Source organism: Oncorhynchus nerka, linkage group LG27, assembly GCF_034236695.1.
Source record: "Oncorhynchus nerka isolate Pitt River linkage group LG27, Oner_Uvic_2.0, whole genome shotgun sequence".
Lineage (NCBI taxonomy): Eukaryota > Metazoa > Chordata > Actinopteri > Salmoniformes > Salmonidae > Oncorhynchus > Oncorhynchus nerka.
In genome coordinates, this window is record NC_088422.1 from 24733456 (window position 1) to 24805544 (window position 72089).

A 72089-nucleotide genomic window follows, 5' to 3' on the forward strand; every position below is an offset into this window, starting at 1 on the left:
ACCAGAGACCTCCACATATTCTGTGACGCGTCAGAGAGAGCATATGGCTCTGTTCCCTACATGCGGACTGTAGATGGCCAGGATCAGGTACACATTTCCTTCATTCTGGCCAGGTCTTGCGTCGTGCCAAAGAAGCAGTTGTCGATGCCACGCTTGGAGCTGAGTGCTGCACTCACTGGGGTTCAGCTGGCCAGTGTCCTCCAAGCAGAACTCACTCTGCCCATTGGACAAGTCATCCTCTGGTCCGATTACACTACAGTCATTTATTGGCTCGAGTCAGAATCTTGTAGATACAAGGTATTCATAGGAACTTGTGTTGCAGAAATGTAGAACCTAATGGATGTAGCCAAATGGAGGTATGTGTATACCCAGAACAACCCGGTGGGTGGCATCACTCGGGGCAAGACCTTGGAAGAGCTGGCCCAAGCGCATTAATGGCACCAAGGCCCTGAGTTCCTCCAACAATCAGAAAATCAGTGGCCTTCAATGCCTTCTGCTGACCCGGAGCCTGATGATAGCGAACTGAATAAATCAGCCTTCTGCTGACCCGGAGCCTGATGATAGCGAACTGAATAAATCAGCCTTCTGCTGACCCGGAGCCTGATGATAGCGAACTGAATAAATCAGCCTTCTGCTGACCCGGAGCCTGATGATAGCGAACTGAATAAATCAGCCTTCTGCTGACCCGGAGCCTGATGATAGCGAACTAAATAAATCAGCCTTCTGTGGACATGTCTGTCAGTTCCAGTTCTCAGCTCTCAGATATCAGCACGTTTGATACATGGAAAGACCTTATGAAGGCAACAACTAAATCCCTACATGGGTGGCCGATACACTCTCCAGTTCACCCAGCAAAGCAGCAGACTACATTGCCGCAGAGAACTGTCGTGGAAATTCACCACTAAGGACTCAAAGTCAAAGTAAATGAAGCAATCTTTATTAACATGGCCACTTCTCTAGTCCTAAGATAATATTCTGGGCATACTGCCAAATTGCTTATGAGTGATAGTGTGATTTACTCATTTAGTCAACCCATCACTCGCATGAACCAAGCATGACAGGTTATTACAAAATCAGCATTGTGCTAAACATACGATCACATACACACAAGAACATTTCCATCACAGAACCTCCTCCTGAAGCCGTCATGTCAAAACGGTCAATACCTTCTAACAGTCGTCTGGGTCCCTTGTCTCCTGAGTACGATAAGGATTCAGGAGTCCTTACAGTTGGCGGTAGACTGCGCAGAGCATCTGGAGATGGATGCTATGCACCTCATCGTCTTGGATCCGCATCATCCACTGACCAAGCTACTCATTCAAGATTTTGATGAGACTCTCCTCTATCCCGACCCATAGAGTGTTCTGAAAGAACTGTGTCATAGATACTGGATTCTGCCATGGAATGGAGGCCATCTGGAAGTTTCAGCACACCTGTTTGCAATGCCAAAGATGGCGAGCCAAACCTGAAGTTCCTAAGATGTCAGACCTACCTCCTGCTCATCTGTGACTGTACAAGCCATCTTTCTACTCTACTGGAGTGGATTATTTCAAACTATTCAACATACAAATCAGGCGTCGCAAACAAAAAGACATGGGGCATGGTCTACAAATGCATGACCAGCCACTGCATCCAACTGGACCTCATATAGAGCCTGGATGCCGATGCCTTCCTGATGTCTCTAAGACGCTTCATTGCACATGAGGCAAGACTTTCAAGCTTCTTTCGGACAATGGTACGAACTTCATTGGTTCGAACCTCCAAAGCGATGGCCCCCACCTGAAGAAATACGTATCACTTGCAGCCATGGGTGGTCCTGTGAGGGCATAGGCCCACCCTCTTGGGAGCCAGGTCCACCCACTGGGGAGCCAGGTCCAGCCAATCAGAATGAGTTTCCCCACAAAAGGGCTTTATTACAGACAGAAATACTCCTCAGAAATACCCCCCCCCCCTCTCTGACGATCCCGCAGGTGAAGAAGCCGGATGTGGAGGTCCTGGGCTGGCATGGCTACAAGTGGTCTGCGGTTGTGAGGCCGGTTGGATGTACTGCCAACTTCTCTAAACCATTCATTTCAAATAGACTGGTTTCGATTCCTCCCTGACCAATTTAGCAGCTGTTTTCATCCCATTCTGGAACTTAGAGTAATTTAATAGATTCTCTTAATCGTCAGTCTACAACAGATCAATACATTGGAGGTGCCGAATAGGTATTTTTTCATTTGCATGTATATTTTTTATTAGACCTTTTTTGGAAGTACATACCAGCCATAACGGGATTAAATGAAGATAGTTGCTCAACGAAAAACCCATATTTGGTGAGTGAAGAATGTATTTTGACATTATAATGCTTGCAGAGCTCTAATGGAAGTTTTAATTAGAGCTTTCTGGTTTTTAGAGAGGAGACGCTCACACTCGTCATCCTCAACATCTCAAGGATGGAGCCCTGGAGGTAACAATAATGTAGCAGACATGCAAGTTCTGCTTTCCAAGGTAAGAATGTGTAGGCTATTACATTGAACTTTCCATCTAATGTTATCGATTGAAAGACTAAATTTCCCGAAAGCAGTTAAGGTTTTCATTTCAGATCGACATAATCACCAACATTAGCTAATGTTAGCTAGATTAGCTAAGGGCCGGCAACCTAGTTAGCTAGCCTAGATAAATTGGTAGCAAATGTGATGCTAGCCATGTGCTATTTTTGGAGGGGTAACTCAAGATGTTATGAAAAGAAATGCCCCCGCCCTCCCCAATGTTAAACGTATTTTCACATGACCCTCCCCTTTACTGTTAAATAAATTGAACACCCTCCCTAAGGTATAGGCCTGGGCATACTAGTTAGCTACCTCGCTTTGTTTTGTGGTTGTGTCCATTGTGTGGCTCTCACTAACTCATTTGCGTTGTGTCCACTTAATCGAGAGGCTTGTATGTACTGTTCCCGCAAACTTTACATTATTTCCAGCCAGGCATCCAGCCTAGGATTCTCATCCATTGTCGATTCATTCATTCACCCAAAAACACACAAACACTCAACGTGTACATTGTTGCACACCTGAATTCAACCCTGTTGATGCTGTCCACTAATGATTTGAACATGTTCTTTATTGGAGCTAGGTTGTGCTCATTAGAGCACACACCATAAACAATGTGTTGCTACGATATAAACAAAAACAAGAATTTGATATTGCACAAGTTCAGATAGTATTCTACCTCCCCGTTTCATTGCAGTTTCTTCCGTGTTGTGACTTATGAACATTACTTTATTGACATCTTCTCTGACCATCTCTGTAGTGGTCTATTGTATTGACAATGTTGTCTACATGTTTATTTCCCCAGTGGCCTGGCTGTGTTGGGCTGGGCTGTGAGGTGGTGGTTGTGGGCTCTAGGTGCTGTACTATGCAGAGAGGCAGAGGCAGGAGGAGTCTGCAGTGGAGGAGTGGCTGTGGGTGTTGAGATGATGCAAGTGAAAGGCCATGCCCGGGGGGCCACAGATGGCCGAGTTAGATAGCAGCTGAGCCGCTCTGCTCTGCCCTCCCTACAGGCACTGGTAGGAGGCAGGCTCAGCAACGGACCAAGGAACAGGTGAGGAATGGATGACTGGGGACGACACACAGATATAGACACACACACACACGGACAGGGTACAGTACTGTACTACAACAAGCATGCTTAACATCCCCTCCCCAAACACACACACATGCGTACACACTTTGCTTATTTACACAAGGCTCATTCCATTTGATCCAACCCCCTTTTGAGAAAAAATGTGAAGTTAACTGTCAGTCTGCAACTACCATTAGACGGTCATATCTTCTTTCTTCCTGTCATTTTAATCTTCTCTCCCATCTTCTCTTTATCATAATAGCAGTTAGGTTAGTCAAATAAATCAGTGATGTAACTGACGGGGAGTGAAGGTGATTTACCTTGTCTGAAATATTTCCAGAGGCACAAGAAGGGGTGGCACAGAGGAGAGATTTCTTCCACTGTTCTGTGCTTGCCACAACATGCTCTTTTGCACACTCTCTCTATCACACACACACTTTAACACACATTCCTCATGGGCCAGCCCCTCTCACCTCTCATTTCATCACACCACACACACATACACACCCTCACACACCTTAACCCCATTACCTCTGTTTCCATCTAGGAGCAGTAACTGTGTGGGTATCTAGGCCCTCAGCACACTGCAACCCATTGGATGGCAGCCTGCTGTTTGCCTTTCTGCTCTTCCTCTACCTGCTGGTGGCACAGTACGTCAACATGTAAAGGACCGTGTGGTGGTACCCTTACAGTCATCCTGCCACCTCCATGTCTTTGGGTGGGTTGTAGTACAGACAGACACCCACAGTACATGAATATCTACAGGACCCTGTGGTGGTAACCCTATAGTCATCCAGCGGCCTCAACATCTTGATGACTCCGATGGACTAGCAGTTCACTGCCTTGCTGTATGGTTTCTGAGACAGTACTTCAGGGGCTGCCAGAGACATCATACTCATGTTTTCATCACTTCATTCAGTGTCATCATTACACTTCTGCTCTGACATCATAACAAACTAGATCACTGGTGGAGTGTGTTTTCTCTCAAAATAAACTGAATCATAGAGAATGGACACACACACGCACATGTGCACTAACACAAACATTTGCACGCCATTAGGCACCCTTCAGTTTATAAATCCATAGCAACAATACATTTTAATGCTTAATTATTATTTTTTTTACTAAAGGGAATTAAATGTTGCGAACAAATAGGTGGTGTCATTGTATCCTGGTCGTACCATGCCCCTTGCTGCTGTCTCCCACATACACCACCATGTTCATGGGGCGGCAGGTAGCCTGGTGGGTAGGAGCGTTGGGCCAGTAACCCGAAAGGTTGCTGGATCAAATCCCTGAGCTAACAAGGTAAAAATCTATCGTTCTGCCACTGAGTTAACCTGTTTCCCGGGCGCTGATGACGTGGATGTGGATTAAGGCAGACCCCCCACACCTCTCTGATTCAGAGGGGTTGGGTTAAATGCAGAAGACACATTTCAGTTGAATGCATTCAGTTGTACAACTGACTAGGGCCCAGACATGAATCTCCCACCTGCCAGGAGGGGAGGGTGGACAGGAGTACTACCAGTGGGAACAACAGGTTGAGGAATGAGATGGGTCTGGATGGTCTTTGCAAGGCCTTTCTCATTAGCAACAACACAACTACTCCCCCTGGGAACAAGAGATGGGGTTGAGAGAGAGAAAGGGAGTGGAGAGAGAGGAATGTGATAGAAGAATACTGCCAGTTAGAAAGACGACAGGACACACTTAAACCAGGAGTGGACAATCTTAGCCCCATTAATGACTAGTCCATAATGTAATTATCTGGCAATAATTTAATAGCTTTTTTGAAGTGATAGAGAGAGATAGAAAGTGTAGTACCCCAGTTTCCTGGCCAGCATCACAGTGATGAAGATAGCTATGTTGTAATCCATCAGAGCTGTTGCCAGAGAATGTAATGTTAATTTCTCAATCGCCTCGAGTCATTTTAGAGAATTTGGCAGTATGTCCAATTGAAACCGCACAACACGTGTAAACACGCAAGCCCAGGACCTCCACATATGGCTTCTTCACATGTGGGATCAGCCACCCGGACAGCTGATGAAACTGTGGGTTTGCACAAACAATTAATTTCTGCACAAACAGTCAGAAACCGTCTCAGGGAAACTCATCTGCACGCTCGTCTTCCTCACCAGGGTGAAAAAGAGTGCCCCATAGTGTCGGTGGGGTTATGGTATGAGCTGGCATTAGCTACGGAAAACAAACACACTTGCATTTTATCAATGGCAATTTGAATGCACATAGATACTGTGACGACATCCTGAGGCCCATTGTCATGCCATTTATTCGCCTCCATCCCCTAATATTTCAGCATGATAATGCACAGCCCCATGTACCGAAATTCTATCAGCATATCGACTGTAGCACTCGCGCTGGAAAAACACGGGACCATTGTTACTCTAAATTCCGCTATGCTTACAAGGCCCTCCGCCGCCCTCCTTTCGGCAAATCTGACCAAGACTCCATTTTGCTCCTCCCTTCTTATAGGCAGAAACTCAAACAGGAAGTACCTGTGTTAAGGACTATTCAATGCTGGTCTGACCAATCGGAATCCACGCTTCAAGATTGTTTTGATCACGTAGACTGGGATAGGTTCTGGGTAGCCTCAGAGAATAATATCGACATATACGCTGATTCGGGGGGGGGGGGGGGTTTATAAAGAAGTGTATAGGAGATGTTGTAGCCGCTGTGACTATTAAAACCTACCCTGACCAGAAACTGTGGATAGATGGCATGCATTCGCACAAAACGGAATGCGCGTACCACTGCATTTAACCATGGCAAGGCGACGGGGAATATGGCAGAATAGAAACAGAGTACTCATTCCCTCCGCAAGGCAATCAAACAAGCAAAATGTCAGTATAGATTCAATGGCTCAGTCACGAGACATATGTGGCAGGGTCTACAGACAATCACGGACTACAAAAGGAAAACCAGCCATGTCGCGGATACCAACGTCTTGCTTCAAGACAAACTTAACACCTTTGCCAGCTTCGAGGCTAATACAGAGCCACTGATGCAGCCCACTACCAAGGACTGTAGGCAAGGACTGTAGAGCATGCGTAGACCAGCTGGCTGGTGTTTTTACAGACATATTCAATCTCTCCCTATCATAGTCTGCTGTCCCCACATGCTTCAAGATGGCCACCATTGTTCCTGTACCCAAGAATGCAAAGGTAACTGAAGTAAATGACTATTGTCCCATAGCACTCACTTCTGTTATCATGAAGTGCTTTGAGAGACAAAGATCATATCACCTCCACCTTACCTGTCACCCTAGACCCACAATTTGTTTACCGCCCCAATAGGTCCACAGAAGATGCAATCGCCATCACACTGCACACTGCCCTATCCCATCTGGACAAGAGGAATACCTATGGAAGAATGCTGTTCATTGACTATAGCCCAGCATTCAACACCGATTGCTCAGTTTTCCCAGGTGGACAGTTCTAGGAAGAGTCTTGGTGGTGCGAAACTTCTTCCATTTAAGAATGATGGAGGCCGCTGTGTTCTTGGGGACCTTCAATGCTGCAGACATTTTTTGGTACCCATCCCCAGATCTGTGCCTCGACAAAATCCTGTCTCGGAGCTCTACGGGCAATTCCTTTGATCTCATGGCTTGGTTTTTGCTCTGACATGCACTGTCAATTATGGGACCTTATATTGACAGGTGTGTGCCTTTGCAAATCATGTCCGATCAATTGAATATACCACAGGTGGACTCCAATCAAGTTGTAGAAACATCTCAAGGATGGTCAATGGCAACAGGATGCACCTGAGCTCAATTTCGAGTCTCAGCAAAGGGTCTGAAAACGTATGTACATAAGGTATCTGTTTAATAAACCTGTTTTCACTTTATCATTATGATATATTTTGTGTAGACTGATGAGGATTAATCAATTTTAGAATAAGGCTCTATTGTAATAAATTGTGGAAAAAGTCAAGGGGTCTGAATGGGTGGTGGTGGTTGATATTGTCTCCCTAGACTTTAGGGGACGTTTTACAATTTGTGGGCTTGTTTCATAAATCATGAGCATGTTTTATATCAATTCATGCACGTTTTAGTGAGCTCGTTTTATAAATCATGAGCACAATTTATATAAATTCATGCACACGTTTTTTAAATCATGAGCACGTTTTATAATTTGTGAGCTTGTTTAAAAAAATCGCAGTTAATGTCACATACATTTGCGTTTTGGGAGGTTGCATTTCAAAGCATTGACTGAGGTCACAGATTATCCATTGTATTGACCAGATAACCAAGTGGTTGCTCTAACAATGAAAATAAATGTATTTAAAAATGGAAGGCAGTCGAGGAGAAATGATCAGGACCATTCTAGCCAATGAGAGGGCAGATACGAAAGTAAACGACGGGCACAACTCCGATTGAAGTTTTCTCAAAGTTGCCGGAATGTCACGTGCCCTACTTAACCTAAACATTACGAAACTTCTATTTGATCAACTACGCCACTGGTAACAAATAAGCCATCAAAAATGTTGGTAATCAAGGACAACTTGCATAGTAAAATAAATAAAACTCCGGGCTTGTTGAGCGGAAAAAAACGACACCTGCTGGAGAAGACAGATTTTGGGTCCAGTTATCCCTCTCGCTTCGCCTCTTCCAAAAAAAAAAAAAAAAAAAAAAAAAGCTTCGCCTCTTCCTCTGCTGACGTTCACAATTAGCTGACAAAAGTTGGTTGGGGTTAAGGTTATGGTTAAGTTTAGAGTTGGGTTTAAAAGCAGATTTTAAGAAGAAAAATTGTAGAAATAGGGTTTATGACTTTGTGTGTGTGATAACTAGTGACGACCACAAAGGTTGGATCAGAGATATTCGATAAAGGAGATGGGAATCCCATTGGCAAAAAGGAGGAATGTAATAGGCCCCTTTCTGTGTTCATGTAACTGATGTAAAATGTCTAGCTCGTTAGCGGTGGTGCGCGCTAACAGCGTTTCAATCGGCGACGTCACGTCAGTAGTTGCTCCTCTTGCTCTGCAAGGACCGCGGCTTTTGTAGAACGTTGGGTAACGATGCTTCGTGGGTGTCAGTTGTTGATGTGTGCTGATGGTCCCTGGTTTGAGCCCAGGTTGGGGACGGAAGCAATACTGTTACATTGCCGCGTGAGTGTGGTGCTCGCAAGTTGGTGGCAGAACAAAGGGGAGTTCTTATTGTACGCCATCAAAAAACTCCTCTACATGTTGCATATGAGTGAATCTCACATTACTTTTAGATTATGAATGTCCTGCTTAATATAATGTGTGTGTCATCATCACAAGTGAACTGCATTAAACTTAAAAAACACTTAAACTTCAACCAGTAAAATGGCTCTTTGGTTAGCTTTTGCTACAGCCTATTTCAATGAGCGTTAGCATTCTAGTTATTAACAACGGCTGCATCCAAAGTAGTTATTTTGCAAAGATCACAACCAAATATAGTGACTGTTCAAGCAAGTGACGATGATTCAAGCAATGATTCAAAACATTGTAAGCATATGAGAAACCCCCAAAAGTGATTTTGTTTAGAAGTAATAAAAAAGTAAATGTAGACAATGTTGAATGGGCAGAGATGGAGATGATTAATTACTGCCGCCAAGAGTCTTGCGCATCTTTGCATTACGTCAGTGTGTCTATAACGCCACACCCAGCAGACTGTTGACCAATCGCGGTCATGCTGCCAGTTATTTGAACGCTCGGAAGGCGGAGATTTCCGAGTTCCCAGTTGTTTTGAACGTGGCACATTAGTCGACAAAACGTGTGTATTTCCTCTAAAATACGTAATGCCACAATTCCAAAGCTATACAATATTACAGAGAGCAAGTTAATGATCTCAAATTTTGGAAAATATTTGTCATGTTGTACTTGTTGTTGACGAAATTGATGCTAATGTTGGGGTTTAGAACTAGCGCCAAATTGACTCCTTGAAGGAGAGCTCTCCTTGTGCCAAAATTGCCCAGAATGAACCGCGCGACCCATTGACGTAGCATGGGCAACACACACTATGGTAATTAATACGATACCAATGGAGTTTCCCATCTCCTCAAAAGTTTCTCTGGTTGGAAATTGGTTTGACGTTGCTAGGCAATAGTCGAAAGAGGAAGTGTTTTGGAGTATCATCCGGGTGAATTGGTGGTCTCAGATAATTCAATATGGCAACGCACATGTCGAGGTGCAGAACTTGGGGCCGTGTTCAGAGGTAATGTTCACGTTTATCTTAAAACAGTTGCATTTGTGATTGCATACTGACTTTACTGAAATATGTATGTACCTTTTCGTGGTCAGCTAGCTGGCCAAGTATAGCCTAGCTAGCATGCAAACAAGCTAACGTTAGTAACGTTGCTCGTCGTGGAGCTAAGGACAATCAAAGTCAAATAAAACAATGTTGTGGAAAGGTAGATATTTTTGTATCTAAAGTCGTCTCAAACCGAATAGCATTATTGACAGTAACGTAGTCTGGGAAGCCATTTAATTAGATGTTCAGTAGTCTTAAGATTTGGGCGGGGTAGAAGCTGTTTAGAAGCCAATCAAAGCACGTTTTGGGCTCATTCAGTAGTTTATACGCGATTTAAGTAGAATCCTGTAGAAAAATAATGTTAATTATAATTGATATTCCTAAAATATAAGTTAAATTATTTAGATTTTATTTTGTATTTGTTGACATTTTACTGCATTGTTAGACGCTAGCTAGTAATATATACATTTCGCTGCAGCCGTTATAACGTCCGCAAAACTGTGTACAAGACTAATTTGCTGGTTCAAGTCTCGAGCCGACTAGGTGAGAAATCTGTCTATGTCCTTGACCAAGGCACTTAACCTTAATTGCTCCAGTAAGTCGTTCTGAGTAAAAGCGTATGCAAAATAAAAAAAGTTCAGTAGACATTTATAATTTCATCTCCTTGTGCCAATGCTTACAGTAGATGGCCAATACGAAAAAGTTAAAGCAACACTTTTTTGACAGGATAATCTAAACAAATCATCACCTCACTGGTGTTTCTACATAGTGACGGGTTGTCTTTCATTTGATCAAACCAAATGTTATTCGTCAAATGCTTCGTAAACAACAACTAACAGTGAAATGCTTACTTACGGGCAATTCCCAACAATGCACAGAAAGAAATTGGAGAAACATTAGAAAAGGAATAACACATAATTGCACAATGAGTAATGATAACCTGGCTATACAGGTACCAGTACCGAGTCGATGTGCAGGGGTACGAGGTATTTAAGGTAGATACAGTGCCTTCAGAAAGTATTCACATTTTACAAAGTACTCTTAATGTCAAAGTGGAATAAAAAATTCAAACATTTGCAAAGAATTTATGAAAAATAAAACATTATATATTGATTAGATAAGTATTCAACCCCCTGAGTAAATACATGTTAGAATTACCTTTGTCAGTGATTACAGCTGTGAGTCTTTCTGTGTAAGTCTCTAAGAGCTTTCCATACCTGGATTGTGCAACATTTATTCTTAACAATTCTTCAAGTTCTGTCAAATTGGTTGTTGTCCTGGCACAACACTGCCAGGTCTCTCACCTCCTCCCTATAGCCTGTCTCATCGTGTTCGGTGATCAGGCCTACCACTGTTGTGTGGTCAGCAAACTTAATGATGGTGTTGGAGTCGTACGCAGCCACGCAGTCGTGGGTGAACAGGGAGTACAGGATGGGACTAAGCACGCACCCTTGAGTGGCCCCTGTGTTGAGGGTCAGCATGGTAGATGTGTTGAAGTCCAGGATCCAGTTATGGCGGGAGTGATGGCATGACTGTCAAATCCGTGAATGTGTTTGTGGCCAGTGATTTTTTTTATTTTTTATTTAACCAGGTAGGCCAGTTGAGAACAAGTTCTTATTTACAACTGTGACCTGGCCAAGATAAAGCAAAGCAGTGCGACACAAACAACAACACAGTTACACATGGAATAAACAAACAGACAGCCAATAACACAATAGATAAAAATCTATATACAGTGTGTGCAAAGGAGGTACGATTTTGGAGGTAAGGCAATAAATAGGCCGTAATGGCGAAGTAATTACAATTTAACAATTAACACTGGAGTGATAGATGTGCAGAAGATGAATGTGCAAGTCCAGATACTTGGTTGCAAGGGAGCAAAAAAAAAAAAAAAATATATATATATATATATATATACAATATGGGGATGAGGTAGTTGGATGGGCTTTGTACAGGTGCAATGATCTGTGAGCTGCTCTGACAGCTGATGCTTAAAGTTAGTGAGGGAGATATGAGTCTCCATCTTCAGTGATTCTTGCAATTTGTTCCAGTCATTGGCACCAGAGAACTGGAAGGCAGGGCGGCCAAAGGAGGAATTGGCTTTGGGGGTGACCAGTGAAATATACCTGCTGGAGCGAGAGCTATGGGTGGGTGCTTCTATTATAAATAGAGCACCTCGATTTTTTTTCCTTGCCGTTGAGTTTGAAAATGATCAACTGCGTTCTAAGTCCTGCGATGGACAGGCGCGTATGATTAAATCAACAGTACCAAACCAAAGATCTTGGGAAACCCTGCTCTAGACTAAAGCCTCCATAGTCTGACCAGCAGCCTGAATGTTCAACGTCCCAAATGTTAGCGTACACCGACACGGGCAACTTGGATTTCTGGACAAGCACACTTTGGCATCATCAGTGGTTAGCATCTGGTGCTAGCTTTATCATGTGGGTAGGTGAATCTGGTACTCATTTGTGAGTGTTCAGTTCACCTGTCAAGACATGCTGCTGTTATTTGCAGCAATCTATAAACTAACCTACATTTTTGCATTTACAGGTTTGGAATTGCAGCATATAGAAAGTGCAGCAGTGGATATCCCAATATCTCACTCTCTGCACCGTTACCAGGGATCCCAAAACCAGTGTTTGCAGCAGTGGACAGCCATGAACAATGCGAGACCAAAATCACTACTTTGGAAAATGGCCTTAAAGTAGCATCTCAAAACAAGTTTGGTCAGTTCTGCACAGTTGGAAGTAAGTTGCTACAGATTTTGAATAGAGCTGATCTTTCTTTATCATTCTATTTCAGACCGTCTCTTGCCGCATAATCAATAGTATGCGGCATATTAATAGTATGACTGAATATTGATTTGATTTCTCTCTCCTTCCAGTTTTAGTAAATTCAGGCTCTAGACATGAGACAAAATACCCCAGTGGAATTGCACACTTTTTGGAGAAACTTGCCTTTTCTGTAAGTGTTACCTGTTTTGAGACGTCTTGCTAGTCAACATACACCTTTGTACAAAATATGTTCCACCGTTTCTTTCCTCTCACTATGTTGTCATTTTGTAGCACAAGCAAATTGATTGCTATGTTTTTGTTCATGGCAAATGATAACACCTTCTGCATCTTCAGTCCACAGCCCAGTTTGGCAGTAAAGATGAAATTCTTCTCACACTCGAAAAACATGGAGGGATCTGTGACTGCCAAACATCCAGGTATAAATATTTTATTTGGCTTTAATATCCAGGCACAGTATGTTTTCAAGGTCTAGTGTAGGGTTGCTAAGGGTCGGAAACTTTCCGGTAAATTTTCCGTGGGAAGTTAAGCCTGGGAATTTGGGTAATTTTGCTTAAAATCATCAAAAATGAGCTTATAACAGTGATTTTTTTTGTTGTGGGATACACATAAGGCAATTCTAGGTCTTGTGGCATATTTTGGTTAAACTCCCCAAATTCAATGGATTTGCAACCCTCTGCATGCACAGTGCATTCTTCCATCACATGTAAATCAAATCAAATCAAATTTATTTATATAGCCCTTTGTACATCAGCTGATATCTCAAAGTGCTGTACAGAAACCCAGCCTAAAACCCCAAACAGCAAGCAATGCAGGTGTAGAAGCACGGTGGCTAGGAAAAACTCTCTAGAAAGGTCAAAACCTAGGAAGAAACCTAGAGAGGAACCAGGCTATGTGGGGTGGCCAGTCCTCTTCTGACTGTGCCGGGTGGAGATTATAACAGAACATGGCCAAGATGTTCAAATGTTCATAAATGACCAGCATGGTCGAATAATAGTAAGGCAGAACAGTTGAAACTGGAGCAGCAGCATGGCCAGGTGGACTGGGGACAGCAAGGAGTCATCAGTTGAAACTGGAGCAGCAGCATGGCCAGGTGGACTGGGGACAGCAAGGAGTCATCATGTCAGGTAGTCCTGGGACATGGTCCTAGGGCTCAGGTCAGTTGAAACTGGAGCAGCAGCATGGCCAGGTGGACTGGGGACAGCAAGGAGTCATCATGTCAGGTAGTCCTGGGGCATGGTCCTAGGGCTCAGGTCCTCTGAGAGAGAGAGAGAGAAAGAAAGAGAGAAGGAGAGAATTAGAGAACGCACACTTAGATTCACACAGGACACCGAATAGGACAGGAGAAGTACTCCAGATATAACAAACTGACCCTAGCCCCCCGACACATAAACTACTGCAGCATACATACTGGAGGCTGAGACAGGAGGGGTCAGGAGACACTGTGGCCCCATCCGAGGACACCCCCGGACAGGGCCAAACGGGAAGGATATAACCTCACCCACTTTGCCAAAGCACAGCCCCCACACCACTAGAGGGATATCTTCAGCTGATGTACAGCTGATTGTCAAGATCTTGCACACTAATGAGATCCTATTGAGCCCACTACTACACTGTTTGAGCCAAAAACAACATGCTTTCTGGTAAGTTTTGATTACAATACTGGGTGAATATATTTTATATGACATACCTGATTTGATTTGTTAACTGGTAAATAGTAGCCTACAACAAAGTGTTTAAATAATTTCTAACTTGCCAAGGAATAATTAACTACATCATCTCCACCCCTCAACCAGTATTCTACAAGAGCACAGACACAAGGGACAACAGACACACCGGTCTCTACATTGCAGATGAGCTGAAGGCAGTCATCAATTACCTTGGACCACAGAAGATATTTGCACTGGTGACAGACAATGCTGCGTACACGAAGGCTTCTTGGTCTAAAGTGGAGGAGTCCTACCCTCACATCACAACCATTGGCTATGCTGCTCATGCATTGAATCTGCTCCTCAAGGACATCATGGCACTGAAAAAGATGGATACACTCTACAAGAGAGCCAAGGAAATGGTTAGGTATGTGAAGGGTCATCAAGTTATAGCAGCAATCTACCTCACCAAGCAAAGTGAGAAGAATAAGAGCACCACATTGAAGCTGCCCAACAACACCCGTTGGGGTGGTGTTGTCATCATGTTTGACAGTCTCCTGGAGGGGAAGGAGTCTCCAAGAAATGGCCATATTTCTGCCGATTATGGACAGCCCCATCAAGAGGATCCTCCTGGATGAAATATTTTGGGAGAGAGTGGTAAGCAGCCTGAAACTCCTGAAACCTATAGCACTAGCCATTGCACGGATCGAGGGAGACAATGCCATCCTGTCTGTGTTCAGGCTCTGCTTGCAGATGTGAGAGAAGAAATCCATACTGCCCTGCCCACTTCACTGTTGCTCCAATCAGAGGACTGCAGTTCTGAAATACATCAAAAAGCATGAAGACTTCTGCCTGAAGCCAATATATGCCGAAGCGTACATGTTGGACACCAAGTATACTGGCAAGAGCATCCTGTCTGGTGCAAAGATCAACAAGGCCTATGGTGTCATCACTACCCTGTCTCGCCACTTTGGCCTGGATGAGGGCAAGGTTCTTGGCAGTCTGGCGAAGTACACTTCCAAGCAAGGGCTTTAGGATGGAGCTGCAATATGGCAGTCGTGCCGACATATCTCATCAGCCACCTGATGGAATGGACTTTGGATCTGTGGCTCTTTCCCCTGTTGCCTCCATCATCCTCCAAATCCCACCAACATCCGCTGCCTCAGAGCGCAACTGGTCCTGGTTTGGGAACACACACACCAAAGCACACAACAGGCTGACCAATACAAGGGTTGAAAAATTGGTGGCATCTGGTTAAATTTGAGGCTTTTTTTAGTCTAACAAAGAGCCATCCTCAAGCAGGTTGGAAAGTGACAGTGAAGATGAGGCCTCAGAGTCTGATGTTCAAGGAGTTGGACATTGAGGAGGTCCAGGGAGAAGACATGGAAGCCTGAGAGGAAGACAATCAAAGCTTTAGCTTCTAGACTATCATTTTACAGATTTTTGGGAGATGTGATAGATCATTGGGGATCATTCAATATTCCCTTTTGTTGTTCATTGAAGTCATCCCATGTGAAGAGTCAACTCATTTAATTAAAGTTCAATTCGTAGCTAAATAGTTTTTTTTATTTCTATTGGAACGATTTAATAATTTGCAATTGTCTACTTATGATAAGGTAAAAGGTTTATGTTTGTCTCCATATGATATGGTAAATATTTCCAATGCAGAAAACCTCTACATTTAAATGGTATTAATATTAATTTACTTATTTCCATGAAATTACATATATTCCCATTAATTCCCACGGAAAATTTCCGCCTCTGAATATTCCCAAAATGTGCAACCCTAGTGTAGTCATGGTACTCTTTATCCCTTTTGATGTTGTAGATACAGTATGTAGTTGGCATGTACAGTGCATTCGGAAAGTATTCAGACCCCTTTACTTTCTCCACATTTTGTTACGTTATAGCCTTATTCTAAAATGTATAAACAAAAAAAATCCCTCAATCTACACACAATACCCATCATGAAAAAGCAAAATGTTTTTTTTATAGCAAAAGTATTAAAAATAAAAAACTATCACATTGACATAAATATTCAGACCTTTTACTCAGTACTTTGTTGAGGCACCTTTGGCAGCAACTACAGCCTTGAGTCTTCTTGGGTATGATGCTACGAGCTTGGCATACCTGTATTTGGGGAGTTTCTCCCATTCTTCTCATCAGATTCTCTCAAGCTCTGTCAGGTTGGATGAGGAGCATTGCTGCACAGATATTTTCAAGTCTCTCCAGAGATGTTCGATCGGGTTCAAGTCCGGTCTCTGGCTAGGCCACTCGAGGACATTCAGAGACTTGTCCTGAAGCCACTTCTGCATTGTCTGTGTGCTTCGGGTCGTTGTCCTATTGGAAGGTGAACCTTCGTGCCAGTCTGAGGTCCTGAGCGCTCGGAAGCAGGTTTTCATCAAGGATCTCTCTGTACTTTGCTCCGTTCATCTTTGCCTCCATCCTGACTAGTCTCCCAGTCCCTGCCACTGAAAAACATCCCCAAAGCATGATACTGTCACCAACGTGCTTCACCTTAGGGATGGTGCCAGGTTTCCTCCAGATGTGACGCTTGACATTCAGGCCAAAGAGTTCAATCTTGGTTTCATCAGACCAGAGAATCTTGTTTCTCATGGTCTAAGAGTCCTTTAAGTGTCTTTTGGCAAACTCCCAAGTGGGCTGTCGTGTGCCTTTTACTAAGGAGTGGCTGGCCACTCTACCATAAAGGCCTGATTTGTGGAGTGCTGCAGAGATTGTTGTCCTTCTGGGAGGTTCTCCCATCTCCACAGATGAACTCTAGAGCACTGTCAGAGTGACCATCGGGTTCTTGGTCACCTCCCTGACCAAGGCCCTTCTCCCCCGATTGCTCAGTTTGGCTGGGCGGCCAGCTCTTGGTGGTTCCAAACTTCTTCCATTTAAGAATGAGGCCACTGTGTTCTTGGGTACCTTTAATGCTGCAGAATTGTTTTGGTATCTTTCCCCATATCTGTGCCTTGGCACAATCCTTTCTCGGAGCTCTACGGACAATTCTTTCAACCTCATAGCTTGGTTTTGCCTCTGACATGCACTGTCAACTGTGAGACCTTATATAGACAGGTGTGTGCCTTTCCAAATCATGTCCAATCAATTTAATATACCACAGGTGGACTCCCAAGTTTTAGTAGCATCTCAAGGATGATCAATGGAAACCGGATGTACCTGAGCTCAATTGAGTCTCATAGCAAAGGGTCTGAATACTTATTTAAATGAGGTATTTCTGTTTTTGTATTTGTAATACATTTGCAAAGATGTCTAGACCTGTTTTCACTTTGTCATTATGGGGTATTGTGTGTGTACATTGCTGATAAAGAAACTCATATTTAATACATTTTAAAATAAGGGCGTAGCATATCAAAATGTGGAAAAAGTCAAGGGGTCTGAATACTTTCTGAAGGTACTGTATAAATGATCTCAGTACTGCTTTGTGGAATGGGATGAAGATATTCAGTCAGTTTGTAGGATGCCTAAGGTTTCTATTCACAGAGACACAACCATGTATGCAGTCTCTGCCGAGGTGAAGGGACTGGACACGGTAGTCAGCCTGCTCTCTGACGCTGTATTGCAGCCACGCCTACTAGGTGAGTCAACACTGAGTGACCGATCTGTCATGTTTAATGATGCTTCCCTTAATGACGAGAGAAAATGTTGACTTAATTGAGTTGTCTACAAAGTAACAGACTGGTAAATGTTTTTGTGGGAGTATATTTTCATCAAGGATTGCTCTGCTTTGGGTTACTAGATGAGGAGATTGAGATGACTAGGATGGCTGTGCGCTTTGAGCTGGAGGATCTGAGCATGAGGCCTGACCCTGAACCTTTACTGACAGAGATGATCCATGCAGTGAGTCATGTGACTGGTTGATCCACTCTTTAAGTGACAGAAAATTACAACACTCTTAAGCTGCATGAAATCTGTTGTTGCACTGTTTGTAATTGACTTTGGCCCACCTCTCTGCAGTGTGCATAGATAATCAATTGCGCCATTTGTTGACACATATATTTCTATGGCGATTACATAATATTTCACAAAACTTACTCTGTGAACAAGGCAGCATATCGGGGGAACACCATTGGGTTGCCTCGCTTCTGCCCAGTAGAGAGCGTGGAGAAGATCGACAAGAAGCTGCTACACATGTACCTGCAGAGCTACTACTGCCCAGAGCGTATGGTGCTAGCTGGAGTGGGCATCGAACATGAACAACTGGTGGCCTGTGCCAGGAAATATCTGCTAAATGTAAAGCCAGTATGGGGTGCCAGTACGCCTACCAATGTCGACCTGTCTGTGGCACAGTATACTGGTGGAATCGTAAGGGTAAGTATTTTTCCCTTTGCTTGCTTTTTCCTTTTTAAAATATTTTCTTTACTAATTCAGAATGTAAACCTTTTGTTTTTGATCTTCTCAGATGGATAAGGACATGTCAGATGTGAGCCTTGGCCCCACCCCCATCCCTGAGCTCACACACATCATGATTGGCCTGGAGAGCTGCTCCTTCCTGGTGGGTACCCACTTTGATTGGTTGGTGTGGAGGATCTTCTGCCAACTTGGTTGAACTGTTTGTATGCTATCCTGTAGCTGGATGTTCTATGTATAATATATGCGTGTTTTGTGTTACAGGAGGATGACTTTATCCCCTTTGCCGTCCTCAATATGATGATGGGTGGAGGTGGGTCCTTCTCAGCGGGGGGTCCTGGGAAAGGCATGTTCACTAGACTTTACCTGAATGTGCTCAACAGGTAAGCATGATGCAACATTCACTATTCTAATTCAAGTACTTAAGATTGTATTATTTTGTGGATTCTGTTTATTATTTTTTCTACAGGCATCATTGGATGTACAATGCCACCTCATACCATCACAGTTATGAGGACACTGGCCTGCTGTGTATCCATGCCAGCGCAGACCCTAGACAGGTAGGGAGAGGGGATTTGGGAGAGCCATGCAAAGGCAGGACTTTACACGGTAGATGAAGGGCTAAAACAAAGCTGCCATATGCTTAGAGAATAACATCAGGAGAACTATTCAAAATAAAAACAATATTTGACTTTGAATGCGTGTTCTCTGAAGTTGTGAAAGTGCTGCTGTCATTCCAAAGTTGTTGATTGCAACATCTTGCTTTATTAAGGTTCGGGAAATGGTGGAGATTTTAACCAGAGAGTTCATTCAGATGGCTGGGACTGCAGGAGAGGTAAGGCTGGCGATTAGCCTGCGAGGGGAAATGGTGGAGATTTTAACCAGAGAGTTCATTCAGATGGCTGGGACTGCAGGAGAGGTAAGGCTGGCGATTAGCCTGCGAGGGGAAATGGTGGAGATTTTAACCAGAGAGTTCATTCAGATGGCTGGGACAGCAGGAGAGGTAAGGCTGGCGATTAGCCTGCGAGGGGAAATGGTGGAGATTTTAACCAGAGAGTTCATTCAGATGGCTGGGACAGCAGGAGAGGTAAGGCTGGCGATTAGCCTGCGAGGGAAATGGTGGAGATTTTAACCAGAGAGTTCATTCAGATGGCTGGGACAGCAGGAGAGGTAAGGCTGGCGATTAGCCTGCGAGGGGAAATGGTGGAGATTTTAACCAGAGAGTTCATTCAGATGGCTGGGACAGCAGGAGAGGTAAGGCTGGCGATTAGCCTGCGAGGGGAAATGGTGGAGATTTTAACCAGAGAGTTCATTCAGATGGCTGGGACAGCAGGAGAGGTAAGGCTGGCGATTAGCCTGCAAGGGGAAATTGTCACAAAAGCGACAAAGCTTTCTGAACTTTAAACTCTTTCTTGAGACTTCAAAACTTTGCATCTCTCTTTCCGTACTCAGATGGAGTTGGAGAGAGCGAAAACGCAGCTCAAGTCCATGCTGATGATGAACCTGGAGTCGCGGCCGGTTATCTTTGAGGATGTCGGCCGACAGGTTCTAGCCACAGGGAAGAGGAAGCTGCCACACGAGCTGTGTGACCTCATCAGTGAGTACTAGTACCCTCAATCATAATAGCGGATATTGATATCAGCAAGCCCAGAATGAAACATTTGTCCAAAAAATCTTCAGGGAGTAGGCTAATCATAACTGTCGTGACAAATCAGTACTTCTGTATGTTGACTTTTCACTCTGTCCAGGTAACGTTACAGCGAGTGACATCAAGCGGGTCACAACAAAGATGCTGTGCAGCAAGCCAGCAGTAGCAGCCCTAGGAGACCTGACAGAGATGCCCTCCTATGAGCACATCCAAGCTGCCCTGTCCAGCAAGGACGGACACCTGCCTCGCATGTACCGCCTCTTCCGATAGACCCCCCCCCCCGTGTTTGTTTACCCAGGCATCACTGTATAAACTGGACACTGGCCTACACTAGTGGTCTGGCAATGGAGGAGCTAAGCTCTGGGAGAGGACTAATGTTTGGACCTCAACCGCAAAAGAAAAGTGCTGAGAGAGTGGTGATTTGAACTACATTTTATTCAGTCAGGAACAGTTACATTTTATTGCCAGAGGAAATTTCATTTCCTGTTCAGTATCTTACCAGACCCACGTTGGCTGGGACGGTTGGCATGCTTTTGGGTTTAATTCCAAGTATGTTTGAATGAGTGTGGGTGAATATGGCTTGAGTGCTGCATTGCTTGATCTGCAGGGTGACCTTAATCTAATAAGGGGTCGTGATTCTGTTCTCTAGCCTTTAGGATAGCAAACAGGCCTTGCAATGTCCTACACCATTTTCACAGTTGATACAGGTACTTCCTTCAATGTTACATACACTTTTATCAGATTTCACAGGCTGAAGTCTCACCTAAGGCCTTGTCATCTTCAGCAGAGGATGACTGAAATCTGTGAGACACTCTTCCGACTAACTGCTAGCACTTCTGTCAATGCCCCTTCTCACACACATAGTTGTTGGTCACCTCTACCGCACAGGAGATAATGTGATAATAAAATAACATTGGGCAATGCTTGGATTGGTGTCACCAATCATGAGACTGTTGTTTCTTGTAGATAGATACACATTGATCTCCACTTAACCAGACTGAAATAAGATACTGTGTTGTGTAGTTAGTTTTAGTATTCTCAGTGTTCTGCCTGCGCTCCATTCTGTCATTCAACCCATTCCAACAGTTTTGACCTCTGTATGTAAATAGTAGTACTGTGTGTGTGCTGATATCCTCGCAGGTGCCAGAAAATCTTAACATTTGTTTCTCTGTTGCAAAACTATATTGTAATAATGTATCCACAGTTTTTTCACTATTTGTGTTTCATCAAGACACTTCATATCAGAATACTGCCACTATTTTATTTCAAACCAAGATATCTCTGGGTCCTGGAGAGAAAGTGAACCTATTGAATGTGAAGACCCATATGTGTATCTATATTCAGGCCAATTTGTTTCCGGTAAATAAATGTTAATATTGCCATAAAATATTTAAGTCTTATGTCTGGACTGCCAAATATTTAAGTTCTGAAGTTGAAACACTGTCTTTGAGGGATATTCAATGTTCAAATCAAATGTTATTGGTCACATACAAGTGTTTAGAAGATGTTACTGCGGGTGGTGCGAAATGCTTGTGCTTCTAGCTCTGACAGTGAAGTAATATCTACCAGTTTCACAACATATACCCCAAATACACTTAAATCTAAGTAAGGAATGGATTAAGAACATAAATGCGTATGTCCGAGCGGTATTGGACTAACATATAGTGGCATAGTATAGAGGTCGACCGATTAATCGATATGGCCCGTTTTCAAATCAATCGGTAACGATTACTTTGCACTCCAAGAGGAGACTGCGTGGCAGGCTGACTACCTGTTTGTTATGAGAGTGCAGCAAGGACTATCTTATAAAATAAACAATCACTAGTTAACTACACATGGTTGATGATATTACTAGTTTATCTAGCTTGTCCTGATTTCATATAATCGATGCGGTGCCTGTTAATTTATCATTGAATCACAGCCTACTTTGCCAAATGGGTGATTTAACAAGCATTCGCGAAAAAAGCACCGTCGTTGCACCAATGTGTACCTAACCATAAACATCAACGCCTTTCTTAAAATCAATACACAAGTATATATTTTTAAACCTACATATTTAGGTAATATTGCCTGCTAACATGGATTTTTTTTTACTATGGAAATTGTCACTTCTCTTGCGTTCTGTGCAACAGAGTCAGGGTTTATGCAGCAGTTTGTGCCGCCTGGCTCGTTGCAACTTCGCCATACCGGGGATGATTTAACTAAAGCGCATTTGCGAAAAAAAAAGCAAGATCGTTGCACGAATGTACCTAACCATAAACATCAATGCCTTTCTTAAAATCAATACATAGAAGTTTTTTTTTTTTAAACCTGCATATTTAGTTAAAAGAAATCTAGGTTAGCATGCAATATTAAACTCGCCTGGCTCCTTGCGAACTAATTTGCCAGAATGTTATGCAATTATGACATAACATTGAAGTTTGTGCAATGTAACAGGAACATTTAGACTTATAGATGCCACCCGTTAGATAAAATGCTGGATACGGAACATTATTAAAGTGGCTAGTGATCCATTTCTAAAAGTGACCAGTGATCCATTTCTAAAAGTGACCAGTGATCCATTTCTAAAAGTGACCAGTGATTCCTAATCTATGTCTATAGGCAGCCGCCTCTAATGTGCTAGTGATGGCTGTTTAACAGTCTGATAGCCTTGAGATAGAAGCTGTTTTTCAGTCTCTCGGTCCCAGCTTTGATGCACCTGTACTGACCTCGCATTCCTCGCTTGGGTGGTTGTTGTCCTTGATGATCTTTCTGGCCTTCCTATGGCATCGGGTGCTGTAGGTGTCCAGAAGGGCAGGAAGTTTGCCCCCGGTAATGTGTTGGGCAGACCGCACCACCCTCTGGAGAGCTTTGCTGTTGTTGGCAGTGCTTCACCACACTGTCTGTGTGGGTGGACCATTTCAGTTTGTCAGTGATGTGTATGCCGAGAAACTTGGAAGCTTTCCACCTTCTCCACTGCGGTCCCGTTGATGTGGATAGTGGAGTGTTCCCTCTGCTGTTTCCTGAAGTCCACAATCATCTCCTCAGTTTTGTTGACGTTGAGTGAAAGGTTATTTTCCTGGCACCACACTCCCAGAGCCCTCACCTCCTCCCTGTAGGCTGTCTCATCATTGTTGGTAATCAAGCCTACTACTGTTGTGTCGTCTGCAAACTTGAGGATTGAGTTGGAGGCATGCTTGGCCACGCAGTCATGAGTCAACAGGGAGTACAGGAGGGGGCCGAGCCTTGTGGGGCCCCAGTGTTGAGGATCAGCGAAGAGGTGTTGTTTCAGATGACAAAGGCTACATTTTTAAAATAAAACAAACCAATAACAAATATACCAAACATTTTTTTATGTGATGTTACATCACAAAGCATGTGTTATAAAAGATGCACAGATATGGAGTCCTGAGGAAATCACAAACAAGATCACAGGCACTTGCCATGAGCACGTAATGACAACTCATGATTCACCATTACACCAGAACCATTGATCTTCATGCAAGAACAAAATGAATTATCTTCCCTTCGTTAGCACAATACAGGACGGAAAGTCATTTTTGAATAAGTTACATGACAGTGTATTTCATTTAGTCAAGACAGGTGACATTAAGGCAATGAACCAGAGTACGGTCTAACAAACCCCTCCAACACGATCAACATCACCATTGCAAAAGATGATTCTGTATCTATTATGTGAGATATTATACAATATGTAAATAAGTTAAATATTTGAAAGATATTATTCATACATCTGGTATTATACAATGCCAGAAAAGACCATGTATTAAGTTATTTCAATAAGTACCGTACTTGTAGGGAATGCATTTGCATCAAGCAACACCAAAATAACTGACCTTTCCTATAAAGTTGATACGAATAACAAGCCAATTTCTGTGAAATCACATGGGTTCGTTTTTCCATGAAAAACACAAAAGTTTTGGAGTGAATTGAGCTTTGGTATATCAACCGAAAGTGATGTATACTATTAAACATCTGTAAGAGCTGTTTGTTGAAAATGCATTTTACAAGGCCTTTGAAAACTGTTACACCAAGTAAAAAAGGTGACATTACATAGTCCATATCAACCTGGCTTGTTAAATAAAACAATTAGACATTTTTTTAAAAGTACAATTTACATAAAGCATTCGCTTCAGCCAGCCAGCGCACAGATGGAGATGTGACTGACTGTCTAAAAGGTCATCTTCAATGGCACGTTCCTCAGCTCAGTCTTGTTTGTGGAAGGGCTGTATAAATAGACCAGTTAACTGCTGAGTCTGCAGGCTGGTATCTGTCATTAATTCAAGGTCCCTACCCTCAAGAACCGCCCCACAGCTACAACCTCAGCCCCCCATAAACCATGAGTGACAGTTCCAACAGCTCTCAGTAGGGGGTGCTCACAGATCAGTTTCTGTGACTTCCATGACCCACACACAGACTGGGCTGGAAGTGGCAACCAAAGACTGGTTCCCTTTTGTCCATCACGACTGGGTCAGAGTGATTCTGGAGGGAGGACTGGTCCAGTCAAGTCCGGTCCAGGTTCAGGAGATTGAGCAGATGGTGCTGCTGCCCTGGTTCTTTATGGCTTCGCTCTTCTTCAGCTCTCTGGTGATCCTCCTCCTGATGCCCTCCAGGTACAGACTCCTGTCAAACTGGCCTGCTCCCAGAGGAATACTGGGAAACACACCAGACAGAGAACAACAAATAAAAGTCAGGATTAACAAACTGTTCTAGTTAAACTCAGATGTTCATTGACTGCACTTTTGGACACCTATTACTACTACTAATTTTACTACAGTGTACATGAGAGGAGTAAAAAGCTTGCTGCTGCAACAGCTGAGAGGAAGGGGTGGGACTTACTTGTCTCTCCCGGGACGCAGTTTGACCTGGAACATGGCGATGACAGGCCGGTGGTCTGACGTCTTTATCGTTGAACAGCTGGTGTACTTTATCACTTTGATGTCATCCACCTGCCTGTTCCTGAACAGTATTCTGTCCTATAGCACACAGAGGAACAGTGAAATATAAATGTTATTTTGTGTGTTTAAAACAAACCATCATAAAAAAAAAGAGGCTTGCTTGAACGAATGGCACAAGATATGACTGATGCTGACACTTACTGTGTACGAGGGAGTTCTCTGCTTGGAGGTGGTGTCGTACATGTCACAGCCAACATCATATTTGTAGGTGGGGAAGAACTGAATTGGTGCTTCTTGGAAGCCTTTAAAGATGGAACCTAGAACAGAGCATAATACATTTGTATTATATTTTGAAATATCTGTCACAGTGAGCGTAGTAACAATACATTTTGAGATATCATTCACAATCTAATACATGTAATATTTGCCTGTCCGGTTCTCCGTGTTCATATGGTTTTGTTCCATGTAGACGTACCATCCTTCATTTCCTTGGAGAGTTGGTCATGGTGGAGCAGAGGGCCCATGTCCACACCCGGGTTCTGGTTTAGAATGGCCTCTACCCCCACACGATCTTTGCTCAGACGGAAGTTAAAGTCCCCAAACCAGAAAACCTCATCAAACCGTGTTGTCACATCCGCTGAAAGATATGAAACAGAAATGATAAGTACATTTACACTGGTGTTTTTATTCAGTACTTGTTGCATAAAGGAAATACCATCATTTCTCATCACACAATAAGCATGCTCTTCTAGATGTAACAGCAGTACTGCAATGAACAACTATTGTCTTTAGGAGTACTTACAGGATGTGGAGCGGTAAGGGTTGGTGTCTGGAAGACCATTAGGAAGAGCAAGTGCTTCAATGATTTTGTTGTAGTCCAGAATCCTCTCGTACACTTTGGAATCTCCAGCTAGAAAACAAGGACATGTATTAAATGACCTAGGGTGTATTCATTACGTCTTGCAATGGAAACCGTTTTTATTTTAAAAATCAAACAGAAGTAAACAAAGCAAACAGAATGAAACTGGGAGGGACCTACCAGAATTTGTACAATAAAAACTTGTTTTAGTTGCAAAACATTTTCCATTTGGAGTAAACGGGTTCTGTTGCAAAACATTGGCATAATGAATACACCCCTAGTTAGTAGTGAGACTGTATCCAAAGGCTTTCCACTTCCTGTTTACATTCACGTCATGTATTGACATCACTTCATGAACAACATGTCACTCACAGGTAAAATGGGAGGTGATGAAGAGGAAGGAAGTGCCAAAGAAAGTGAAGCCGATCCCCACAGCTCCTTTGGTTTTGATCTGAGACATGATGCGTGTTGTGACCGTGGCATGCTCCACTTCTGTTAGGAGATTCGATAATTACAGCATATAGAGTGGGACTAAATCACATAATGTACTGTACACAAAATATGCAGTGGGTAGCCAGAGATCACCTTATAACGTTGCCTCTCTTACAACATTTCAATAAGAGACAACATTCTGAGATTTGTTGATGGTAAAGGACTGATTCATTTTCTTCTGAAAATGTCAGGAGCCATTTGGGACAGACCTGAGCAGAACCAAATGAGGTCCCTCCTGACAAACACAGTGAGGTAGAGAACCCCGTGGGAGGCTGCGTAGAGCATGACGTAGTACGGCCCCAGAGTCTCCTGAAGACGGATCTCCCATTCCCTCCTGTGACACAGACACACATCAGCATAGAGTACTGAAGACTTCATTGATAGCACTCATACACAGTCATCTCATACCGGTCTGGACATCCCTCCTGGACTCCGATGATGTAAAAGTCTTGAGCAAATTCAGAGTCCGTCGGGAGCAACAGATCGTCTAGGTTGTTTGGAAGTCCCTGAAAAGGATAGGGAAGCGGTCATTTTCCTTCATAACAGAATACCAGGACACACGTTATCAAAGAGTGAGTGTAGAATGTGTAGAAACATATGTTCAGGCTCTAGGCCTAATGTTAAACAATAGGAGCGGCCCCACCTTTTCTCCCTGCATGTTCCATGTGGCTATGTAGATGCCAACTCTCCTCTCTGGGAAGTAGCGGTCCAGCTCCTCAGCCCCCAGCAGGGCACCACTACCCAGCACACTGCCCTCCAAAAAACTCCTGCAACACAATGAGGAAATTAACACTTGTTTTTTCCTGTTTGGAAATATTATTGGCTACTTTGAACCAAACCCATTTAAAATGTCTGGTAGACTACATTATAAAATGTCAGTACCATGCACACACACACACAATTTAAAGAAGGCTGCGTATTATTGGCGCTGAATCACATTTCAAAACATAGGCTTCTTCCATAGCTGATAGCGCACTGAAACATTTCAGATAAATCCCCCGATTCCTTTAACAGCTCCTTGCTGAGGCATGACGCGTGTAGCGTACTGAGACCCATCTTTGCTCCCTGAATGGTGGCAAAAGCTATGCTGTTTCACTTTACACTTTCCTCTGTCTGAATGAGCACTTACATAGCATAAGCCTCTGAGGCCGTCATTAAAGTATAGCTGACACCAGTGTTGCTAGAGCACACATCAATGCTAATGCTCTAACTGCAGATGTGCCATGGTAATAATTAGCCTTAGCCTACAGCATAGTCTTCTTGGTTACGATTCAAAGCTGATGGTGACTGTGAGACTGTTCACAGTAGGTTACAATAGCTCAAATGCCGGTCTGTATTTCATGCAGAATACAGGCATATTTAACTCAAGGCCCACATCAATTCTTATCATGGGATGTCATGTGCCACATCACAGGAAGTGCATTCAATGTAATGGAATATCACCGAAGCCTGGCTATCTTCATTTTAGAGGTGCATCAAACATTCAAAGGATACTATATACACTGTATTTAGATCCAGAATGTGTTGATCTAATACAGCATCAAAGCCATCAAGACTTCTAATAGCACTCTGATACCAGTATGAGTCAATGATCCAATACTGGTAGAGAAGGCTCCTGCAGTAGGTATCTGGTAAGTAATCTGGAGAGGATATCCTGAATGAAAGTATTGTGGAAATACCTGTTCCTGACGTCCCTGGGTCTGATGGGGTTCAACACGCTGAACGTGGACTTCATGGAGTTGACAGAGATGTTGTCCGACACCATGTTATCCAGAAGCCGGCTGTCGCTCAGGTTCCTGTGCAGTTGCAGCCTCTCCGGCCCAGCCCTCCCAGGCACAATGCCATAATCCAGGCAATCCCTGTCAATCCGATTAGCCGTCCTTAAGGATGCGGAAGCCAAGCTCTGCTCCAGAGCAGGAAATGGACCCGAGGGCTGTAAGGGAGAGAGGCGTACCTTGGAGGACCTCACCCGCTGCTCTGCAGGGTCACTGTGGTGGTCGTGGGGCCCCCGCTCGTACTCTGAAAAGCTCTGGCCCCTGGCTCCGAAGACGGGGGACCCTGATGGAGCCGATTGGGGTCCCACGACAGAGCCCTGTCCGTTCCTCAAGGTGGCAGCACCGCTCAAGGTGAACACACCTGTAACTGTTGAATCCTCTTTAAGAGATTCTGTGGAGGAACCGGTCTCAGCTGGGTCGGTCAGACTCTCCTGGCTGTTCTTCAGTCTCCTGCTTCTCACCTCCTCCACCGAACCACTGTTCCCTCCATTTGACAGTGCAAGGGGCTTTGGCAGCAGGGGTGGTCGGGGCTGGTAGGGACTGGTCTTGCTGCTTTGGTCTCGTACATCCTGAGTGATTTTCATGGTGTTGTTGAGGAGCTTTGTGGTTTTGTTGTCTTCTGTATTGGGGTTCACCAGCCTATTGTCACCACTTACTTCTCCTGGATTCTTCCCACCAGGAGCTCCACCAGGTAACACTCCAACAACAGGCTGAGAGGGGCTGCTGTCCTCCCCATTCTCAGTCATCCTCATAGCAGGCTGCACCTTCTAGGTGCATGGGGACTCCATTTGATTAGAAGGAGATAATCTAGAAAACGATTACTTTAGCTACTATTATTGAGAAGTGATTGATAATATGTATAATTATGTTTGATGGCTCAATTCTATTCCTTAACTCATACTTCACATTAGCTCCATATGTTGCCCTGTTACTGATCTCACACAAGGTATAACGTTAAGATAGGTATTACATCATTAGGCACGATTAATTTTACTAACTAACTAGTTAGCTAACGTTATCTAGTAAACTGCACATATGATTGACTCGTTATCGGTAGCTAGCTAGCTAGCTAAATTACTGCCTGAAAGTGGCAGCTCTGTTGGCAGCTAGTTAACGTTAACTGGGTGCTAAATTTACTAGCTAGCTAAGCTAACGTTAGCTGATCACTTTTAAGGCTAGCTAACTAGATAGCTACATCATCGTTAACATGTTATGCTCCTAGTTATGGGTTCTGATAGCAGAGATAGCTAGCTAATGCTTACTATGCGCCCAATCTAGCTTGAGAAACGTAACTAATGTTAGCTGTGTGCTAGCTAATCTATGACAGCAGAACGCTAGTTAGCTAGGAACCTGGCAGTCTGGGAAAGACACATGCATTAGACATGACGCTTCATTTAATCAAATTATTATCGTCGTTAGATACCTGGGGGAAAGCAAAATCAAGTTCCGTCCATTGCAGGGTTGTGAGAATACATCGTTATTGAGGTAGCTGGCTAGCTATCTTTAGCTTAGCTGGTTAGCACCGAACGCTAAGCAAACTTTCCACTTCCTTAGTAACGCTTGACAACAGTTTTTGTTACCTATAAAACACATGCTGCTTCCATTGTACTTGTAGCGCCCCCTACTACAAATGCAGTAGTGGTGGTTATGGTAATAATAAGGCTATTAACATAGGCATACCCGTTAGTTTAGTGAGCTATTTTGGGGTGGTTTCAAGGTGTTGAGTTACAATAGTGGGTTAGAGTGAGTATAAGCCTTGGATTTTGAGAGCTTGTCATAAGCTCAACATGTTTTAGTTTGAACATTCTGAATACAAAACAGTGTGTGTAATGTATCCTCTATGTACCTCCCTACAGTATTAGTAAGTAAGGTATATCAACTGTGATGATTTACAAAATATACTTGTCTGTCTGTTTGACAAGAAACACACACACACACACACATTTTTAAAGTGTCGTTATAGGGCTATGTAAGTGCATCAAGTGTGACAGCTTGAATCACAACTCAATTATTGGCTTTTACATCTACAATATACACGCGATGCCTGTTTCAGTATGATATGTTGGATAAAGGAATCAAGACAATGTCCAGTTCAATAGCCTTGTTAGTGCATTGTACAAATCCGTACAACTGGAGTCCGGGGAACAGTCCGGCTAGTCGATTACCTATCAACTAGACTCCGTAACAATGCCTCACCATATGTCAACGAGGCTGTTTACCCAGATTAAATACACATAACATTATCTGAGGTGTTTGATAACTTATGTTCCTGTGTTCACTCATGTTTAAGATGTTTACTAGCTCTCATTCAATGATGCTGCAGCACAGAAGTGTTCTCCAGTGAATTACAGTGCTTTATCTGTGGGTGGGCAATCTCTCTGACAGTGAGTCGGACCCTGACAAAGAGCAGATGGAAGTTTCATGCAACTCTGCTCCTATTTGGTATCGTTACATTTCATGGTTCCCTCTCACAGCTGAAAGCGAGATGGCTAAGGTAGAGAGATTCTGAGAATCTTGACAATAATTGGTTCCATAATCTAGGACATTTTTATTTCACCTTTATTTAACCAGGTAGGCAAGTTGAGAACAAGTTTTCATTTACAATTGCGACCTGGCCAAGATAAAGCAAAGCAGTTCGACAGATACAACGACACAGAGTTACACATGGAGTAAAACAAACATACAGTCAATAATACAGTATAAACAAGTCTATATACAATGTGAGCAAATGAGGTGAGAAGGGAGGTAAAGGCAAAAAAGGCCATGGTGGCAAAGTAAATACAATATAGCAAGTAAAACACTGGAATGGTAGTTTTGCAATGGAAGAATGTGCAAAGTAGAAATAAAAATAATGGGGTGCAAAGGAGCAAAATAAATAAATAAATAAAATACAGTTGGGAAAGAGGTAGTTCTTTGGGCTAAATTATAGGTGGGCTATGTACAGGTGCAGTAATCTGTGAGCTGCTCTGACAGTTGGTGCTTAAAGCTAGTGAGGGAGATAAGTGTTTCCAGTTTCAGAGATTTTTGTAGTTTGTTCCAGTCATTGGCAGCAGAGAACTGGAAGGAGAGGCGGCCAAAGAAAGAATTGGTTTTGGGGGTGACTAGAGAGATATACCTGCTGGAGCGTGTGCTACAGGTGGGAGATGCTATGGTGACCAGCGAGCTGAGATAAGGGGGGACTTTACCTAGCAGGGTCTTGTAGATGACATGGAGCCAGTGGGTTTGGCGACGAGTATGAAGCGAGGGCCAGCCAACGAGAGCGTACAGGTCGCAATGGTGGGTAGTATATGGGGCTTTGTTGACAAAACGGATTGCACTGTGATAGACTGCATCCAATTTGTTGAGTGTGGTATTGGAGGCTATTTTGTAAATGACATCGCCAAAGTCGAGGATTGGTAGGATGGTCAGTGTTACAAGGGTATGTTTGGCAGCATGAGTGAAGGATGCTTTGTTGCGAAATAGGAAGCCAATTCTAGATTTAACTTTGGATTGGAGATGTTTGATATGGGTCTGGAAGAAGAGTTTACAGTCTAACCAGACACCTAAGTATTTGTAGTTGTCCACGTATTCTAAGTCAGAGCCGTCCAGAGTAGTGATGTTGGACAGGCGGGTAGGTGCAGGTAGCGATCGGTTGAAGAGCATGCATTTAGTTTTACTTGTATTTAAGAGCAATTGGAGGCCACGGAAGGAGAGTTGTATGGCATTGAAGCTTGCCTGGAGGGTTGTTAACACAGTATCCAAAGAAGGGCCAGAAGTATACAGAATGGTGTCGTCTGCGTAGAGGTGGATCAGAGACTCACCAGCAGCAAGAGCGACCTCATTGATGTATACAGAGAAGAGAGTCGGTCCAATAATTGAACCCCGTGGCACCCCCATAGAGACTGCCAGAGGTCCGGACAGCAGACCCTCCGATTTGACACACTGAACTCTATCAGATAAGTAGTTGGTGAACCAGGCGAGGCAATCATTTGAGAAACCAAGGCTGTCAAGTCTGCCGATGAGGATGTGGTGATTGACAGAGTCGAAAGCCTTGGCCAGATCAATGAATACGGCTGCACAGTAATGTTTCTTATTGATGGCGGTTAAGATATCGTTTAGGACCTTGAGCGTGGCTGAGGTGCACCCATGACCAGCTCTGAAACAAGATTGCATAGCAGAGAAGGTATGGTGAGATTCAAAATGGTCGGTAATCTGTTTGTTGACTTGGCTTTCGAAGACCTTAGAAAGGTATGGTAGGATAGATATAGGTCTGTAGCAGTTTGGGTCAAGAGTGTCCCCCCCTTTGAAGGGGGGGATGACCGCAGCTGCTTTCCAATCTTTGGGAATCTCAGACGACACGAAAGAGACGTTGAACAGGCTAGTAATAGGGGTGGCAACAATTTCTGCAGATAATTTTAGAAAGAAAGGGTCCAGATTGTCTAGCCCGGCTGATTTGTAGGGGTCCAGATTTTGCAGCTCTTTCAGAACATCAGCTGAACGGATTTGGGAGAAGGAGAAATGGGGAAGGCTTGGGCGAGTTGCTGTTGGGGGTGCAGTGCTGTTGACCGGGGTAGGAGTAGCCAGGTGGAAAGCATGGCCAGCCGTAGAAAAATGCTGACATGACATCTGTGCACAGTAAACACTGTTCTTTCCATAGAAATCTTATTCAATTATTCTATGGTTCTTTCATCGCTGTAAGATCAAAAATAATGTTCTTTGACTACAGCTCAGCATTCAACACCATAGTACCCTCCAATCTCATCATTAAGCTTGAGACCCTGGGTCTCGACCCCGCCCTGTGCAACTGGGTACTGGACTTCCTGACGGGCCGCCCCCAGGTGGTGAAGGTAGGAAACAATCATTGATCCTCAACACTTGGGCCCCACAAGGGTGCGTTCTCAGCCCTCTCATGTACTCCCTGTTCACCCATGACTGCGTGGCCATGCACACCTCCAACTCAATCATCAGGTTTGCAGACAACAAACACTACAGTGGTAGGCTTGATTACCAACAACAACGAGACAGCCTACAGGGAGGAGGTGAAGGCCCTCGGAGTGTGGTGTCAGGAAAATAACCTCTCACTCAATGTCAGCAAAACAAAAGAGATGATAATGGACTTCAGGAAACAGCAAAGGGAGCACCCCCCTATCCACATCGACGGGACAGCAGTGAAGGTGGAAAGTGACGTTTTTCTGTGTACATATCACTGACAAAGTGAAATGGTCCACGCACACAGACAGCATGGTGAAGAAGGTGCAACAGCACCTGTTCAACTTCAGGAGGCTGAAAAAATGTGGCTTGTCACCGAAAACCCTCACTATTTTTACAGGCAACGGCACTGCCCACAACCGCAGGGCTCTCCAGAGGGTGGTGCGGTCTGCACAACACATCACCGGGGGCAAACTACCTGCCCTGTAGGACACCTACAACACCCGATGTCACAGGAAGGCCAAAAAGATCATCAAGGACAATAACCACCCGGGCCACTACCTGTTCACCCCACTTCCATCCAGAAGGCAAGGTCAGTACAGGTGCATCAGAGCTGGGACAGAGAGACTGAAAAACAGATTCTATCTCATCAAGGCCATCAGACTGTTTAACAGCCACCACTAGAACAGAGAGGCGGCTGCCTACCTACAGACTTGATATCATTGGCCACTTTAATAAATGGAACACTAGTCACTTTAATAATGTTTACATATCTCACATTACTCATCTCATATGTATATACTGTATCCTTCACTATCCTTTACTATCTACTGCATCTTAGTTGCTCTGTTGCTGCTCATCCATATATTTTATACTTATATATTCTCATCCCATTCCTTTACTAGATTGTGTGTATTAGGTTTTGTTGTGGAATTGTTAGATATTACCTGTTAGATACTGCTGCACTGTCAAATCTAGAAGCATATGCATTTCACTACACTCACAACAACATCTGCTAACCCATGTGTATGTGACCAATACAATTTGATTTGATTTGAAAAAGCCTCCCAATGATGTCACTAAATGATTATAACCTCTGAAGCGTCTATACCAAAGCTAATTATGTACAGTATACACTAATGATCTGGGGGACCAGGCTTCCTCATCTCTGCTATTGAGAATGATCCTTTGGTAAATCCATTTCAATTCAATAACTTTTTGAAAGCATCCCATTTGTTTAAAACAAAACTTTCCATACATGTTTGCCCATGGAAGAAGTGGTCATAAAGTCACTTTTTGGACCTGAATGGCAAAACATTCAGAAGATAAAGGTGCTCAAAGTTTATCCATTTTGTATACCCTTAACCATACCATGAGATGTCCATGTCTTCATAACTGGAAAAGATAAACGTTTGAGTTTGATATAATTTAATAGCCTACAAACAGTGTTTTCAAACTAAATCTTTCACATCAATTACCTAAAAACTCAGATTTTTTCATATTCGCAAATGTTGTAGCTTCGACCCTATTTCATATCATCTCAGGTTTTGTGTCACGGCTCTCGTCGTAATGAGGATCGGACCAAAGCGCAGCGTGATAAGTGTTCATGATTTTATTTGATCACAAAACACTTGAATAAAATAAACAAGAGGGAAAACCGAAACAGTTCTGTAAGGTGCATAAACTATACAGAAAACAACTACCCACAAAACACAGGTGGGAAAAGGCTGCCTAAGTATGATTCCAATCAGAGACAACGATAGACAACTGTCCCTGATTGAGAACCATACCCGGCCAAAACATAGAAATAAATAAACTAGAATGCCCACCCTAGTCACATTTTGTGTTGTGCCGCCATCATTTGAAAGACAACATGGTCTTGAATACAGGGTGGGTGTCATTTCAATCATAAGTCCATTCTATGAATTATATTTCTATAACTTCAGACCACTACAATTTAGCTGGTGCACCATTGAAATGTACATTTAATTGAAATGTTCAATTGTAATAACTAACACAAAGTTGACTGTCAGTCCACCCATCATTGAATTTCAACTTAAATGGTCATGTATATTATATTATCTATATTTCTATGATTTCAATATGTTTCCTATGGATGATTGACAGTATAACTTGAAACAACAGATATTCCCATTCAAGTCCCATTCTCTGATATGTGGACCTCAAGCCATCTTTGTGGTACCATTTGAAAGTTTACAGCTCTCTTTTATTCCACCCTGTATTCAGGAGAATGTTGTCTCAACTGAGGGTGGGCATAACACAAAAACTTTTGATGATGTAAGTAAGCTGCAACATAAGCTGCAACATATGTGAAAATTAAAAAATCAGAGTTTACAATTTTTTTTGATTATTGACGTCAAAGGTTAATTAAAAAAAATATATATATACAAATATATATGCGGTACCTGTCAAAAGTTTACGGTACCTGTCAGAGTTTTTATTTTTACTATTTCCTACATTGTAGAATAGTAGTGAAGACATCAGAACTATGAAATAACACATATGGAATCATGTAGTAAACAAAAAAATGTCAAACAAATCCAAATATATTTTATATTTGAGATTCTTAAAAGTAGCCACCCTTTTCCTTGGTGACAGTAATGCACACTCTTGCCATTCTCTCAACCAGCTTCACCAGTCTTGAAGGAGTTCCCACATGCTGAGCACTTGTTAGCTGCTTTTCCTTCACTCTGCGGTCCAACTCATCCCAAACCACCTCAATTGGGTTGAGGTCAGGTGATTGTGGAGGCCAAGTCATCTGATGCAGCACTCCATCACTCTCCCTCTTGGTCAAATAGCCCTTACACAGCCAGGAGGTGTGTTGGGTCATTGTCCTGTTGAAACCATGCTGGTTAAGTGTGCCTTGAATTCTAAATAATCACCAACAGTGTCACTAGCAAAGCACCCCCACACCATCACACCTCCTCCTCCATGGTTGACGGTGGGAAACACATGTGGGAGATCCTTCTTTCACCTACTCTGCATCTCACAAAGACACAGCGGTTGGAACCAAAAATCTCAAATTTGGACTCTGACAGATTTCCACCGGTCTGATGTCCAGTGCTTGTGTTTCTTGGCCCAAGAAAACACCTTTAGTGGTGGTTTCTTTGCAGCAATTTGACCCGTGAAGGCCTGATTCAAGCAGTCTCTGAACAGTTGGTGTTGAGATGTGTCTGTTACTTGAACTCTGTGAAGCATTTATTTGGGCTGCAATCTGAGGTGCAGTTAACTCTAATGAACTTATCCTCTGCAGCAGAGGTAACTCTGGGTCTTCCTTTCCTGTGGCGGTCATCATGAGAGCCAGTTTCATCATAGTGCTTGATGTTTTTTTACAACTGCAATTGAAGAAACTTTAAAAGTTCTTGAAATGTTCTGTATTGACTGACCTTCATGTCTTATAGTATTGATGGACTGTCATTTCTCTTTGCTTATTTGAGCTGTTCTTGCCATTATATAGACTTGGTATTTTACCAAATAGGGCTATCTTCTTTACCTTGTCACAGCACAACTGATTGGCTTAAATGCATTAAGACGGAAAGAAATTCCACAAATTAACTTTTAACAAGACACACCTGTTAATTGAAATGTATTCCAGGTGACTACTTCATGAAGCTGGTTGAGAGAATGCCAAGAGTGTGCAAAGCTGTCATCAAAGCAAAGGGTGGCTACTTATATCAATATAAAATATATTTTGATATATAAATATATTTTGATTTGTTTAACACTTTTTTTTAGTTACTACATGATTCCATATCTGTTATTTCATTGTTTTGATGTCTTCACTATTATTCTACAATGAAGAAAATAGTAAATATAAAAAAACACCATTGAATGAGTAGGTGTGTCACAACTTTTGACTATACTGTCATATCACATGTTCCATGAGCTGAAATTAAATATCCCAGAAATGTTCCATATGCACAAAACACTTATTTTTCTCAAGTTTGTGCACAAATAGGTTTTACATCCCTGTTAGTGAGAATTTCTAATTTGCCAAGATAATCCATCCCCCTGACAAGCTGCCTCCAACGTTGTTTTAGCAGTTCGTCCAACCGGCCTCACAGCTGCAGACCATGTGTAACCATGCCAGCCCAGGACCTCCACATCATCCTGACAGCTGATGAAACTGTGGGTTTGCACAACAGAAGAACTTCTGCACAAACTGTCAGACAACATCTCAGGGAATGAGATGAACAGAGTGCCCCATGGTGGCAGTGGGGTTATGGTATGGGCAGACATAAGCTAAGGACAACGAACACAATTGCATTTTATCAATAGCAATTTGAATGCACAGAGATACCGCTGTGTCGTGCCATTCATCTGCTGCCATCACCATGACAGTATTCTTTTACTTGCTATATTGTATTTACTTTGCCACCATGGCCTTTTTTGCCTTTACCTCCCTTCTCACCTAATTTGCTCACATTGTATATAGACTTGTTTTTTTTACTGTATTATTGACTGTATGTTTGTTTTACTCCATGTGTAACTATGTGTCGTTGTATGTGTCGAACTGCTTTGCTTTATCTTGGCCAGGTGCCAATTGTAAATGAGAACTTGTTCTCAACTTGCTTACCTGGTTAAATAAAGGTGAAATAAAATAAAATAAATAAATAAAAAACCTCATGTTTCAGCATGATAATGCACAGCCTCATATCGCAAGGATCTCTACACAATTCCTGGATGCTGAAAATGTCCCTGTTCTTCCATGGCCTGCATACTCACCAGACATGTCGCCCATTGAGCAAGTTTGGGATGCTCTGGATCGACGTGTACGACAGCGTTTTCCAGTTCCCGCCAATATCCAGCAACTTCTCACAGCCATTGAAGAGTAGTGGGACAACATTCCACATGCCACAATCAACAGCCTGATCAACTCTATAGTAGATGTGTCCCGCTACATGAGGAAAGTAGTGGACACACCAGATACTGACTGGTTTTCTGATCCACGCCCCTACTTTTTAAAAATGCTATCTGTGACCAACAGACACACATCTGTATTCCCAGTTATGTGAAACACACAGATTAGGGCCTAATGATTGTATTTCAATTGACTGATTTCCTTATATGAACTGTAACTCAGTAAAATCTTTGAAATGGTTGCGTTTTATATTTTTGTTCAGTGTGTATATGTTTTCTTCCAGAAATTATAGAATAGTTTGACAACCCTGTTTGAAAACTGTTAAATTATATCAATCTCAACTGTTGATCTTTTCCAGTGATGAAGACATGGATATCTCATGGTATGGTGGGGTATGCAAAATGGGACAACTTTGAGCACCTTTTATCTCTTGAACATTTTGGCATACAGGTCCAAATATCACATTCTGACCACTTCTACAGTGGGCAAATATGTATGGAATGTTTTTGTTCAAATCAAAAGAGGTGCTGTCAAAAAGTGATTGAATTCAAATGGATTTACCCTTTTGCAAAGTTCAGCCATGTCTGAGAATACCACCTACACAGCCTGTTGCTGTGGACCCAAACGTCTCCACTCTGAATCCCAAACAGGACTGTGTTCAGACCTGCCTTTCTCTCCCATTGCTCCAGACGTCATTTTATAGAGCTGCCACATAGAGAGAGAGCCTTGGTAAAACTGGCAGCTGCATGTTGCAACAGGAGTACAGGGTGGTCAGGCGTGGGAATGAAAAGGATCTGAAAGCTCAAGGGATACCTATCAAGTTTAACAATGAAAAAGTTATCAGGTCCTGCTCACGGAATGGCTTTTCCATTGTCTTAATCTTCTGTTCTAGTATACCTGCAGTTACAGATCTCTTCTCACCAAGAGACAGCTGACCCACCTTCCCTCATATAACATTAGAACTGTGGATCCATTTTGAATCATAGTGTAGATTTTTCATAGCTTTTGGAATCATATTTTTGTCAGGAACCATGGGTCAGAGAAAGTTGTAAAATTACTAATTGTAATTTTAAACATCGTGTCTGTAGTGTCATGTATTAAACTTGTGCTGACTTCTATAAATAATGGAATATATTCTTTGGCAACTTTGAATAGGAGTCAACCAAATGCTGTTGATGCTAACGTCAGCAATATTCAAAGTTGCCATGCAGTCTAAATATTGACTTCGGTCACTTGATGTCTTCTTCTATCTTTTCCAGACTGTACATTTCCTTTTTGCCCATTTCTCATTATGAAAACAAGAACAGAGCAGCGCAGTAATGCATCAGTGGTCTCACACTAGCTGCCACACACTACATTCCACAAGAAAAGGACAAAGTTGCTCATTAAACTTCTCTATTGTACATGCTGTACAGCAGTGCAGTAGGGAGAGAGAGAGAGAGAGAGAGTGTAGAGCGAGCGAGCGGGAATCAATGTGCTGATATGAGATTGTCTAATGAGGATCAGAAACATCTTAATAAAGCCCCGTAATACCACCTTAATCCCTCATTACAGGCCAATCTGCATTCAGTGTTCCTACCTCTGCAGCCACGGCACATTCCCCTTGCATTGTTCTCCCCATCATGCACAGAGGGCCACGCTCTCTTTGTCTTCTCTGAGTGTCAGTTATATTTGATCCCCTCATTAGACTTTTAGAATAAAAGTGAAAATAGTGCTTTTGTGTGCACTTCTTATAGTATCAGTGGACTGAAATGGAAAATGAGACATATGCTTAATAACTCCGGACCAGTGTGGGACTGGGACCCAGACGTATTGTTTTATCAGAGATAAGAAATGAAATGTTATAATGGAGTTGGAGTGTTGAGGTCAGAAGTAAAGAGACACTCTTTTGAGTCATGTAATAGTTACTGTATGACCTTGGACAGTGTGATATTAGTAGTCAGACATATAGGCTTTTCCAAAAGAAACCCAATGTTGAGAGTAACCTACATGAATGGTGTTCAAAACAAATATGACACCTGTAATGTGAAATTATGTAGACTACGTATATTGACAGAACCACTGAAATCAATCAAACCTATGAAATCAAACCTGTCTAACCACATAGCTTTGGAATTACCTTTGCAAGGTATACCCTTGTGAATGGAGCATCTTACGATGTCCAGAGGGGATGTTGTTGATTGATATTTACCTTGTGACCAGTTCAAATTTCAGGGAAAAGAGGTGTCGGTTGTCCTAACAGAAGTGTGTGTATTGATGATCTTTGCTTCCTACATTATTCCCTCCCTGACTGGTCACATGGTCACAAAAAAAACTATTGTACTACAACATTCGGACAATATTGTTAAGCCCAGTGGATGAAAACAGCAGCCAAACCCTGTGTGAAAACCGGATTATCGACATCAAGGGCATTCATTCCTGCCGTCCATCACACACACTCCAACTTACACTAATGAAGGAGGTTAATGTTGAATTATGCGCTCAAAGAGAGAGAAATTAATCTCTTTCTTTCTTTAGGTGGTGCAGTGCAATGATTCATGTGTGGGGAGAGGATCATTAGCTTGGTGTAGGAGTGCAGAAGGGTTGATGTAGCTAAAGCCCAGCCATCATAAATAACTCTCCCTCTTACTCAGTGTGTTGTACAGCTGAGTAGGAGGGGGGACAAAACATAAGACATAAACCTCATTAAGGGCCAGAGTTGTTAAAACCCCAGCGCACAGCAGTAATGCAGCACAGACGTGATTAGGTAGGGTCAGAGGGAGACATTGATATTGTCTGTGTGTGTATGAATGGAGATCAAAGGCATGTGTCGTTCATTGTCCTTTGACCCGAGGGGGAATATCAGCATCAAGAGACCTTCTTTCCTTATTTTTTGGCAGTCTACATTTCCTCTCCTTCTAACGATCTATTCCCAGAGACCTGAAAATCACTGCACATAAGTTGAAAAAACTGTCTTTAAAGGACTGAAAAGGTGTAATTCATAATTATCTTGACAATGGACCAGCCCCGGCAATATTTTTGTAGTCAACTATGAATTGTAAAATATTTCTGTAAAGTATATGAGCACTGTATGAGCACTGTTTGAGTGGAAATGTATTTACGTTTTGTTAAACCCAAAGGGACAGTTGCTATACAGGTAGCGATGTCGCAACAAATATGTGCCAGTAGTGTTGAAATACCCAGGGTCCCCTTCACATAGATATGAGTGTCAGTTACTGGAGATGTCTCTTCATCACTCCTAAGGTATTCATTTTCAAAACAGTGAGAACTCTGCATGCCTCATTTATGTCTCTGCGTCAGCAAACACTGCCTTACCAAGCAGAACAAACAAAAATACAGCAGTTATTCAAAGTACAGCCCAGCATGTTCATTTTGTTTGTATCCATATCCAGTCACCATCGTATTTTCATTAAGCAATAGTTTACATATCGAGTGAGCAAGGAAGTTTGTCATTTATATCAACAAACAGAGGGTCAAAACATTGGGAAAAACAACATCATTGCTTATTGGAAGTTTATTGGAGAAAGAAATGTCATGCAATGTGTACTATGTGATGTTGTCTTTAGGGAAGTGAATGGTCTGTAAGCTGTGGAAAAATGGGTTAGAGGTCCCTATACTCAATCACTGTGGCATATCTCCCCAGAGAGGATGTTTTTGCTCAAACATGCTTTCTGTAATCCACTTGGATCCCCTGTTTGCTTCTTATCTATGCTCCCATTCTCAATTTGCATTAGGAATGTTCCAGGTCTACAAGTCCCCGGGGCATAAACATTACTCAACACCTAAACCCACCAACACCCAAACCTACCAACATCCAAACTCACCAACACACCAACATCCAAACTCACCAACACCCAAACCTACCAACACCCCAACTCACCAACACTCAAACATCTAAGCACACCAACACCTAAACTCACCAACACCCAAAGATACTAACACCCAAACCTACCAACACCCTAACTCACCAACACCCAAACATCTAAACACACCAACACCCAAGCACACCAAATCCCAAAGATACTAACACCCAAACCTATCAACACCCCAACTCACCAACACCCAAGCACACCAACACCCAAGCACACTAACACCCAAAGATACTAACACTCCAACTCACTAGCAACCAAATATAGTAACACCCCAACTCACCAACACCCAAACATCTAAACATCTAAACACCCAAACTCACAAACACCTAAACTCACCAACACCCAAACTCACCAACATCCAAACAACCAAGCATACCAACAACCAAGCACACCAACACCCAAGCACACCAACACCCAAAGATACTAATAGCCAAACTCACCAACACCAAAACAAACCAACAACTAAACCCACCAACACCCACACTCACCAACACCTAAACTTTGCTTGGTAAATACTCCTACCTCAAATCCTACCTATTTAGCATTTAGTGCTAGGATAATGGAATCTCAACTTGAACATGCCTTTAATGCTTCATCCCATTCTCCATCCTCCCATTCCCCTCCTCCCTCTAGCTTTACCCCTGCTCTGTTTACACAAGGCAAAAAGAGGAGCAGGTGCAGGCCTCTCTCCTTAGGAGTATATTGTGTGTGTGTGTGTGTTTGTGTGTGTATCTTTGTAACTGCGGTAGCAGCTTAACTGCAATCAGAGAGAAAGCATGTGCCAGTAAACACGCTGTACACTAATCACACATGATAGCATCTCCAGCAGATTAGAGTCTAGGACACTAGTCACAAGCAGCCGTGATGACAGCACGCATGCACACACACAAACACTGCTCCTGCCTTTCAGGTGCCTGTGCCTGCACTGTCTGTTATTAGAAAGAGAGGGGAAAGAGAAAGAGAGAGATGTCACAGTTCAGATCTACAGATTACACAGTGCATGTGCGAGGCTTTCTATTGACATAAGCAAAACAAACAGATGTGTGTTCATATGAGAATATAGTTATTATTTTTATTATATACATTTGGATTGTTCCTTTATAGCACTGTTATATTGAATAGCTATAATGGCATGACTTTGAGAGTATTCTAGAAACACCAACACCAATAACCATACCTTCCTCTACTCCTCTCGCCCTTCTGTCCATTGCATCTCCCCACTGTCCTCAGCTCCAGTAGTGGTGATGCTATTGGAATGTGTGCTCTGGTCTGTTGCAGAATATTTCCCTTTGTGTTTGTCCTCTCTCTCCTACCTCCCTTTGTTTGTTGCAGTTGGAAGTCTTGGGAAAGAAACAAACGGTGGAATTCCGTGAGGGATGTAAAGCCCTGATTCCCAGGCAGGAAGTGGTAAATAGAGAGGGGATGTGGTAGTAGTGTGATACCGCTGGGTCTATTGTGTCCTCCCACTGGTCTAATCAGAGGGCTCAGGTTTTTTTTTACCCCCTTCTTCTCCCCAATTTCATGGTATCCAATTATTAGTAGTTACTGTCTTGTCTCATCACTACAACCACCCGTACAGGCTCAGCAGAGACGAAGGTCGAGAGCCATGCTTCCTCCGAAACACAACGCAACCAAGCCGCACTGCTTCTTAACACAGCGCGCATCCAACCCGGAAGTCAGCCACACCAATGTGTCGGAGGAAACACCGTACACCTAGCGACCTGGTCAGCGTGCACTGCGCCCAGCCTGCCACAGGAGTCGCTAGTGCGCGATGAGACAAGGATATCCCTACCGGCCAAACCCTCCCTAACCCGGACGATGCTAGGCCAATTGTGCGTCGCCCCATGGACCTCCCGGTCGCGGCCGGTTGCGACAGAGCCTGGACTCAAACCAGGAGTCTCTGGTGGCACAGCTAGCACTGCGATGCAGTGCCTTAGACCACTGGGCCACCCGGGAGACCAGAGGGCTCTGTTTTATTTTACCTCAGACCTGTGGCCTGACCAAGCGGTCCTTATGCAATCATCAACAGCTAGGATATATTGGATTTGAAAAGTGTGAATAAATTATAGCAATCAAATTGACATGCTTTAATTCAAACTGAAGGTGAGTTCATGATCAGCTGTAATGGTTATTAATTTCATGCACACACGGAAACACACACGCACGCACACACAAATCATTTGACTCGCTAAGGTGAAGTATGTTTAGAGTGGAGGGAAGAGGAGTAGGGAAGTATAGGGAGTTAAAGTGGACCCTTTTGGCACCTTAGATTAAGAAGCTCAACTATTATTGAGCTAACCTTTGACTCATGACTCCCATGGTGCTTAGCAACTTGAAAAAAGTTAATATTACGCACCAGTAACCCAAAGCATTCATACAACAGGGAAGCCTGCTAAAATCATATGGTTTAGAACACATTTAAAGTATGTTAGTGGAAAAAAGAGTGGTTAATTTTATATATGAACAGGAACTTATGGATATTAGAATGGCCATCTTGTCATTTCATTTGACCATTTACAACAAAAAAGTAAATTTTGAGATTAGAATGTGGTCAACTTTAACGTAGCTAGCTTGGCCAAAATAGTCCCACACAAACCTACATTTTAAAGTACGGCCTTGAAGCCTATTGATGTGATGACCTCAGACGTTTGTTTGTTCAACAGCCTATAGGCTCCGACTGTGGTCACAGTGATGGGACCCTGCCGACCTCCAGCCACCTTTGACCCCTGCTCTGCTGTGGCCAGACGCTTTAATAAGGGCTGAAGAGATGAGTTCCATATGGTGACTTACAGGCAATGTTTTAGTGGAGCGCACCGTTTCATAATTAAACACCTCTTTTCTTTGATCACTAGAGCAAAGAGAAGATGACCAGCTGGGATGACCAGGAATGAAGGGATAATTAAATCAAATCAGGTAATTAATGTTAGGATTTATGAAAAGTTATAGGTTATACAAATGTGGTACAACTATGTTTGTTATCATAATGTTTCTCTGAGACTGTATTTGCAGATAGATATGAGTTATCTGTCTGCAGTCAGGGAGTCACCCAGCTCACTGTGTTGTTGACACAGCTGCAGTCAGGCAGAGTGAGTGAGTGTGAAGCTCACTCAGAGAAAAGGATTCACCATGTGCTTGCCAGCCCGCTTCACAGGGCACAAAACTCACTGTGGAAATAATCTCAGCCAACTAATGTGTGAAAACAATTGAAAGGTAATGATGTTTTTATAGTAAATGTGAGAGAGATGTTTATACTTTATAGGCCAGAGCACTAAAAGCAAACAACCTTTTTGGACAAGCCACTGTTTTATTTCTGAGTTACATAGAAAAAGAGAATGTTTTTTAGTGTATCAGGTATTGATTCCTAATTGTAGCCAGCAACCTTAAAAAAACGAAACCCCCAGTGCCTCCATTCTGCAATAAGAGAGAACCCAGATTTAGACAATCATGTTAAACCTGTTAGTTGAGGATGGAAACTGACTTTGTCACATGAATAATGAACCAATAAGAATGTTGTGCTGTGATCTTCCCCTGTTACATTCAGCATATGCACTGCTACCAGAGCTAATATGCTCCTTGGTCCACTTTTACAGTTGTTCAGTCGATCTGCTTCAGTCTACACATGTACTGTTGTTTACCTGCTTGAGGCAGTCCTAATATGTGCTATTCTCCCCAGTAGGGGGCAGTGGTGCTATTACTGAGGACGCCTTTCCTTACACTATTGACCAGCAGGCAGGCAGCATGATGTGTGTGAAGCCAATTGACACACTCCAGTAGCCCGATATCACCCTTACAAAGCAAACATACAGTATGAAACAAAAAACATGAAGCGAACAAAAAATTGATGCTTCACGACAATAGTCCAGATCAAGATTTTCAAACACTGCCTGTATAGCTCCTCTGTTCAAACTAGCCTACCAGCAGAGGTATGTGTCAGTGTGTGAGGGGAAAACCCTATCCTCTAGACTGGGTGGATTTAGAGGAAGACAAACAGTGGTGGAAAGATGCACTTTGTCTCAGTCAGTGCCCTGTACTCCAGCTGTGCCTGGAGATCGCACCTGTACAGCTTTGTGTGGGAGTGGGTGTGGAGAGTACGTTACCACACACAACCTAACGAGTTTCAAGTTTATTAGTTGTATATACATGATGCCCATGGTATCCGCCGTCAAACGAAATGCTTACTTTCAGGCTCCTTCTCGACAATGCAGAAACAATAAGAAATAATAAAAGTTATCAATAATGTTATCAGGTTGGTTGGTCCACTGGGAGATAGATGGGTTGTTATTTTTTTATTTTACCTTTATTTAACTAGGCAAGTCAGTTAAGAACAAATTCTTATTTTCAATGACGGCCTAGGAACAGTGGGTTAACTGCCTGTTCAGGGGCAGATGACAGATTTGTACCTAGTCAGCTCAGGGATATGAACTTGCAACCTTTCGCGTGATGTTTTGTGTTTCAGAGTTATTGTTATCTGTATTGTGTTATGCTATGTGGACGGTTGGTTAGTTGGAGGGAGGTCTCTCTCTCGCTCTCGTCACAGGTGCTTTAGGCATTTGTCCTCCCCAAGGATCCATAGAGATGGAGGTTCTACTGAGCAGTACAGGGTTTAATGTCTTGCCTTTAAATAGAAAGGATAGAGCGCTTTCTGGAAACACAATAGACACATTAACAACACACACCCAGAATCATCTAACTTCTAAAATGTCTCCTGTGGGATTGGTTTTGTTTAAAAAAAAAACGTAGTGTAGATTGACTTCATAGGTTAATGCCGGCTCTGGTTCTTTACAGCCAAGTAAATATGTGCTGCTATACGTGTCAAATTGTTAATAATGCAATCATCTTCCTCATTTACCGTATCTGACTATTTCACAGCTCATTGAGAAGACCAGTGGAGTGGAAAAATAAATACTTATTCAGTCGGATTAATCAATCTCAGATTCCCAACAGGTTTGTTGTCCTCCCTCAGAGATACATATTCACCTGGATCCCAGTAGTGTGAATGAAGCACCGTCCCCTCTAGGAAGAGGGCCAATAGGTAAGACCTTACTCTTTCATTTTCACATTCATCCTCACAGGTGGGTCAAAACATGATTCAGTTAATAGAGTTCAGAGTCAATGGGGCAGATGGTGAAGTTAATAATACACATTACAGCAATAGGCTGTGACCTGACCCTAAGATCCAGTCATCCTGGTCAGATCACACAATCTGGATAAACTCTGAACCTTGTAGACATATCTAGATTTCTACAGATAACATAAACCACGTAAAATCGATTTGCTGATGGGAATACAACTGAATTCTCCAGACATTATTCTAGGTCTCTGAGGTCATTTCCTGCGGTGCTATTCCTGATCCTATCGTCTTTGAATAACCCACGGTTGTTTACTCGGATTCATTCAGGAAGTCCTTGCTTAATTTGTTATGTTTTCCTCACCTCCTTTTTTGTCATTCCCAAGAAATAAACCAAGCGTTGTACTTATCAGGGCTTACAGATGTTCATTTAAAATCATCAGGAGCTTGAGAAGAGACCTTAAAGACAAACCCCCATGATTCCCCCGGCACGGCTGCACCCCTCGCCATGTTTGATGGGTGTCGACAGCCACTCATGGGGCTTCAAAGGGGGATAATGGCGGCTACAGATGTGTGACTGCTTGCAGTCCTAATCTATTTAAAGTCGGGATCCAATCCAAATCTTTTTCATCCACCCTCACAGAGACAAGGCTTTTTCCAAGGACTCTGTAATACAGTGCATTAGGAGATAAAGGCCTCTCCTCACAGCTGTCTCACGCTGACAGCCTCCTGGAAAACTGGCACTGGGAGGCTCCTTCCTCCTCTCTCTGTCGCTCCTTCCATCCCTCAGCTCTGACTCCTGGCTTCTTACTGACCATTGAGCTGGTTTTAAGGCGTCAGCATGCTTCAGTTCGGCTGGCGCCTAGTCGAACTCGGCTAGCCGAAACAAACGTGTGCTCGCATACTCCCTTAAAAGACCTTCGGTTAAAATAGTCAGTATTAATCTAAGATAACTCAAGAAATCTGTGATTCATTTTGACGTTTTTTTTTTTTTACATCTAACTAAGATGTTTGGTGCAGTATTTCTCAATTAAAAAAATTGCATGAAAACGAGTTGTCTCTTGTTGAATGACAGCAAAGACTTTATTGAAGAATCTCTGCTGTTGACCAATCACTGACGGATTGGCTTCGAACTTTGGCTTGCCTTCAGAAAAAAACGTGTGTGCCTGAACAGCCGAACAAAAAGACAAACAAAAACGTCACAAAATGTCATCATAATACACTACATGACCAAGAGTATGTGGACACCTGCTCATTGAACTCATTTCGAAATCATGGGCATTAAAGTTCTGGCCAGTCAAGTTCTTCCATACCGATCTAGATAAACCATTTCTGTATGCACCTCGCTTTGTCCACAGGGGCATTGTCATGCTGAAACAGAAAAGGTCCTTCCCCAAATTGTTGCCACAATGTTGGAAGCACAGAATCGTCTAGAATGTCATTGTATGCTGTAGCATTAAGATTTCCCTTCATTTGAACTAAAGGGCCTAGCCCGAACCATGAAAACAACCCCAGACCATTATTTCTCCTCCATCAAACTTTACAGTTGGCACTATCCATTCGGGCAGGTAGCATTCTCCTGGCATCCACCAAACCCAGATTTGTCCATTGGACTGCCAGATGGCGAAGCGTGATTCCTCACTCCAGACAACGTGTTTCCACTGCTCCAGAGTTCAATGGCGGGGAGCTTTACACCACTCCAGCCGACGCTTGGCATTGCGCATGGTGATCTTAGGCTTGTGTGCGGCTGCTCGGACATGGAAACCCATTTCATTATGCTCCCAACGAACAGTTCTTGTGCTGACATTGCTTCCAGAGGCAGTTTGCAACTCATTATTGAGTGTTGTAACCGAAGACAGACAATTTTTACACGCTTCAGCACTCGCCGGTCCCGTTCTGTGAGCTTGTGTGGACTACCACTTCAGGGCTGAGCCGTTGTTGCTGCTAGACGTTTCCACTTCACAATAACAGCACTTACAGTTGACTGGGGCAGCTCTAGCAGGGAATTTGAAGACCTATGACGGTGCCACGTTGAATGGTGCCACGTTGAATGTCACTGAGCTCTTCAGTAAGACCATTCTACTTCCAATGTTTGTCTATGGAGATTGCATGGCTTTGTGCTCGATTTATACACCTGTCAGCAATGGGTGTGGCTGAAATAGCAGAATCCATGAATTTGAAGGGGTGTCCTCATACTTTGTATATATAATGTATATGCACAAACTCTTCCAAACTATTATAGCTGGGAAGCATGCGGACACTTTAGGCAAGATTGAGATATTTCCTTATTTTTCTTAAGCTACCCAAAATAAGATGAAACATCAACAAACTAGATGACTTCTTGACCTGGGATTTGTGATGGGCTCTTGGTAATAACATATTTTTTTAAACGTAGCAGAGACAAGATGCCCAACTGTGATTGGAGGAGGCCCACGGCTAGCCCTAAGTGGAGTCCAATAAGAGTCTGTTCTGGGTCTTTTTTGTATCTATTTATACAGAAAGGCCCTTGGTCATCTGAGGGTGATGGATGAGAGCCTCTGGTCTCAGCCCAGACTGCAGACTGTCATCCCCAGTGCAAGAGACCTGAGCTGGGCCCCAGACGTCACATCTGCCACCGCTACTCCCCTGGGGCCCCCGGGGCATGGGAACCTTGCTGCCTCCCCCACCCCATTCCCCATTCCTGTCCCTGGTCTAGTAGCTGGGACCCTGGTTTCTCTCCCTCCGTCCCTCCCTCATTGACTTATTAATTTGTTCTCACAGCACTCATTTCCGCTGTCTCTCCCATTCTCTATTTTCACCCTCTCTCAATTCAATTCAATTCAAGGGCTTTATTGGCATGGGAAACATGTGTTAACATTGCCAAAGCAAGTGAGGTAGACAACATACAAAGTGAATATATAAGGTGAAAAACAACAAAAATGAACAGTAAACATTACACATACAGAAGTTTCAAAACAGTAAAGACATTACAAATCTCTCTCTCTCTGTCATCCATCTCTCTCTCTTTCTCTCTGTGGTCCATCTCACCCTCCTCCTCTTTTCTCACCTCACTATGTGAGGATGTCATTGGAAAATTATGTCATGGGGGAGTACCAGAGGCCTGATAGCAGCTCTGTGAGAGGCTGAGATATGGGTAATTTCTCCTGATAGTCCCCAGTGGTCGTAGGTGATAATTGTCAAGTCGGAGAGCCCTTTCATCTCTATTGATCTCAGCAGAACACCAGGTGGGACAGACTGCTTCTTGCCACTGACTCATTCATTCCCCTAGTGAGTACTGGGGAAGCTTATGACACAGCCATCCCACTGGGTAAAAATTGATTGAATCAACGTTGTTTCCATGTCATTTCAACCCCAAAAATATATGTGAAGATGTTGAATCAACATGGAAAACTGATTGGATTTGCAAAAAGCCATCAACATAAGGGCATTTTGCCTTTATTTCAACCAACTTTTAACCTAAAATCCAATGACATGGTGACATTTGTTGTTGAATTCACTGTTCGTTGACAACTCAATGAAATGTAAATCAAAACTAGATGATAGAACTGACGTCTGTGCCCATTGGGATGCTACTTATAGTAGACCTCATGCTTACAGTATATAATACAGCTATGCTACTTACAGTAACATACACAAACATGAGAAACCTTGATTCTAACACTAGACTCTTTATTGTCTCTATCTCTCTCTAGCTGTATAAAAGCCTTTCTGTCTCAATATGTTGTGAGGAAAATGTATTCAGTGTGACATTGTTACGTCCACACTCTGATTTGTTTCATTCAAGGTTACGCACACATACACGCACCACACACACACGGACTACACACACACATACACACACACACACACACACACACACACACACACACACGCGCTGTATCATTGGCTGTCACACATAACTTCAATAAAGCAGATCAGCACACACACACACATCATTACTGTATCATTGGCTGTCACACATAACTTCAATAAAGCAGATCAGCTTCTGGCGCAGCTGTTGGCTATTCTATCTACCACACAAATGCAGTAGAGGTGTGACTGGTACAGATCTCTATGTGTGAGCTGCAGCTGTTGGCTATTCTATCTACCACACAAATGCAGTAGAGGTGTGACTGGTACAGATCTCTATGTGTGAGCTGCAGCTGTTGGCTATTCTATCTACCACACAAATGCAGTAGAGGTGTGACTGGTACAGATCTCTATGTGTGAGCTGCAGCTGTTGGCTATTCTATCTACCACACAAATGCAGTAGAGGTGTGACTGGTACAGATCTCTATGTGTGAGCTGCAGCTGTTGGCTATTCTATCTACCACACAAATGCAGTAGAGGTGTGACTGGTACAGATCTCTATGTGTGAGCTGCAGCTGTTGGCTATTCTATCTACCACACAAATGCAGTAGAGGTGTGACTGGTACAGATCTCTATGTGTGAGCTGCAGCTGTCTGCAGCCAGAGACGAGCCACACCGGCCGGGCCCACTGCTCCCAAAGCCCACAGCAGCACGGCAGGCCTTCCTTCACACTTTCACAGCCATCATCCAGATACTCCATATTCCACTACTCCCCTTTCATAGTCCTGTTTCTGTCTTCTTCACTGTGTTCCATTACATGTTGTTGGTTCCATCACCTATAGCCCCACAGCCAACGAAGTTGAAATACTACAGGTCTGATTTTCTAAGAGTTAGATCTCATTTCAAAATGTGCACCTGTTTTTTCCACAGAAGAATTACATAGAAATGAAAACCAAAAGGTAAAATAAAGGTTATTAGAAGAAATATGACAGGAAGAAAAAAAGGCATGTTTATGGGTCAAGATTATTAAACAAAAATGTTCAAGGTCAGGATCATTTCATTTAAATAAATGTGTAGGCTAAATCAGTTTGATTTTGGTCTGACTGAGCTGCTGAAGACCCATTGGGGTCCATTTAAAAAATGCAGGCTTTGTTTTTGAGGGATGCATGAACAAGCGAAAGCCACCTCTGAAGTATGTCCATGTAGCTTGTGTCTCTACCAAAATCTATCCCTGAAGGAAAAGCCAAGTGATTTCACATGTGGAAAATCACATGATCTTTTTCATGTGCATGTTTTGCAAATCATGTGAAACCATATGGTTTTGTAAAACTTCACATGATGATATTTCACATGAAGTTTCACGTGATCAAGTGAACCTTGCATATGTGAAATCATATGTGAAACCATGTGATTTTAGAACACTTTACCTGTGATTTATATTTCACATGAAGTTTCAAATGTGGATATTTTTCAAATGAAATTTCACAGGTGATGCCCTGCAAGCAAAAATGTGTCGTTAGGATGTTCACACTTTGACATACAGTGCATCCGGAACGTATTCAGACCCTTTCCTTGTTTCCACATTTTGCTACGTTACAGCCTTATTCTAAAATGGATTCAATTAATGTTTTCCTCATCAATTTACACACAATGCCCCATAATGACACAGTGAAAACAGTTTTTTAGAAATGTTTAAAAATGTATAAAAAACAACTTGATTGGAGTCCACCTTTTGGTAAATTAGATTGATTGGACATGATTTGGAAAGGCACACGCCTGTCTATATAAGGTCCCACAGTTGACAGTGCATGTCAGAGCAAAAACCAAGCCATGAGGTTGAAGGAATTGATCGTAGAGCTCAGAGACAGGATTGTGTCGAGGCACAGATCTGGGGAAGGGTACCAAAGTATTTCAGCAGCATTCAAGGTCCCCAAGAACACAGTGGCCTCCATCACTCTTAAATGGAAGAAGTTTGGAACCACCCAGACTCTTCCTCTTCCTTCCTTGCCGCCCGGACAATCTGAGCAATCAGGAGATAAGGGCCTTGGTCAGAGAGGTGACCAAGAAGCCGATGGTCTCTCTGACAGAGCTCCAGAGTTCCTCTGTGGAGATGAGAGAACCTTCCAGAAGGACAACCATCTCTGCAGCACTCCATCAATCAGGCCTTTATGGTAGAGTGGCCAGACGGAAGACTCAGTAAAAGGCACACAACAGCCCACTTGGAGTTTGCCAAAAGGTACCCAAAGGACTCTCAGACCATGAGAAACAAGATTCTGGTCTGATGAAACCAAGATTGAACTCTTTGGCCTGAATGCCAAGCGTCACGTCTGGAGGAAACCTGGCACCATCCCTACGGTGAAGCATAGTGGTGGCAGCATCATGCTGTGGGGATTTCTTTTAGTGGCAGGGACTGGGAGACTAGTCAGGATTGAGGGGAAGATGAACGGAGCAAAGTACAGAGAGATCCTTGATGAAAATCTGCTCCAGAGCGCTCAGGACCTCAGAATGGAGCAAAGGTTCACCTTCCAACAGGACAACAACCCTAAGCACACAGCCAAGACAATGCAGGAGTGGCTTTGGGACAAGCCTCTGAATGTCCTTGAGTGGCTCAGCCTGAGCCCAGACTTGAACCTCTGGAGAGACCTGAAAATAGCTGTGCGGCGACGCTCCCCATCCAACCTGACAGAGCTTGAGAGGATCTGCAAAGAATAATGGGAGAAACTCCCCAAATACAGCTGTGCCAAGCTTGTACCGTCATTCCCAAGAAGACTCGAGGCTGTAATCGCTGCCAAAGGTGCTTCAACAAAGTCCTGAGTAAAGGGTCTGAATACTTATGTAAATGTGATATTACAGTTTTTTGTTTGTTGATAAATGTCTAAAAAACAGGTTTTGCTTTGTCATTACGGGGTATTGTGTGTAGATTGAAGAGGGGAAAAGAACAATTGAATCAATTTTAGAATAAGGCTGTAACGTAACAAAATGTGGAAAAGGTCAAGGGGTCTGAATACTTTCCGAGTGCACTGTAAGTGATTACATTGTATATGTTTATTTATACAATAATTATTATTCAACATGTCCTCACCTGGGATTTGACCTTTCAAACATTTGGTTCTTGGCATTCCGACCTTCCTGCTAAGCCACCATGCCTCTGTCTATAACTGATTTCACTTGTATTCCTACAGTTTGGAGATCAAAGTAAATATCAGCTTTGTTAAAAATACACTCAAGAAAACCTATTATATTTATCATAGTGATTCAGGAGTAAAATGTAGAAACAACTGAATAATAAGCTTCACCAGCATTAGAAAACTACACAGAAAACCTTCAAATTGCTGAAATAAGTCAATTAAATCAATGATGAGAGAGTCAGATTAACTGATAACAAAAGACACGCGTAAGTAATGAATTTGTAATGACATCAGTTTCGACTTCCCCTTGGAAGGCAAACTCTATCAGTGGACAACTTTAATCTTGCCGTAGCACTTTCGTGGCCCAGAGACACCCTTATGGAAAAACCGCATGAATTTCACGTGATCACTTGTGAAGTGTTCCAAAAACACGTTTTCATGTGATCATGTGAATTATGTGAATTTAATGTGACAACAATCATGTGATCACGTGAAGTGTTCCAAAAACACATGTTTTCACATGATTTCTCATATCAATTACATTTTTGGGGGCAATTACACCTTATCACACAGAGAACAATGTGTTCATTGAGGATGAACTCACAGCACACAGAGAATGTGTCCAGAAGCTCCACTATTCAAGGACAAAAATGCCTCACGAGATCCACAACTCAACTGATAGGGACTGAGAGAGCACTTTCCATGTGTGAAAATAAAGAAATGAGTGAGATTCACTTGAAGAGAATGTTACATATTGGATTGACAGATTCAGTAAGAATGGTTTTACTGTTTTCCCATGGGGTCATTTTTCTAATTGCTTTATTGTTTAATTAATCATCATGCATTATGGTACAGCTCATTTCTGCACACTAGACTTTAATTGCAGGCTCTTTGATAAGCTCTGTGACTAATGAAGGTGAGTTACACAGACTGTGGTGATATAAACTACACCACATATCCCCAGGGTAGAGGCTTTGACAGACAGGGGGGGGGGGGGGGGGCGTTGGGAGGTAGGCAGGCCGGGGAGTCAGTAACCAGTTGTTACCCTCTCACGCATGAGGAACAGGTGAGCAAGGCTGAGTGACACATATCCTCACACACACACACACGTTTGCTTTGCTATCGTTATGGGGACCAAACAATTGATTCCTATTCAAAATCATTTTTTCCCTAACTTCTAAACCTAACCCTTAACTAACCCTAGCTCTAACCTAATGTAGCAGGTGTAAAAGAAGCTCCTGGAACTAGATCCTGTTCAACCAATCCAGTAAATGTGGAGGAGGAGTTAATATGGAGTCAAAGAAAGCACAGTATGAAGATAGGCAGAAACTGCTACTCCAATAGAAATCCTCGATCACACTTGTAGGCAATGTCATGGCGACGTCGGCTGGCTATGCTCATGTGCAGAAACACATCATCGGGTCTAATGGTCGTCTCGTACCAAACTGCACATGTGCAGGCCGTCAAATCAAAAGGCACTCCTTCGATATAAAGTTGTTTTGCCTAAATTCAAACGTATCAGTTTGTCGCTTTCACGAGGTTGGAGTAATAAAATGTTCAACTACAGTACTTAAGACATTGGCTCAAATCTAGGTTGTACCTTTAGATTTTGAGAAAATTAACAACAAAGGAAGAATTTTTCACTTCTCTCAGTGACTTCCCAAACCCCAGCCGGGTCTACTTGGTCTGTTTCGCGAGCGTTCCCGGAAGTCTTGCGATGTTGTGCCTCTGGGTTTAGAAACTCTGTGACGACGTGTCGTATTGTTAACGTCTAAAAGCGGAAGTAGTGTTACAGGCCTTTCTTTCCATTTCTGCTGAAAGCACAAACATCCGGTAGTTGGGGACTCTGCAGAGGCTACCATAACCCTAACCTTAACCCCTAACTCCTAACCCTAACTCCTAACCCTAATTGTAACCCGAAGCCCATAACAGCCTTTTTCCTTCTGGGGACCGGCGAAATGTCCCCACTTGTCTGATTTTCCTTGTTTTCTAGCAACCACACACACACACACATAACCATGGAGGCTAATTGATAAAGTATATCTAAAAACAGGGGGACCAGAAGGAGGACTGCTTGAGTCTCTCTTTTGAAATCCTCCAGTTGAGCAGAGGCAGCTGGGAGTTTGGCAGCCATTCAGTCCCTAATGAGGGACCATCTCCCTGGCCTGTCTCTGCCTCTTTCTGCCACCCTGACCCCTCCATCCATTCAAAACACAAATCACAAATTAGGAGTGGAGCTGAATGTGATGGCAATGAATGAATGGATACACACACACACACACACACACACACACACACACACACACACACACACACAGGCCTTGGTGGCCGGCAAGGCTGGAGGTTGGCTTTGGAGGAGCCGACCGTGTTGTTGCATTGCGGTGTGGCACATAGTCCATGGGTCCACAAGTACAAAGGGGTCTTTGTTTCCCAGGGACCACATATGGAGACACACGGGTGAGCTCTTTCCAGCGTTGGGAGCTCACTGTCGGGAGCACCTGCCCAGCACATGTCAAAACGGATGGCAGGCCCAGTACAGGAGCACTGGTGGCTATCTGGGGACACTGGGAGAGTGCCTGGGGGCCCTAGCAGTATGGCTCCCTGACACCAGTATTATTTTTTGGGTTTGTCATTTTGACAAAAATATCATTAAGTCTTAGCCACATATATGTCATTTGAATAATGATTTTGTCTAGTTATTGTCAAAATCACAAAAACAGTGGGACATTTTAGTGAACTAAACGCCCTTTCATTTTAGTCACATCACATTTGTATTGCCTCATTAACCTATAGTAAACATAAATCACTGACTTCCATGTGTACAAACATACATAGCCTTGTCCTACCAACATTCCTACCAACATATTTTTCGGCATAACATCCTATCGCATTATTCTCTTCCCAACAGGAAAACTGGCAGAAGAACACATTACTCTGCAGCAGATTAAAAAATCTCACCCCTTGACAAGGCTCCAGACTTATACTTTCTCCTGGTGGCACTGGTGCCGCTAACTTTTTCAGTTGGTGGCCCCAGCCGATGATTTGGTTGCACCAATTTGTTCTGCGGCGTCACGCAATATATATTTTTATCACCTTATAAAGTCATTCACAGTGCATTAGACTGTGTAATATGCATTTATATGCAAATGATACAGCCTTATACTCAGCTGGCCCCTCCCCGGATTGTGTGTTAAATGCTCTACAATAAAGCTTTCTTAGTGTCCAACAAGCTTTCTCTGCCCTTAACCTTGTTCTGAACACCTCCAAAACAAAGAATGCCCCTCTCCCCAACGGTGTGATTACTACCTCTGAGTTTAGAGCTTGAGGTAGTCACCTCATACAAGTACCTGGGAGTATGGCTAGACGGTGTGCTGTCCTTCTCTCAGCACATATCAACGCTGCAGGCTAAAGTTACATCGTAATCGCTCCTCTTTCACCCCAGCTGCCAAACTTACCCTGATTCAGATGACCATCCTACCCATGCTAGATTACGGAGATGTAATTTATAGATTGGCAGGTAAGGGTGATCTTGAGCGGCTAGATGTACTTTACCATTTTCGGCCATCAGATTTGCCACCAATGCTCCTTATAAGATACATCACTGTACTCTATACTCCTCTGTAAACTGGAAATCTCTGTACCCGTCGCAAGACCCACTGGTTGATGCTTATTTATAAAACTATTTAGGCCTCACTCTCCCCTATCTGAGATATCTACTGCAGCCCTCATCCTCCACATACAACACCCGTTCTGCCAGTCACATTCTGTTAAAGGTCCCCAAGGCACACACATCGCTGGGTTGCTCGTATTTTCAGTTAATTGCAGCTAGCGACTGGAACGAGCTGCAACAAACACAAACTGGACAGTTTTATGTCAATCTCTTCATTCAAAGACCAAATCATGGACACTCTTCCTGACAGTTGCGGTTCCTTTGCGTGATTTGTTGTTGTCTTTACCTTTTTTCTCTTTGTGCTGTTGTCTGTGCCCAATAGTGCTTGTACCCTGTTTTGTGCTGCTACCATGTTGTGCTGCTGCCATGTTGTCTTGCTACCATGTTGTTGTTATGTTGTGTTGCTACCATGCTGTCTTGTAATATGTTGCTGCCATGCTATGTTGTTGTCTTAGGTCTCTCTTTATGTAGTTTTGCCTTGTCTCCCTTGACGTAATGTGTGTTTTGTCCTATATTTTTAAACCCCCGTCCCCGCAGGAGGCCTTTTGTCTTTTGGTTCCGTCATTGTAAATAAGAATTTGTTAACTGACTTGCCTAGTTAAATAAAGGTTTAATAAATACAAATAAAATAATAGACTACTGAGATGGTAGGCTATTCAAGAAATACAGTACATGTCCTCTGCCTCTTCCTGCAGCAGTATTTTTAGGAGCGCCTGTGTTTTTACTAAAGAAATGCATTGTTTTTATGGCCTGGGGCTTGCTTTCTACTAAGCTAGCTTTGTCGACAACCAGGCTTCCCTAATATGGGTGCCTGGGGATGTTCGTGGCAGAAAAATATCAAAATAAGGGTGGAGACCCTATATAAAAATCAGTGACTCCTCACTACATGTTAAACCAATGAAATACCTTGCTTAAGTGGAGCTCCAATAGTGCTCACCAGATTAGTGTTGTAGGTGCAACGGTGCGGGATGATTATTTTTACAGTCTAAACTGAGGATAGTCTGGAAATCGCAGATTAAACACCCCATCAATATTTAAGATGTGCATTTTCCACATTCTGTTACGTTACCGCCTTATTCGAAATTAATTCAATCGTTTTTTCCCCCTCATCAATTTACATGCAATACCCAATAATGACAAAGTAAAAACAGGTTTTAAGACATTTTTGCAAATGTATTTACAAAATAAAAAACAGATATCACATATACATAAGGATTCAGACCCTTTGCTATGAGACTCGAAATTGAGCTCAGGTGAATTCTGTTTCCATTGATCATCCTTAAGATGTTTCTACAACTTGATTGGAGTCCACCTGTGGTAAATTCAATTGAATGGACGTGATTTGGGAAAGGCACACACCTATCTATATAAGGTCTCACAGTTGACAGTGCATGTCAGAGCAAAAACCAAGCCATGAGGTCGAACGAACTGTCCGTAGAGCTCTGAGACAGGATTAAGTCGAGGCACAGATCTGAGGAAGGGTACCAAACATTTTTTGAAGCATTGAAGGTCCCCAAGAACACAGTGGCCTCATCATTCTTAAATGGAACAAGTTTGGAACCACCAAGACTCTTCCTAAAACTGTCCGTCCGGCCAAACTGAGCAATCGGGAGAGAAGGGCCTTGGTCAGAGATGTGACCAAGAACCCGATCGTCACTCTGACAGAGCTCCAGAGTTCCTCTGCGGAGATGGGAGAACCTTCCAGAAGGACAACCATCTCTGCAGGTCTCTACTCATCAGGCCTTTATGGTAGAGTGGCCAGATGGAAGCCACTCCTCAGTAAAAGGCACATGACAGCTCAATTGGAATTTGCCAAAGGCACCTAAAGGACTCTCAGACCATGAGAAACAAGATTCTGGTGGAACCATTCTGATGGAACCAAGATTGAACTCTTTGGCCTGAATGCCAAGCGTCGCGTCTGGAGGAAACCTGGCACCATCCCTACGGTGAAGCATGGTGGTGGCAGCATCATACCTTGGGGATGTTTTTCAGCGGCAGGGACTGGGAGACTAGTCAGGATCGAGGGAAAGATGAACGGAGGAAAGTACAGAGAGATCCTAGTTGACAACTTGCTCCAGAGCGCTCAGTATTTCAGACTGGGGCGAAGGTTCACCTTCCAACAGGACAACGACCCTAAGCACACAGCCAAGGCAAAACAGGAGTGGCTTGGAGGCAAGTCTCTGAATGTCCTTAAGTGGCCCAGCTAGAGCCCAGACTTGAACCCGATCGAGAGACCTGAAAATAGCTGTGCAGCGACGCTCCCCATCCAACCTGACAGAGCTTGTAACCTTTATTTATCTAGGAAAACAAATTCTTATTTACAATTACGACCTACACCGGCCAAACCCAGACGATGCTGGACCAATTGTGCACCTCCCTATGGCGTTTCAAAGAACAATGTATTCATAGAAGGTTAAGGGCAGGAATGTAACAGTTCAATGAAAACTGTTTGCCCACGGTAAAGCCGCTGTCAACATTCAGAGATTCGACTCGAACCTGAAGAAACAGGATGATGATTGGTAACTTTAGGTGTGGAGCATTAGCTTGCTTTGCTAGCTAGTCTTTAGAGACAGACAGGTTGTCTTCACAATGTTCCAGCATATGTCGGAGATTTAAGAGAGTACTATACTAGCTAGATAGTTAGTCACATTTCTAGCTAGCTAGACTGTTTAGTTTGCTAATTTGCTTGCCAACTCTCCTACACTATGTGGTATGCTGCTCACTTAAGGTTGCTCTGTTGGTAACTAGCTACTGAAGTTAACAGGATATCATAGCAAGTATGCTATTGTGCTAATTTGTTAACAATTTCGTTAATTAAATATTTTTTTTATCTAAGATAAATCAGTTGTAGATAGTTGGGTGAGATTCACTGGGCTACATAGCTTAGCTAGCTAGCTAAATCAAAAGTTGAAAAAACCTTTTGAAAGCTAGTTGGACTCCGTAACATAACAAGATGCTCACTGTCAGGGTTGTTGTGTTCTTAGATAGCTAACGTAAACTCACTCACTTTTGTACATCGCCTTGGTCCATACAATTGACCTTATTTTAGCGCCCCAAAAATGTAATACTTCCAGATGAACTGTAATGTTAATACCATTGTAAAGCACAATGTTTCCCCTTTTCAACAAAATAAATTACATGACCTCCACGCTGCCCGTTTCTGCATGATTCAAGAAGGCAATGAGCTACGTCGGGTCTTTTTAAAAATGGCGGGTGGGGAAGCGAAACTAATGCATGATAGTGAGAAGGAGAGATTACGTGTGGGAAAACTGCTTTTTTTCACTCTATCTGTCCAATTTCTCACCTTATCGCCTCTAAAATGTAAATAAAACACTATAAAGAGTTTATATAATGTGTGATTACATACCTATTTGAAGGTTTGTGTCGAATTTAAATCTGGATTTTAGGGAGGTGCTAAAGTGATCTTCAGAAGTAAACATTGTCTTTTGAGAGTCATGATCGCTTACAGTGACAACTCAAAAAATGACTAGGTATCCCCCCCTTACCCCGTCACTGTCCATTTCTTGTTTTTCACCTGATATAGAGAGCTTGTAAGACAGAAATAGTTGCTTTATGCGTGCTGTACGTTACGGCATGACACATCACGATGTAACGGAGGGTCAGTTCTCTCAACTTTTCTCCAATACTATAGAGCCATTACCATGTCGATCAACGCTTGAATAGAAACGTAGTTCACACCCCCGATTTTGATGTCAACACAGTCGCTACAGTCCCATTAGTTTTCTTTGTAGCCTCGTTTGAATGTCGCGATTGTGCACATTTGTACGGAATGGGGTGAGTTTACGTTAGCTATGGTTTCAGAGTAACATGCTACACAGCAGTTTTCCTGCTGTACAATTGTTTTTTCAACCCAAATAAATGCCTGTATTATCCAATCATAACTCGAAGTATAATACCTTTTTTAAATCAATTTGAGTATTTCTAGACAAACAATATAAACCACCATAGACATCCTTGCATCCACAGCTTTGTCCATCTGTGTGTGGTTACATGTTCCAACCCCAGCCCTGTGTTTATCAGACAGGGGCAGGCTATAGAAAGTGAAACATATGTTTCAAAAGGGTGGACAAAAGTTGGGTAAAGCTACACTCCTTAATTGAAACAATAACAAGGTGCTCACTCCGCTGTTGTTTTACTTATACTTTAGTGTCATAGTTAAGTAATTACTCTTTTTTTTCAGAGGATGTATAACAATACCTGGAAGACCCTGAGCAGGAAACGGCAGTCGAAGACATGGAGGAGTGCAGTGATGCACAGCCATCTACAGAGGACATCTTGTACACCATTGAAACAAGCAAAACTACAACCAGGAGGACCACACACCTCACAAAGCCGGGTTAAATCACCTGGTATTTGACTTAATCATAGACGATATGCAACCCTTTTCACTAGTAGAGATGCCTTCATTCTGAAAGCTGGTAGAAGGAATCAGTGGTGGGAGAAAGGTCATGTGTAGAAAGACTTTGATTCAACGAATTGAATAGGAGTTTAAGTCCATGAAAGAAGCTCTCTACCAAACTCCAGAGCGCAAAGTCAGTCTGCACCACAGCAGATATCTGGTCTGCCCATAACAGAAGCTTCATCGTTATGACATGACACTGGATCGAGGAGGAGACCTTGGAGAGGAAGTCAGATTATTTGGCTTGTGTGAGACTGAGAGGATGTCATACCTACAATGTGATTGCTGCCACGTTAAGTGAAATACATGCAGACTTTAAAATTCAGCACAAAATGAGGGCCACAGTGACAGACAATGGAAGCAACTTTGTAAAGGTATTCTAGAGTTTGGCCGCAATGAAGAGGAGCAAGGTGAGATGAATAATGGAGTGAGGTTTGATGATGTGGGTGCGACTCTTGAGGTTGAACAATAACCTCTTTCTCCCTCTTGTGCGGCAGGAGTCTCTGACAATTTTTAGGGCTTTCCTTTGACATTGTCTGGTGTAGAGGTCCTGGATGGAAGGTAGCTCAGCACCAGTGATGTACTGGGCTGCACGCACTACCCTCTGTAGAGCCTTACGGTCGGAGGCCGAGCAGTTGCCATACCAGGCGGTGATGCAGCCAGTCATGTTGCTCTCGATGGTGCAGCTGTAGAACTTTTTGAGGATCTGAGGGCCCATACCAAATCTTTTCAGCCTCCCGAGGGGAAAGAGGTGTTGTCATTTCCTCTTCATGACTATGTTGGTGTTTTTGGATCATGATAGGTCCTTAGTGATGTGGACACTGAGGAACTTGAAGGTCTCGACCTTCTCCACTATAGCCCCATCGATGTGAATGCCCTTTGTTTCCTGCAGTCCACGATCAGCTCCTTTGTATTGCTGACACTGAGAGAGAGAGAGGTTGTTGTCCTGGCACCACACTGCCAGGTCTCTGACCTCCTCCCTATAAGCTATTTCGTCGTCTACCACCATCGTGTCATCTGCAAACTTCATGATGGTGTTGGAGTCGTGCCTGGCCACACAGTCGTGGGTGATCAGGGGGTACAGGCACATACCCCTGAGGGGCCTCTGTGTTAAGGGTCAGCGTGGCAGATGTGGAAAGGAGTGGGTGTGCCGAGAGATCCCCGCTATAGGTTAGACAATTTTGATTGGGCAGTGTTTTTTTGTCCCTTCCGTTTCTTACAACGCAACTGCCGTACATTGAGCTACCGTACCGCAAGAGTTTGGACTTCTGTTTTAGCAAAACAGCTAGCAAAACAGCTAACAAAACAGTCCTGTTGCTTAGCGTCCACTTCATCGTACCACCTCCGTATTGATTGAGTCACTGGTAATTTGTTTGAGTTTTTGCTTGTCAGCAGGAATCAGGAGGATAGAGTTATGGTCAGATTTGACAAATGGAGGGTTGAGGGAAAGCTTTGTATGCGTCTCTGTGTGTGGAGTAAAAGTGATCTGGAGTTATTTCGCCTTTTTTTGCACAAGTAACATGCTGGTAGAAATTAAAAATCACCGGCCACTAAGAGCGTCGCCTCTGGGTAAGCATTTTCTTGTTTGCTTATGGCCCTATACAGCTTGTTGAGTGTGGTCTTAGTACCAGCATAGGTTTATGGTGGATAGACAGCAATGAAAAATATAGATGAAAACTCTCGTGGTTAATAGTATGGTCTACAGCAGGGTTCCCCAACTGAATTTGCCCGGCGGGTGGTTTTATTTGGCCCCTGAAGTTTTCTGAGCAAGAAATAAAATATTATTGGACATAAGAACCCGCTCATCCCGCGGATCCAGCCATGGACCCAGGCTGAACACTGTACCTGGATTGGACCTCGGTGCAGAAGAAGACTCGACGCCGTGCCTGGACTGGGCACCTGCGCAGAGGAAGACTCTGGTCTTGGAGCGGGACTGCTCAGACTGGGCATCGGCTCCAGCCACGGAGCTGGAGATTCCGTACCGTTGACCGTCTCAGGAGGTTCTGGACTGTGGACCGTCTCAGGAGGTTCCGGACTGTGGACCGTCTCAGGAGGTTCCGGACTGTGGACCGTCTCAGGAGGTTCCGGACTGTGGACCGTCTCAGGAGGTTCCTGACCGTGGGCCGTCTCAGGAGGTTCCTGACCGTGGACCGTCTCAGGAGGTTCCTGACCGTGGACCGTCTCAGGAGGTTCCGGACTGTGGTCCGTCTCAGGAGGTTCCGGACTGTGGACCGTCTCAGGAGGTTCCTGACCGTGGACCGTCTCAGGAGGTTCCGGACTGTTGACCGTCTCAGGAGGTTCCGGACTATGGACCGTCTCAGGAGGTTCTGGACTGTGGACCGTCTCAGGAGGTTCTGGACTGTGGACCGTTTCAGAAGGTTCCTGACCGTGGACCGTCTCAGGAGGTTCCGGACCGGGAACTGTCGCCGGAAGTTCTGGACTGGGAACTGTCGCCGGAAGCTCTGGACTGGGGATCGTTGCAGGAATCCTGATGCGTGGGGCTGGTACAGGTGGCACCAGACTAGTGACACGCACTTCAGGGCAAGTGCGGGGAGCAGGCACAGGAAGTACCGGACTGGGAACACGTACTTGAGGAAGAGTGCGAGGAGCAGGCACAGGACGTACCTGACTGGGAACACACACTTCAAGGAGAGTGCATGGAGCAGGCACAGGATGTACCTGACTGGGGACACGCACTTGAGGGAGAGTGCGAGGAGCAGGCACAGGACGTACCTGACTGGGAACACACACTTCAAGGAGAGTGCATGGAGCAGGCACAGGATGTACCTGACTGGGAACACACACTTCAAGGAGAGTGCATGGAGCAGGCACAGGATGTACCTGACTGGGAACACACACTTCAAGGAGAGTGCATGGAGCAGGCACAGGATGTACCTGACTGGGAACACACACTTCAAGGAGAGTGCATGGAGCAGGCACAGGATGTACCTGACTGGGAACACACACTTCAAGGAGAGTGCATGGAGCAGGCACAGGATGTACCTGACTGGGAACACACACTTCAAGGAGAGTGCATGGAGCAGGCACAGGATGTACCTGACTGGGGACACGCACTTGAGGTAGAGTGCGAGGACCAGGCACAGGACGTACTGGGCTGGGAAGGCATACTGGAGACCTGGTGAATATAGCCGGCATCACTTGTACCGGAACGTTAACACACTTCTCAGGATGAGTACGGAGAGCTGACTCAGGTGTCTTGAAATCGATAACACGCTCCTTAGGGCAAATGTCGTGCATCCTCCACCAATTCAATAACTCTCTCATTTATCTCTCCTCCACATTCTCCCTCAACTCACTGACAGTCTCTGGTTCACGCCTTTGCTCCGCCGACCACTCCATGCGCCCCTCCCCAAAAACTTTTTTCGGGGCTGTCTTTTGGGCTTTCTCTGTGGCCGCGAACCCCGATGTTGTCGCTGTCCTCCCTTCTCTCCCTGAGTCTCCCGCCAACGAAGGCGATCCTGTCGAAGTGTATATGCCTATCTTTCCCGCTGAACAGTCAAGTAACTGTAGGAAACTTTCAAATCGCAGACTTACTCAACTCCCAACATGGATTTGTTGAGTAAATATTCAAAGAATAACTGCCACTTCTTTTCTTAAATGTATTTTATGCAAGGTTTATCCTGTTCAGTGTTTATAGTTTAAAGGATAAACATGTTCATACAAAATTATCCCAGCTGCATGGGATCGGTGAGATCTTGACAAAAGCATGATTTATTTTCCTTCACTAAAATATTACTTTTGTGTTCACTATCTACTTCTATTATACCTGTCAAATGAAAGTATACCAAAACAGTGTGAAGGCTTCAATCTGGTCTACTGCAACATGGCACACGCAGCAATAAAAACCAAAACACACATTTTCCCATAGCCTCATAAAATAGTAGAAAACTATTTGTGCGAGGTGACAGCAAACAATTGTGTTTGTGGGAAGACAAAATTGTAAATAGAAATGTAAATATTATTTCACCACTAGAACTTATTCCCAGGCTTCTGACTGCATGTGGAATGTGGTCGTTTTGCTGAACCAGTGGAACTGTGCCGATAGAGAGAGAAGAAAAGATATCAGGTTGTTAGATAGTAAACAAAGTCCTAGTGCCCTCCAGCCCTTTCCCTTTGTGATGGGGCATTAATTAAGGAGAAAACCGTTTGCTGAGATGACACAGGATGGCAGGTGTCAGGTGAGAGAAATGGGAGTCCGTCTGATCCTCTCAGAGATAGAAAGAAAGGTAAAGTCAGCAGTTACCTGTCCTGGGTGAGAGGAGAAAACCCAGATCTCAGAGAAACATCAAGGTGTATCAACACACTATCATCAACACTGATCATTGAGGTTCAACAACAGTGTTTCAACTGACATTGTGTCAATGTGCAAGAAAAATAAATCATGAAAGCAAAAAGTGAAGCATTCCGTGTAAAACATACATGGCCAAAACATCAAGGTTTTAGATTCAAATAGTCAATGGACTTTTAATTCATAAGTGACCCACTCGTCAAAAAAAAAAAAAAAACTGATATCAATGTGATGGATGTTGAATCAATGTGGAAAACTGATTGGATTTGCAAAAAGTCATCGACATAAGGGAATTTACGATTTTCTTCACCCAATTTTTTACCTAAATCCTATGACAGGGTGTAATTCTTTGTTTATTTCATGTTGAATTCACATTCTTGATAACTCAACCAAATGTAAATCAAAAATGGATGTTAAACTGACATCTGAGCCCAGTGGGGAGAGACTTGAATCTATTTTCTGCTCAGCTTGCACTACATAAAGTACAGTCAGAGAGCATGAGGTCCAGTATTAATTGTTTATTATCATTTAATCAAGAACCAAATTAGCACATAGTGCTTTAGGAAAGACTTGTCATCACTCTACCCATTATAGCCCATTTCCGCCCTAGGAACCAAAGCTGACAGGTCTTACTAATATCCCTTTGCTGCATCAAAGTGTACTACAGTGTGTGTAACATCATTCTGTGGCGACACTGATTCTCCGCCCCACGCCTGGCCTGGGAATCTGAGGCCATTTCCTTTTGCACAGGGACAAGTGATTTCCACCTCTGGCCTGATGGGAAACTGCTGTGAACGGAACACAACAGGGAGGAGGCACGTGTGTGTGTGTGAACATGCCATGTTCTGACCAGAGGTATGTCAAGCTAGAGTAAGTCAGTTCAGGCGGGACTAACAAAACAAAACAGTATGAAACAATGATCATTGTTTAAGGCCTATAAACAAAATGGCTTTAAAATCGTTCATAATGACTGAATAAAACAGCAGTACCAAATGAAATATTATTTTGGCCATAAATAACACATACATAAAAGACTATAGTGGACAATGTATGGAGATGGCATTGTATCAAGCAGCATGTTGGGCATATGCAAAGGTAGTCCTTCCTCCCCGGTAATACTGTGATGATTGTGGACTACAGGAAAAGGAGCACGGAGCACGTCCTCATTCTCATTGACGGGGCTGTAGTGGAGCAGGTTCAGAGCTTCAAATTCCTTGGTGTCCACATCAACAACAAACTAGATTGGTCCAAACACACCAAGACAGTCGTGAAGAGGGCACGACAAAGCCTATTCCCCCTCAGGAAACTAAAAAGATTTGGCATGGATCCTGAGATCCTCAAAAGGTTCTACAGCTGCAACATCAAGAGCATCCTGACCGGTTGCATCACTGCCTGGTACGGCAATTGCTTGGCCTCCGACCGCAAGGCACTTCAGAGGGTAGTGCGTACGGCCCAGTACATCACTGGGGCAAAGCTGCCTGCCATCCAGGACCTCTACACCAGACGGTGTCAGAGGAAGGCCCTAAAAATTGTCAAAGACCCCAGCCACCCCAGTCATAGACTGTTCTCTCTATTACCGCATGGCAAGCGGTACCGGAGTAAAGTCTAGGACAAAAAGGCTTCTCAACAGTTTTTACCTCCAAGCCATAAGACTCCTGAACAGGTAACCAAATGGTTACCCGGACTATTTGCATTGTGTGCCTCCCCCTCTTTTACGCTGCTGCTACTCTCTGTTTGTCATATATGCATAGTCACTTTAACCATACCTACGTGAACATACTACCTCAATAATCCTGACTAATAGGTGTCTGTATATAGGTTTGCTACTCTTTTTTCAAATGTCTTTTTACTGTTGTTTTATTTCTTTACTTACCTACCTACACACACACACACACACACACACACACACACACACACACACACACACACACACACACACACACACACACACACACACACACACACACACACACACACACACACACACACACACACACACACATACATACCTTTTTTTCTTATTCACACCATTGGTTAGAGCCTGTAAGTCAGCATTTCACTGTAAGGTCTACACCTGTTGTATTCAGCATTTCACTGTAAGGTCTACACCTGTTGTATTCGGCGCACGTGACAAATAAACCTTGATTTGATTTGATTTGATGATGATCTTCACCCCAGGGGAGCCTACTATATATTGCATGAGTTAAATACCCACAGTACAGTACAGGTGAACATAACCACATATCAGAAGGGGGAGCATCCTCAGAGCACTGCTGATGTTAGCTAAACAAAGGAATATGTCCTTAGATGCGCACTGTCTTTTGGTTCACCACAATCACCGCTCTACAGGGAGACAGTCAGCCGCTACAAAGACTAAACAAGACAGCAGAGAGAGAGAGAGTGCGAGAGAGAGACCAGAGATGGGATTAGCTTAAAATGGCAACGTGCCATGATTGAGTTTTAAGGAAGACATGAGAAAACCCCCATACAGCAGGGAGCCACATCTGAGATCTTAGTCATATATCAGACAAACATTTTCATCACACATCAATCAACATTCTTTTATTTAAAGCTTTGGAAAATGTGAAAAATTTCATATGATTCATATGATCATAAGATTCATATGGAACATAGTGAACTGCTTAGTCAACTCCTTATGCAAAGCTTATCTGCATTGCTTGCTGTTTGGGGTTTGAGGCTGGGTTTCTCTATAGCACTTTGTGACATTGGCTGATGTAAAAAGGACTTTATAAATACATTTTTTGGATTGATTGATTGACATGGGATTGTCGTGAATGCATGCAATAAATCGGAGCATGCACATATCCAAAGCAAGTCAAAAGAAACTTTTGGAATTAAGACTGAAGAACTGCACTGCACTTAAACTTAACTTAACCTATGTGCACTATTAGGCTGTTGATTATGTTTTACAATAGTCCCATTTGAGTGTAATCATGGTATAATGCCCAAGGTGCAATCAACCTTCTGTTTCTCTACTTCTTTCTCACAGGTGTCGTTGCAGTATTACTTCCGCCCAGTTGCTCTGTGTGTTTCCCACTGTGTAAAAGTATTTATATCATGAATAGGACTTTGATAACAACACTCTCTGCCAGACACAAACAAAGCAGGTCTGAAATGTGTTGACTCTTAAATTTGGCATTGTTTGGAGAGAGTAGGGGGTGGACATCTGAGCACCCTGTGAACAGCATGGGCTAAAGCTGCAGCTTGCCTTAAATAACTGTTTTGGTTTTCACATTTTAATCACTCAGGACATATATGAGGGAAGACACAAGGAACGGAGCTGAAGTCAGTGAGAGGAGAATGTTTAAGGTGACTTTAAGGTGATGGTACCATATTATTTAATGGAAAATCTTGTTGAGAGAGAGAGAGAGAGAGAGAGAGAGAGAGACAGAGAGAGAGAGAGAGAGAGAGAAAGAGAAAGAGAAAGAGAAAGAGAAAGAGATTGGACAGTAAGACAAACATTCATGAAGTCACCCATTAATATTGTTGATCCGGTCGGTCCCTCTATGTGAGCTACAGAATAGGACCGCATGATAACAGGCACTTTTAGCTCAAGAAGTGAAAGAACCGGGCTATGGAAATCAAAACACTAACTTCCTGTATACTGTACTGGGGCGTGACATTCTGCTGGGAAATGTAGTCAAGGAGGGGATGAGGCAGATTTCCCACCATGCACCTCTTCTGGGCCTTTGTCTTTCAGGAGGACTATTGTTATGAAACAGGCATATCATGTTGTGTCCAGGTTTTTAGAGAGGTTATCAATCATCTCATCTGCCCTGACTAAGGTGAGATTATTAGTCTCTTGTGGTGTTGCAGGAAGACAGGAAGTTATGTACATCTCCCAGTCTCTTTCTAAACATGGGTGTCATATGCTACCATAGTTCTCACATACCGACATTACACACCACTCATAGGGGAGTTGGTTAAGGGCTTGTAAGTAAGCATTTCACTGTAAGGTCAACACCTGTTGTATGTGGCGCATGTGATAAATAACATTTGATTTGAGTACTAAGCCTCCTCACCCTACCTTCCCTCTCCCCAAACAATCATTAGATTGCTACACACACACTGTCTCTCACTTGCTCTATTGAGGCATACACAACTATTCTTGTAAAAACACACTTAGAGTAACACTATATGTTGCAACAACAACCAGAGTGCATCAGTCTTAAGTAGATTCTTTTGCTGTAGATATTTACATTCACAAGAAAGACATTGAGAGAGAAAGAAAGGGAAGAATGAAAGAATGAAAGAAAAAGAAAGAAAGTGGGAAAGAAGGAAAGTCCCTCAGTCACACTGAGGCACATTGGTGACCTTGCTGTGTTGGAGCCAGTGTCACTGTCAGCGCTCTGAGACTTGACATGTATTTCATTCCCATGACTGGGCCTCAGATATTTACCCATAATTCCAGAGGGCATGGAGCCAGCCTGTCGTGTTGCTCACTGATCCTTAGCCTCTCAAGTCTCTCTTTTCGTGATTACATCAGCCTACCCTATTTGGGAGCAATGCAGGTCCCTCTCTCTCAGTCTGGTGGTGCTGTGAAGGAATATCAAATTCAGGATCTCTCATCATCTACTGTAGTATGTAAATGCAGAAGTTGATGTTGAAAATATATGCAAGATTTTACCCTGAGGTAATGATAGGATAAATGTTTGATTAGTAAGCCATTAACAGGAAATCAGATTGGCCCACTCTGGAGGAGGTGATGCAATAGGTCAGCATGTTGATAGTTTGGTAAATTACCTCATCATGACACAGAATACTGAGCTGCATGGGCAGACACATACCATGCCTTTTGTTGTGCCCATCCTGGATCACCAGTTTTCTTTGCTCATTGGCTGGTGAACAATTCCACAGGGGCCATAATGTAAAAATGATGCACTCATTTTCCAATTTGGGTAATCTTGTGGGAGATCCTTGGCTAATCTTCAGGGAGATGAGTTATGTTTCAGAGAAAGTTCCTCCGGTGTCACCAGTGCAGAGTATAGTGTTGAGAACTAGACATAATCTGAGATGGATGTGTACTCAATCTATTAATACATTTAATGGGAAGTTAAGTAGTAAAAAAAATAACATTCTGGCAGAACCACCCTGGGAATTGAAAAATCACAGGACCTCTTCACTCATGGCCCAAGCAATGGGTGTGAGACATAGAATGCCTGCATGGTACTGTAGACCTACCGCAGAGGAAGACATAAGAGAGAGAGATAGACTTTTTTAGAACTAGAGAGAGAAAGAGATAGAACTAGAGAGAATAAAAGGGAGAGAGGGTGAAAGGAAAAGAGAGAGGGAAAGATGGACTGGGGAGAAGCAGCCCTCGTGATGAAAGGCCACATTGTTCCCAAACTCACTGAACTCACTACTTCTTTCTGGCTGCACCTCACACAGTGGCTTTAATGGGATGTTGGGAAGCTAACATTTACTCCACGAAATACAGTATATCTGTCAGCTCGGGCTCAAGGGAGGGGTTTCAGAGACTCAGAAAGAGTGGATCCCACCAACACAGGGAAAGTCAAAACCTTGAGAACACTCCTTCAGCAGGCACAGAATCCTTTATGTACAATGAATGTTAAATAAACCTGAATCTGAAATATGTGTATTGAAATACATATTATATCATCTCTGATTTTCTAAAGAGATAGTAGGCAATACGGTTTAACGTTATTATTTAAAAAATTACTTGGCATATTGCTATGGTTTGATGCTGTAACTTAC

At 43.2% G+C, this 72089-nt stretch overlaps 2 protein-coding genes across 4 annotated transcripts; one reads left to right on the forward strand and one right to left on the reverse strand.

Annotated features, from left to right (window-relative positions):
* The first annotated feature begins 9681 nt into the window (after positions 1-9681).
* LOC115111435 (mitochondrial-processing peptidase subunit alpha-like) lies at positions 9682-21672 on the forward strand. The gene is made up of 13 exons (XM_065011490.1): positions 9682-9787; positions 12374-12570; positions 12708-12787; positions 12952-13034; positions 17769-17863; positions 18025-18125; positions 18333-18596; positions 18688-18780; positions 18900-19018; positions 19105-19195; positions 19408-19554; positions 20088-20232; positions 20384-21672. The coding sequence occupies exons 1-13, from the start codon at positions 9741-9743 to the stop codon at positions 20551-20553; spliced, it is 1632 nt and encodes a 543-aa protein (XP_064867562.1). The 5' UTR covers positions 9682-9740; the 3' UTR covers positions 20554-21672.
* Positions 21673-23600: 1928 nt separating this feature from the next.
* LOC115111436 (phosphatidylinositol polyphosphate 5-phosphatase type IV-like) lies at positions 23601-29901 on the reverse strand. Of its 3 annotated transcripts, none has more exons than XM_029637475.2 (11): positions 29731-29901; positions 28212-29074; positions 27176-27299; positions 26941-27038; positions 26742-26866; positions 26413-26532; positions 25984-26091; positions 25657-25818; positions 25383-25498; positions 25123-25259; positions 23601-24936 (listed from the first exon to the last, which is right to left on the reverse strand). In XM_029637475.2, the coding sequence occupies exons 2-11, from the start codon at positions 29057-29059 to the stop codon at positions 24804-24806; spliced, it is 1971 nt and encodes a 656-aa protein (XP_029493335.2). In that variant the 5' UTR covers positions 29060-29074; positions 29731-29901; the 3' UTR covers positions 23601-24803. The 3 variants fall into 3 exon arrangements, with proteins under 3 accessions (XP_029493335.2, XP_029493334.2, XP_064867561.1); XM_029637474.2 differs by having other exon boundaries at positions 28212-29114; XM_065011489.1 differs by having other exon boundaries at positions 28212-29901.
* Between the last annotated feature and the right edge of the window lie 42188 nt (positions 29902-72089).

Bases quoted from the DNA above. Each gene is read 5' to 3' on its own strand.
- LOC115111435 (XM_065011490.1), top strand. From the start codon at position 9,741: ATGGCAACGCACATGTCGAGGTGCAGAACTTGGGGCCGTGTTCAGAG. The intron at 9,788-12,373 runs GTAATGTTCACG...TTGCATTTACAG, and splicing joins ACTTGGGGCCGTGTTCAGAG to GTTTGGAATTGCAGCATATA. The intron at 19,555-20,087 runs GTAAGGCTGGCG...TTCCGTACTCAG, and splicing joins TGGCTGGGACTGCAGGAGAG to ATGGAGTTGGAGAGAGCGAA.
- LOC115111436 (XM_029637475.2), bottom strand. From the start codon at position 29,059: ATGAGGATGACTGAGAATGGGGAGGACAGCAGCCCCTCTCAGCCTGTT. The intron at 25,499-25,656 runs GTACGTCTACAT...GCTCTGTTCTAG, and splicing joins CTCCAAGGAAATGAAGGATG to GTTCCATCTTTAAAGGCTTC. The intron at 25,260-25,382 runs GTAAGTGTCAGC...TGTGTGCTATAG, and splicing joins AGAGAACTCCCTCGTACACA to GACAGAATACTGTTCAGGAA.